The sequence below is a fragment of the Episyrphus balteatus genome, chromosome 4, assembly GCF_945859705.1.
Source record: "Episyrphus balteatus chromosome 4, idEpiBalt1.1, whole genome shotgun sequence".
Taxonomy (NCBI): Eukaryota; Metazoa; Arthropoda; class Insecta; order Diptera; family Syrphidae; genus Episyrphus; species Episyrphus balteatus.
This window is the reverse complement of record NC_079137.1, coordinates 17,287,629-17,348,576: the sequence shown is the minus strand read 5'-3', so window position 1 is coordinate 17,348,576 and position 60,948 is coordinate 17,287,629. Positions and strand designations below refer to the sequence as shown.

General features: G+C 35.1%; 1 protein-coding gene across 2 annotated transcripts; it reads right to left on the bottom strand.

Annotated features, from left to right (window-relative positions):
* Positions 1–1,975: 1,975 nt before the first annotated feature.
* On the bottom strand, positions 1,976–32,241 carry LOC129920178 (serine/arginine repetitive matrix protein 1). Of its 2 annotated transcripts, XM_056001411.1 has the most exons (7): positions 32,129–32,241; positions 31,695–31,786; positions 31,074–31,628; positions 12,399–12,551; positions 11,386–12,338; positions 11,188–11,313; positions 1,976–5,989 (listed from the first exon to the last, which is right to left on the bottom strand). In XM_056001411.1, the coding sequence occupies exons 1-7, from the start codon at positions 32,140–32,142 to the stop codon at positions 5,237–5,239; spliced, it is 2,646 nt and encodes an 881-aa protein (XP_055857386.1). In that variant the 5' UTR covers positions 32,143–32,241; the 3' UTR covers positions 1,976–5,236. The 2 variants fall into 2 exon arrangements, with proteins under 2 accessions (XP_055857386.1, XP_055857385.1); XM_056001410.1 differs by having other exon boundaries at positions 11,386–12,551.
* Positions 32,242–60,948: the final 28,707 nt, after the last annotated feature.

Below are 60,948 nucleotides of genomic sequence, written 5' to 3'. Positions count from 1 at the left end.
TATATATACATGTATATATATGGCTTTTTGTTGATCTATTTAAATAGTACGAGAGAAAAAATATCACAATTTGGTTATTCTGTTTTGTAACTAACGGTTGAGTTTATGTTTTTTTTTTTGTTTTTATTTTCATAATCTTATTAATAGTTTCAATTTAAATATTTTTTTTTTTTTTATATTCGTAGTTTGACTTAAGCTTGAACAAATATTTTTTGTAGCATGGATTTAAATTTAACAACAAAAATAAAATGAGAAACACGCACACACAAAATAAGCCATGTACGATTAATTATTGTGTAGTTTTAAAATTAGTAATAAATATATATGGATTTCTTTATTTTGCATAATCATTTTTTTTATTTATTTTTTACTACAAACTATGAATATTATATAATTATGTATGGCTAACTTAGATTTAAATAAATGTTAAACGGAAAGGATTGTTGTTTGCTTCTTTGAAAAAAAAAAAACTTAAAAAGAAAAATTCCAATACTGTTATTACCAATTAGTAATTTTATCGCTGTTTTAAATTTATATATTTTGAATGATTAGAAATATATTTAAAATTTCTCAAGGTATTTGAGTTCAAATATTCAAGTTGATACATCAATACAATGTTAAATATTATGTTGTCTGTTTTACTATATAGAATTGTTTGTCAATTAAAGCTATTCTTTACATTTTGCGATAGAATTGGGATAATTGTAAAATATTTTCAAGCGTTTTACATACAAATAAATAAACTTATATGCAAAATGTATTATGTTATATTTTATAGTTTCGTCATAGGAAGAAAGACAATTTTGTTTACATTATTTTGTTTTGAAAATTTTTAGAAATTATTTTATACTGCCCACGTATCAATTTGCAAAAGTGTTGTTATGTTCTTTATGTAGAAATAAATTAAGACTCAAAATAGAATAGAAATATTAAGTTAAAAGTTCGAAATAAAATTAAATACCTACTTATTTTAAAAAATACCTCCTATTGTAAATCTGTTGAATGCAAACTGATTGAGTTCAAAAAAACTATGTTCCTAAAACCAGCTTGTCAATCAATGCTTATTTTACCAGATAAATAATGCATAATGTTTTATTTGTTTCCAGTAGCATACAAACATTTTCAGTAGTTTTAAAAACATATACATATGTATATACCTTTGAAACTATGAAAAAAAAAGCATAATCTGATTAAAAGTTTTTTTTTTGCTTAATTTTACTATGTTCTTTTTTTTAATATTTAAGTAAAGAATTTGCTTTATTCAATGGATACATTTTAATATAATGATGCTTATATTTAAAGGTTAGTTTTTGCACTACACATCATGCTAGTTTTTAAAATTATTGGTAAAAAAAATTGGACACGAAAAATCTTTGCTTGCAAATAAAATTTTACAGAAGATTTGTAACTTGAATTGATTTACTTTCTTGGTTTATTTCAATTATATTATTTTTTAATTATTAAACTTAAACAAGATAGTGAGTTTGTTAAAAAAAAAATGCATTATAATAGGTTTTTAATTTGTTGTAACTAGATTTGAGTAAAACTCAATTTATTTTTTTTTTTTAGTTTATCTTTTCAGATCATATTAAGCTACAGTATCAATGAAAGCTTATAAAGTAATTTTAAATTTATTCCTCAAATTAGCTTTCACTGAAACCGTAGTTTAGATTTTTAATTTCATGAAAAAGAACATTACAAAATCTATAGTTAATATTAAAATTAACGTAAGAATGATTATATAAATTTATCATTGTTAATTGGGCCTCAATAAAATTTATTCATTCATTCATAAGATTATATAAATTTGTAGAACGATTGAATATAAAATTTAAATTGTTCGATTAAGCTTATGAGCACAATGTTATACCTAGAGATTTTAAGTTTAGTCTGTAAATGATCCTAAAGTTTTAAATTTTCTTTGTTTTGATTATAGCTTATTATAACTTTTTAACATTTGAGTAGATATAAACACTTTTGTTTTTTTTTCAGAAATGAGAAAAAAGAACTATAATTCTATATTAACCCTCTGTAGGCACACCTCTTTTTTGTGACGTGGTAGGCACACGGGTGCGAATTTGGTTTATACTTTTTCATACCGCTAGAACTTTTTTCAGTCACAATATTTTATAGAGAATCAAGTATGAAATTGATATAGAATATTCCGAGGAATTCGAATATTGTATTCACAATTCCGAAAAAAAATATTTTCACCCTTATAAAGAGACTTTTTTGTGACCACTTTTTTGAAAAATCGTTCTTTTTTATTTTTGTCCTGCCCGTGTGCCGACAGAGGGTTAATCCATAACATTCAATTTCCTATTCATACAATGATTTTTAAAAATAAAAATGAAAAAAAAAAAATATTAACCACAGTTGAAAACGTGTTAAAATTATAAGAGAGAAAATTTAAATTTTAAATTCGTATTGAAAACAAGAAAAAATGGGAGAAACCGTGGAATTTTCAGTTACAATAAAAGTCTCAAGATCTCAGTACAAACTTTTCCAAACAAAAATACATACGAAACCAGGAATATGTTAACTTAAGTTAGTTTGCCAAATTTTTTGCACATTACAAAAAATTGATAAATTTTGCTTTTAGAAAACTTCAAATTTAATTGGTTCAGATTGATTCTAAATGATTTGGTTAAACACATACAGTTTGATATTATATAAAATATTTTTCAATTGCTCGTTAACTAAAAAATATATCCCTATACTCTGTCCGATAAAAATTGGCAGTACAGGCCTTATGGGAGAGCTTTTTCAAAATCAGTGGGACCTAACGACTGCCAAAAAGCAATTCACGAAAAATATGCCCCTGAAACACACAAGAAAACCACAGACGCGCCATGGCATTGTTGTTGTAATTTCTTTACTAAGCGAAGTACACCCTCCTATGACCGATCTGCCACACGATCTGTGGCAGAATGAAACTCAATGATAAAACTTTTTTATTAAAAGTATTTACAATACATAAGAGTTACCATTGGTAAACTTCCTTCATAAACTACTCCTTTTTCTATTATTTTTCTGAAAGAGCTTTCAGGATTAATGCTTTTTCAAGCTTTTAAAATTAAAAAAACGTTTTATGTTGTCGTGGTGTTGGTGGCTGTTTGTTTTTTATTTTGTGTATGAAGGAAAACAATTAATGTCAACATTTTGACATGCATTTTAACATTTCAACAGGAAAAATAGTTTACCCTTGCTTGGGGTCGGGCTGTGTTTTAAATGAGTGAATTTTTTGTTTTGTTATTTTGGTGTTAAACGAAAAATTAATTTTTTTTTCTTTAAAATGGTAACGCTGGTACCTTTTCGAAACATTTGTTTCGGATAATACGGCATCGCTGTGTGAGCTTTTTTATGTGATAGACATATCCAGAAGGCGTGAAGCAGAGTGAGATGCAAATGCCCTATCTTCCCTGTACTGCCAATTTTTATCGGACAGAGTATAGTGTTTTATTTATTTATTTTTTTTTTTTCAATATTTTACTCACATTTTTTATTTTTTAATGTAAAGTCACTGTGCTTTTTTGGTAACTGTATTTACCGAGTTTAGCAAATATTTTACGCTGTAATTAACAACAAACTATTGCATTCTTTTTCAATAGAAATCCTTTGTAGTTGAAGGGTCGGAAAGGTGTAAGTTTAGATAAAAATGTACTCTGTAAACCACAACAAACGAATTCTTAGCAACCGTTTGTTGTGTTTCACCACGTAATATTTGAAAACCTACATACACATTTACCAATAAAACACGGCTGTTATTGGTAACAAATTACAAACATACATGAATTTTTTTTTTTTTTTGTAGTTAAAATCTAAAGTTTGCTATTATTTACTTATAGTTTATCGGCATTTTTAATTTTTGTAATGTTCTTTTAATGAACTTTATAACTTGAAATTTATGGTCTTCAATTTTAATTTTTGTAATGTACTTTTAAAAAGCGATATAACTTGAAATTTATGATCTCTAATTTTCATTTTCTTTTGTTTACATAATTATTCCTTTAAATAACAAAAAAACTACAATTTGAAACTTCTGACTTTAAATTCTGTTTTGAATTGATTTCAAAAGTTATGTTCAGTGAAATATTAAAAAAAGAAATCATAATATTTAACACAAATAATAATGTCTATATGTTACTAAAATGTTAATTTTTTACAATCATTGTTTTTGTTTCTTTAAATAACAATATTTTCAATCACTTTTTTCTTAGTTTGCAAAATGCATTTTCCTGTTTCCATTAAAATTTTTGATATACATAATATACGATTGGGACGATAAAAACACAAACCAAATCAAATCAAATAAAATAATATAAAATAAAACAAAATAAAATACATATATGTACAATACAAATTGTACAGAAAAAAGAAAAAAAAACAAAGGCATTTTTTTGTACTGATACATAATAAAATATATATTTTGTCAGCAAAGTCAAATTTTTCTTTATTATAGGGGGGATGGTGGGGTAAACTGTGTTTTCCTCTTAAAAACTAACGTTTACTAAAACTATAAAACTTACGTACTACGAAAAACATTTAAAAAAAGTCATATTTTTGTCTATAGAAATAATTATGTATGAAAAAAATTGTAACAAACACGAAACATTTCTCTCGAAATTTAATTTTGTTCTTAAATTTCAACAAAATACATTGTAGTTTTTTGTGTATGGTTTGATGGGTTAAGGGAAATAATAGAAAATAAAGATAAGTATAGAAAAAATAAAAAAAGGGAATTCATAAAGGAAAACAAAACTTTGGATTGAAAAATAATAATAAAAAGAAAAAAAATAAAATGTCTGGGTGGATTTATCAGAAACAATTTGTCTTTAGTCAAGTGTTGCATCAAAAAAAAAAAAAAAGATAACTGTATCTATTTGTATGTAAAGCATTACAAACAATAGTTTAAAAAAAGTCATATTGTGTTTAAACATATAAATATGCGCACTAGTGCAAACAAAAATAAAATTAATAATAATAATTACAAAAAAACTGGTCAAAGAAAATAATCAATGTCTTAAATAATTGTTACAACAGAGAAATAATGACATCCAAATAAGATCCAGAAAGAGGCAAGTATATATGTTAAATATTTAGCATTGTAAGAATAGATACAATTTGATATATATGTAGGAAAGAGCTTTAGTCTTGCTTTTGGGATTAAAATTATAGCTAACAATACATTTATATGCAACGCAATCTTTCCTTTTTTTTTTTTTTTTTTCTTTGTTTAATCTTCGGAAGAATTCTTCATGACGATGCGCTGAATTCTCCGTTTATTTGGTTCACTGACACCAATCTTCCTCTCGAGCCTGTCGAAAATGCCTTTGCGATAATTCTCATCATTGGATTCTTTGTTTTTGGATCTTCCGCGTCCTCCACGTCCTCGGCCTTCATCTGTTCTGCGCTCACCGGACGACGATGATGGAGAGGATTTCAATACGACTCTTCTATTTGACGAACTAAAAGCTTTGGAGTTTTTGTTTGCCGAAGGTTTTGGTGATGGAGGACCAGGTGATGGTGGGGGAGATGGCGTATCGGCAAGAAGACGATCTTCTTCGTTTAACAAATCAATATCGTCATAATCAAGTTCGTCTTCTGACGGTGTGTCGTGCAGCTTCGCTGGCTTGGCAGCAATCTGTTGAGAGCTTGGTGTTGGTGGCTTCTTAATAACTGGCTTGATAACAGCTGTCGCAGTTGAATGTGAACTTCCGATGCTGCCGCCGCCACCGCCGCCACTGTTTCCATGGCTAGCCGATATATGATCGGATAGGGTTCTTTTGGCTTCGGGTAGAATTTTAGCAGTTGGTATTGATTTTGTGGAGTTTCTGTTACCACTGCTGCTACCGTTTCCATGACTGTATGATTCGTGTTTCTTTGATGCATCAATATCTGCTTGTTTTCTTTTCAAAGAAATTATTTTACTCTCGGTCACTATAATAGGCTTGAGCTTTTGTGGTATGTCATCACTTTGGGGTTTGTCCTGGAAAAATAATTTTAATTTTATGTATTTCTATTACACGGCTTAATGAATTGCTGGGGAAAACTAATTTTCTTTTTGCGGCATGTAATGCATGTACATACATATGTATGTATGTAAAGTATTTAAAAATAGAGACAAAAATATATAAAATTTCTTTGTTAAACTCCATATATGTATCTAGAAATCATTTTTTTAATAACTTTTTTTTTTTTTAATTGTTTGTGATGCAAAATGCTCTTTATATAATGGCTACAAGAAAATATTTAAAACGTCAGCACAGGACTATAACTTAAATGTATTTTTACATAAGATCAAGTGGATATTACAGTGACATAACGTTTTAACTACGGCAATTCACAGTTTTTAACAACAATAAGGTAGGACATTTTATTTGTTTTTGCAAATTATTACATGAAACTCCTTTTAAACTGACTATGGCAAGGCAAAAAGGAGGTTTAAGGGGTAAAAACACCTTGTAAGGCACGAAATCGAGTGTATAAAACAAGGCTTACCCCCATCCATGGGGGTAAGCCTTGTCGTGGCGGATGGGCTTACGGCGACTACTACTATGAAGCTAAGAGCTATGCGATCGCGAAACTTGTTTTCGCAGAAGGGCCTCCCATGGTCGACAGGTCGAAGCGGAGTAGGCTGTTGCTACTAATTACCCCCCCAACGAAGGAGTGTTCCCACCAAGGCACTCCCAACAATTAACGGTAGCGGAAGAATTCATTTACAGAATCAACGGTAGCGTCACCAGTTTCAGTTAGCCCGAACTACTTGGTGAACCCCTTATATGAGCTACTCCGACATATTCAGAGCACAGGTCTATAAGGAGCAAATCACATCTAGGCAAAATAACATCAAGGTGAGCCTAGCGACACACACCAACATCTAAGAGCTTTCCATTAAGCGTGCATGCAATTCCTTGGGTTAGGCGACTGGAGATCACCGGCGTAGTAAAAGACGATCACATTACAAAAACAGGAGCATGCCAGTGTCGACAATTTGCGAAAAACGTTTCGCGAAATTTTCCGAAAAATTTCGAGCATTATGGAAGTACTTGCTAACACGAACAGCACTACCCCGCCAGGCAGTACCGCTGCTACACACGGTACTGATCCTGGACCGATTAGAAATAATCGGGTCAGAGCTATACGGATTCCGGGGGCTAGCAAAGTAATGCACGAGGTTAGAAGAAAATTGAGAGTCGCGAGTTGGAACGTGGGTAGTATGAACGGCCGAAGCTGTGAATTAGAAGAGATGATGAAGAGGAGGCGAGTGGACATCTTGTGCGTCCAAGAAACCAAGTGGCGAAACACTGGAAACAGAGCCCGTTTCTTAGACGTCAAGACAAAACAATACAAGATGTTCTACTACGGAACAGAGCAAGGTAGAAACGGAATCGGTGTCATCCTTGCGGAAAAGCTTCTTGGAAGCGTTTTGGCCATTTCGAAGTCCAGTGACCGATTGATGTCTCTTAAACTGGTGATGGAAGGAAAGGTGTGGAATATAGTCAGTGCATATGCTCCCCAAATTGGATGTGAGCAGGTGGAAAAAGATGCATTCTGGCTAGACTTCCACAACCTCATTAAAGACATCCCAAAGGAAGAGCTTTTGTTTGTGGGTGGAGATTTAAATGGACATGTGGGGAACGGCAACGAAGACTACGAGGACTGCCATGGTGGCCTTGGATTCGGAACTAGAAACCCTCCTGGTGAAGAAATTCTAAGCATGTGCAGGTCACATGGTCTTATAGTGTTGAATACCATGTTCATTAAACAAAGCCGACACCTTATCACTTATAGCAGCGGTGGAAATGAAACACAGATCGACTACCATCTGGTATCTAGTTTCATGAAGCCGCTAGTGAAAGACTGCAAAGTGATATTAGGAGAAGCGATCGCCCAGCAACACCGTCTCCTACTGACAGAATTTTTTATGGAGACGAAGGCGGCAAACAAACAAAGAGAGGCTACCGGAGGTATCAAGTGGTACAACCTGGAGAAGGAAAAAGGCGATGCATTCATCTCTGTTATGAGAAATTATCTGTGCGAGACCATCAGCAGATTAGAAAACGAAGAGTGCAGAGTACAAAATATGTGGGACTCTCTGCAAAGAACTTGCTTGGTGAAGGCGAGGTCACTGCTAGGAACATCTAAAGGAAACTACCAACGGGAAAAAGAAACATGGTGGTGGAGCGATGAAGTCAAAGCAGTGATATCAAGGAAAAAGACCGCTTTCCAAGCTTGGTCCAAATGCCCCTCTCATAATAGAGATGAAAAAGCACGACTCGAAGTGGACTACAAGCGCTACAAGAAGGAAGCAAAGAAGAAATGCGCCCAGCATAAGGCAGAGAGTACGGAAAGCATGTATCGCGAGCTTGGGGAAATATCTGATCCAGCTGCTGATGCAAACCAGGCTCTCCAGGAACTGCGACATGCCAAAATGAACAAGGGTGCAGCTATCTTCAAAATTGCCGCTCAAAGGAGAAGGAATGCTCAGGAAATACGTTCACCAAAGTTCATTAACGATGCTCAAGGCCTACTACTTGTGAATGACGACAAAATTCTCCACAGGTGGCGACAGTATTGTGACGAACTCCTAAATGAGCAATTTCCCAGGATTTACTTTCCAACAGCCGAACCTAATTTAGAAGAAGTACCCGACCTTACAGTCGAAGAAGTTAGCGTGGCGGTGAAAAACTCCAAGAAAGGAAAGGCGATTGGTTCAGACGAAATACCCTCTGAGTTCTGGAAGAAGATGGGAGACATTGGGTGTAAATGGCTCACGATTCTCATCTCCAAACTCATTAGCGGTGACCAAATGCCAAATCAGTGGAGAGAAAGTTTCCTTCTCCCAATCTACAAAGGAAAGGGGGACACACGAAACTGTGATAACTACCGATCGATTAAGCTGATGTCACACACCATGAAGATCGTTGAGCGGATTTTGGACGGCCCACTGCGAAAAATAATACGGCTGTCTGATGACCAGTGCGGGTTTGTCTCGGGTAAATCAACCACAGATGCCATACAGAGTTTAAGAATCCGAATGGAAAAACACCGTGATTTCTCAAGGGATTTGCATATTGTGCTGGTTGATTTCGAAAAGGCATTCGATAGACAACCACGAGATCTGATATGGGTGTCCCTGAGACAGCGAGGGGTTCCGGAAATCTACGTGCGGATGATCAAGGACATGTACGAGGAAGTAAACACGAAGGTAAAATGCCCCGCAGGAGTCACCGAAGAGTTCCCAATTAAAGTCGGTGTGCACCAGGGAAGCGTCCTGAGTCCTTTGCTCTTTATCACCGTCCTTGACTTTCTGCTTGAAGAAAAAGTGATGGATCCGAAAGTGAGTCAGTTATTCTTTGCTGATGATGGCGCCATCATAAGTGAAGATCCAACATCCCTGCAACGAGCACTTGATGTATGGGTGGATGTTCTGGAGGGATGTGGGTACCGGATAAGCGCGAAAAAGACAGAATATCTCTGCTGTCCATTTTCTGACCCAGACGGCCCTATTCCGGACATTTACCTGAATGGCACAATACTTCCCAAGTGCGAAAAGTTCAAATACCTTGGATCTATGATCAACAACCAAGCTTCTTGTGATGACGACATCAACCACCGAATAAGTGTAGGGTGGATGAAGTGGCGCGAAAACTCTGCCATCTTCTGTGACCGAAAAATGCCCCCTAAACTAAAAGGAAAGCTCTATACTGCAGTTGTCCGCCCAGCACTTACATACGGTTCACAATGTTGGACAATGTACAAAACGTATGAGAGTAAACTGACAGCAGCAGAGATGAAGATGCTTCGTATGACAGCAGGAGTAACAAAGCTTGATCGAATAAGAAGCAAGAAAATCCGAGGAAGTCTTCACGTCAAAAATACCATCTTGGATAAAATACAGCATGACCGTTTAAGCTGGTACCGTCATGTACAAAGAAGAAACCCTGAGAACCCAGTTCAAAAGGCGATCGCATACGACGTTCCAACGCAATCGCAAAGAAGAGGCAGGCCTAAGAACTCATGGAGAAGACAAATGCAACGACAACTGCATTCAGACATGGAACAATTCAAAATCGAGAAGCCTGCCGACGTTTCCTGAGGTCAACCCGGCGAACCCCACATGCGGAGCCGTAGTGTGAAGCAGTAGAGTGGGAGAGTTGTGACCCCATCCGAGATCATGACTATCGTCGATAATGGAGAAGAAGAAGAAGAAGAGTTTGTTTAGTTTGTTTAAGTATATCAATAGGTAACAGAATAGACAATAGTGAAAATTTTTAATGAGGTGAAATTTTGTAAATGGCGGCGTAGTTCAGGATGATAGTAAAATCCTGTGCTCCCATCGGACGACCAACTAACTCCTACAGTTCTTAACCGATTGGGCTAAAATTTTGTGTGGAGCTTAAAAATACTATTCTCTAGTGAAGTACGTAGAAATATTAAATTTTAACGATTTTATGAGCTTTTTTTCACCGAATCTTGTTTTTGGAATAAAATAATTTTTTCAAATTAATTCCATTTCTTTAAAAATCAATATTTCAAAAAAATCCTAGGTACTTCAGGATAGTATTTTTAAGCTACACAATTTCCCTACCAAATCTTTTGCGTATTGACTCCGTTAAAGTTGACAAAATAAAACCGAAAGGAGGCATTTAAGCAGTAAAGCCCTCTCTCAAATAAACAAAATCTCAATCATTCACATTTTGTTGAACTCTCAATCATTTGTACATTGTCAAAATATAATTGGTTCCGTCCCATTGAACTTCTTACCTTTCAGCCAGCTTATGTAGGGTATATAGGTACAATACCAATCCCTACTTCTTTTATGTTATTTAGTTCACATACTAGGCTGGTTTTTTTGGCAAAGCTATCCGCAGTAGGATTTTCAAAAAATATCAACACTCAACTAAAATTTATATGCACGCACCAAGAGAAAGGAAAACGTAAACTTATACACTTTGTCCAAATTCTATCCGTAGTTTGGTTAAGCTTCTATTCATATAGGTAACAGCGTGTTGTTTTAGTAATTCATATAAACGCCAACTACGAATACGGATAGCAATGCCAAAAAAAGACTGCTATTATTATCCCAAATTGTAATTTATTTGTTTTAACATATTCTTTGGTATTTTTTACACTGATAGTTTTTAAATTTACTTTTATAATAATTGTTAAAAATAGACTTACCTCGTGGTGTTTTTCTTCTGCTGCTCTTCGTCGACGCATTTCTTTGTCTTTTAAAATCTTTTCCCTTAAGGCCTTTTGTTTCTCGATTTCCAGCCGATACACCCTTGTCTCCTCGTCCTCTTCCATCTAAATAAATACGATTCGGGTTAGTTGAATTTGAATACCAAATTATTTTGTTTACATATCCACAAAACTTACATCACTTCTGTCGCGATCTCGCCTTCGCATTGGCGAAGCACTTCTCCTTCTCTTGCCATAGTTTCTATTTTCATAATCTCTACTATTGGCGCGACGAAATCTTCCTCTGTTAAACGAATTGTATCTATCACGACTTCCTGCCCGACGATCACGATCTCTGTCTAGACCTCCTGCCCCCCCAGCGTTACCACCACTGTTATTGCCACGATCCATGTGGCGTTCACGTTTGGGTGGCGAGTAACTGCGTTCTCGACTACGACTTCTCTCGCGGCTGCGACTGCGTGGTCTCGGGGGCGGTGATCTTTCATTGCGGCGCTTTTCAATGTGCTGCCGATTTTTGTTAATGAACTCTTCTTGCTGCCGCAGCAGTTCTTGATCACTCTGTAAATGCGACACATGACTACTTATAGTGTGCATAAATTGAGTCTCCTGAATGAATTTGCTTGTAGCTGCTTCAACACCACCTTTAAAGTTTGGGTTAATAAGCACTTTACTGGGGCGAATAGGTGGCTGTGTTGTTGCCATGGGCGCAGCTGTTGGCAATTGGGATTGTGGGGGCATTTGTTGTCGCTGTATTCCACCTTGTGGTGGAGCAGTAGCGGAGTTACCGTAATTCGGATTTCCCTGCATCATCATACCTGGCGGTCGATGCAACGGCGCGCGTGGTGGTCTGATCCCAGGCATTGCGGACGACAGCTCTGGCCGAAACATTTGGCGCTGATGCTGGTTGGGAGGAAACGAGCCGACATAGGGCAAACCATTTGAGGGCACTGCCCCACCGGAATACTCGTTGTGTGGAACCTGCCCATACATATTGGGATTAGGAAGGCGATAACTGCCTCCTGGCTGTCGAAAATCCATTCTTGGCCCAGGCACCGGATGTTGGTTCAAGGGATATGTGTGTCGCAGGGGTTTTTGATCGGGAACATAGGGATTTTGGCCAGAAAATTGACCTGGAATTAATTGAGGATTTATATTCTCATTGGGATGATGAGGATATTGAGGGAACCCACCACCAGCGCCACCTGGACCCATTACACTGCCGTGAGGAGGATATCGCAGCAATGGTCTCTGATTGGGATACATCATACCACCACGCATCATCGGTACACCACCAATTCCTCCACGACCACGTTTGGAATGCATAAAGCGGTTGTGATGTTTATCTAAAAAAAATTATTTATTTTTGTACCAGGTAAATAATAAATGATAAAATTAAAAAGTAAATTAAATATTAAAAATATATATGTATGCTTTTAGATTCAATTTGTTATATGTATTTAAATTAAGAGTTCGGACTGCGCAAACCAAATCAATATACACTACTGGAAAAAATTAAGGGATCAAAAAAAAATTCCAAATTTTTGGGCAAATTTCAACAGGCCGTAACTTGGAAAGAAATGGTCGTACAAGAAATCGATAAAGAAGGAAATTGTAGCTCCAAGTGCCTAGTTTTTGGATTAGAACTTTGAAAATTTTTAACCTCCGCGGTTTTTGAGTAATCGTAGAAAAACCAGCAACAAAAAAATTTTCAAAATTTTTTTAGTTTTTTTTTTGGTCTACGGGCGTGGAAAAAATTTTTTTAGCTTAACCACTATAGGGATCGGATACTTTGTTCATTTAGCTTTAATTTGTTTTTTTGAACACCTCGATACGTCCACTTCTCGCCGAGATATCGGTCTTCAAATGGAAAAAAATCCTTTGTGTTTGATTATTGATATCTCAGCAACCAATGATCGCACAGAAAGTTAAAGGTGGGTTTCAAGAACTTGTATGAATTCTCCTTAACGGCTAGCCATTGCTTTTCCAAAAAAAATTTTTTTTCTTATTTTCACATGAATTTGAAAATGCAACAAAAAAGGGCTTTTGGTGGTTTTTTGGAAAATCGAGCGCTAGATCGAAAATATTGAGGAAACCGCTAATGTTAAGTGTGCATTTTACAGTTCAATATGTCCACAAAAACCCTACAAAAAATCAAATTAAATTTAAAACAAAACAAAATTCAAAAAAAAAAAAAAAAATTTAAAAAAATAAAATTTTTTTGAATTTTTTTCTCTTGAAAAGTTTAAGAGAAAAAAATTTTATTTTTTTAAATTTTTTTTTTTTTTTTGAATTTTGTTTTGTTTTAAATTTAAGCTTTTTCTGGAGCAAAAATGTGGAAAAAGCTAGGAAAAACAATTTTTTTTCTCATTACAAAATGAGAAAAGAAAATTGAGCTTTTCAGAGCAAAAAACGTGATCCTTTAATTTTTTCAAAAATTCGATCGAGTGAAACAAAAAAACGGCTGGCTGGATTAATTTGATTTTTTGTAGGGTTTTTGTGGACATATTGAACTGTAAAATGCACACTTAACATTAGCGGTTTCCTCAATATTTTCGATCTAGCGCTCGATTTTCCAAAAAACCACCAAAAGCCCTTTTTTTGTTGCATTTTCAAATTCATGTGAAAATAAGAAAAAAATTTTTTTTTGGAAAAGCAATGGCTAGCCGTTAAGGAGAATTCATACAAGTTCTTGAAACCCACCTTTAACTTTCTGTGCGATCATTGGTTGCTGAGATATCAATAATCAAACACAAAGGATTTTTTTCCATTTGAAGACCGATATCTCGGCGAGAAGTGGACGTATCGAGGTGTTCAAAAAAACAAATTAAAGCTAAATGAACAAAGTATCCGATCCTTATAGTGGTTAAGCTAAAAAAAATTTTTCCACGCCCGTAGACCAAAAAAAAAACTAAAAAAATTTTGAAAATTTTTTTGTTGCTGGTTTTTCTACGATTACTCAAAAACCGCGGAGGTTCAAAATTTTCAAAGTTCTAATCCAAAAACTAGACACTTGGAGCTACAATTTCCTTCTTTATCGATTTCTTGTACGACCATTTCTTTCCAAGTTACGGCCTGTTGAAATTTGCCCAAAAATTTGGAATTTTTTTTTGATCCCTTAATTTTTTCCAGTAGTGTAGTTTGTACAAATGTACATGTCATTGAGTTGGGGCCAACCGTTTCATTCTATTTCTTGCTAGCTTTAGGGGTTAGGTCACTCTAAGTTGTGTCTTGTGGGCAAAAGTGTTTTTTTTTTCAAATTTTAGGTTTAGGCTATTTTTGGTCTCTCTTTTTTTTAATGAAAGAAAGGCACGAAGTTATATTTTCACTTATAATTTGTAATTTGAAAATATTAAAATTTACGTATTTGGCACACACTTGAAGTTACTAGTCGATTTTTTTACTCAAAAATATCGTATCGTTTTTTTTTTAGAACGTTCGCGAAGGTTCACTCTAGAAATGCCATTTTGTAATATTTTTGTATTTAAACTTAAATACCCGCCTCAAAACATTTTATCAAAAAAAAAAAAATAACACCCGCTTACATCACCTAAACCATAATTATTATATCTTTATATCGATGTAACGTTTTTTTAGCTTTGAAATGAAAACGCTTTAGCTTAGTTTACAAATAAAGCTACATTTTAGAGAACACATAAAATTCTCTTCTTTCAAAAATCTTAGATCAACACTCGAGGTTGACAAATTGCCATTTCACAAGAGTCAATATCCAAACAACATGTACAAATATTATAACGACTTTACTTTTTGAAGGTCAAAATTCCCTACAATATGTCCTACTTGAACTTATTATAGTTTTCAAAAAAGTTATCCATTTTGACGAAATTAACGTTATTTGAAGTAGGCTATTGATAAAGTCTTACAGAAAGGAACTAAGACGTTTAAGGGTTTTTGTTGCAGGAATCGTTCAATGGGTTATAAAAGAAGATAAAACAGCGGAGGGTGGAAATTGGAGATAGTGGTGCAAAAGCCCCATTTTTGGGTTTTTCAATATATCTCGTAAACACAGCAAAATTTTGATATATTGCACTTTTGAGAAAATTAAATTTACTACCAGAATAATGTTTTTTTTTTAACCCTTTGACTGCCAAGCTTTTTAGTGCCCTGGTATTTCACATAAGATGTCGCTCAAAAACGGTTGACATGGCAGGCAAAGGCTTAATTGAAAGAAAAATTCCGTACCAAAACAGTCGAAACAAAAATTTTTAAAAATCGATTTTTTTATTTTTTGGTTGTATGTATGGGTCAAAATCATGGAGGTGGAAAATTTGATGTGCTGGCATTTTTTTAAATCAAAATAACATTTATTTAAAGTTTTTTCTCATTTACCAATTAAAATAGTAGGCACGCATATACGAATATATTTGTTTCGGTTAGAAAAGTTTAAATTTCTTTTTTATTCCATTTTATATACCCAAAAACAGCGTTCCCGGACATGTCCATAACTCAAAAACTGATATTCAAATGACTTAAAAACACATTAGTCAATTATTTTTTAGTATTTCTTTTCTAAATACTACATATACACAATACTTTTTATAAATTGGTACATCTCTTACAAAAAAATTAAGTTTTGTTATTTTTATTCATTAATAAAAGTTGTCCCAAGAAAAATGACGCATAAAAGCAATGTATCAATATTTTTAATGTATCAATATTTTAATCATCTAACTTACAAATTGTGCTGCAAGCAGTTTTTAAAGTTGATTTTATATAGATTTATCATTCCACGCTTATTTTTATGGATAAATATATAAAATATATGTAAGAAGCTAGTTTTAGTTTCATTTTTAAGTAGCGTACATCAATTAACCGTCATTCCGGGAACGCTTATTTAGGGGTATAGTTAGATTGAAATTTTAATTTTTTGGTGATATTATGATCGAAAATCGAGGCCACTGCAATATAATCTCAAAAATATTTCGTTTAACTTTGCGTCATAAAAAATAAAAATAAATTAAGGTCAAAACGTCATTTCCGGGAACGCTCTTAGAATCTGAATAAATAATGTAGTCTAACACTCATAATTTTGTATTTTTTGGGTATTTTTACTTAGCAGTCTATCTAAGTATGGCTGTAATATACACTTTTATCAAAAAAGTTACAAGAAAACAAAAGAAAAAATTACTTATGGCCTAAGTGTTTCGGACGTGCATAAAAGCATTTTTTTGTAGAAATCGGTCTCTGTCCCAAGAAATAAAGTTATATTTTATTTATTTATGACCTACTACCTTAATATAATAGCATATCATTCACATTGATACTATTTCTAGACCCCTAAAGTCGTTTTGAAGAGATTACCATAATTTCCGGGAACGTTTTTCTAGTACTAATATTTGGGGTTTTGCGGTAAATTGAAAAATATACATTTTTGTGCTCTGCCCGTTCATGAACCGACAAATTATGGCTAAAGCGAACATTTGAGCATGAAATTTTTATCATAAAACAAAGTTGATTTTTTAAGAATTCGGTCATCGAAATTTCCCACCTCCATGATTTTGACCCGTATGTATTTTTTTTTTTTTGAGCTGAGATAGGCATGAGAATTGTACTAAATTTAAAAAAAAATATTAAAAGATAGAGGTGTGCCAAAGAGCGATTTTTAAAGAGCAGCGATCCCATTGAGCAGTATTTAAAGAAATCAGCTATTAATAGCTGCTATTTAATAGGGCTAAGCCTTAAAGAAAATGCCACAAAAAAAAAAAACAAACAGTAAATACCTCATAAAAGTGAACAAAGCCACACCTTTATAAAGCAAACGCAATCCATTGTCAGTTATTAATTTTTCTACTCTTTAATATTAGCCGTGTTTTATTGGTACTCAGTATTTTAGTAAGTAAACATTTTATGCTGTTAACAACAACACACGACTTCTTTTATTTACTATTAATAATCCTTTACTGTTGAAGAGTCAAAAATGTATAAGTTTAGAAAAAAATTTTCTCTGTAAACCAACAAATAAAAAACTTTTGTTTATCCTTAGCAATCATTTGTTGTTGTTTTCCGTGCAAAATTTTACTGAGTTAAGTACTTTGTTACCAATAAAACACAAAATATGATTTCCTACCCATCTACGTATGTATATATTGTAATTTATACAAAGTGTGAAATTAACGATAGTTTATCGGATGAAATACTTATTGACATTGGTGTACAACAATGATCTATCCTAGGAACATTCCTTTTCAATATTTCTATTAACGATATTAGCAGTGTTATAACAAATAGTGAATATGCGTTTTTTTTTTATAATGAGCGCGCACTAAAGGGTGTCCCGGAATGAGATATGAAGATTTTGAAGGCTGATTCTTGGGTATATTCTAAGAAAAAAATTGTTCTACAGTAACTGGTAGACCAGAATGATGTAGCTGTGGCTTGTGTCTTGTGTCGCTGTCAAAGTTAAAAAGTATGAAATTAGTATATTGGTGCCAGAATACGTAGCTGTGGCTGTGGCAAGGAAATTCGCTGTGGTACATGTCGAGTCGACTTTTACTTCAAGCTACAAGCGGAATGACTTTTGACGTTTCTAATGTGGTTACTCAGTTAAAATTATTTTTTTTTCAAGGCAATTGACATTTTTGTACGCCACATAATTCTGTTCATCTTTTCTATATTTTGAGCGAATTTATTTGACATCTTGTACCACGACGTTTTTCTTTGCTACAAGCGAATTTTCATTCTGTTCAACCAGTAACTCTCTATTTGCAAAGTTGATACCCTTTAGCGATGATTTAAGAAAACGCTTACTCTGGTATGCCTTTACTCATGTTAATGTTAATAACTCCGTTAATACTTATGATAAAAACTTCATTAATATCTTGATTTTTAAAAGAAATGCTATTCTTTGTACCTGCATTTAAAAATGTTAATAAATGTTAATATCTTTTTTTATTGCTCGGATGATAATTTTTAAATGGAATTGTTTTTTCTTACCCATGATAATTTTTTACTTAGGGGCCGATTTTCTTCGATAAATGTGTTATAAACATAGCGTTTTATAAATGTATTCTTATGAAGAAAACAATAATGAACACAAATGATGTTTACAAGTTTGCCAAAAAAAACTTAAAGATTTTATGATATTTGGGAAAACCTGCACCAGGTAAAGGTGCACCCGGTTTATACTCCTATCCTGGACACTCTGTTTATACTCCTATTATGTTATATGTTGGATATGTTAATGTGGCTTAATGTTAAACAAACAATCTTGATGAATGTTTTAATGTTTGTGTTCAAAAATTAAAAATAATCTAATGCCTTCTTATTTTTCTCGTTTATTTAACTATATGGGTGATGTTCAACCCTTTGTACTAAGAAACAATAACGATTTTCGGATCTTGTTGGTTCGATCAAGTTCTGCTCAAAATAGTTTATTCTACAAAGACTGGCAAATTTTCAACACCTTGCCAAATTAACTGAAGTCTGAAAACAACCTAAACAGCTTTCAAATTCAGATTATATATTTTGTTAGATTCCACAATTAATTGTATAACCTATTATTTTTCATAATTTTGTTCTGTTTATATTTTTTTTTGTTAAATTGAAATTATTTTAGTATTTACATATTTATTTTTTAAAGGGTGATAATACATTTTTTGGAATTGTGAATACAATATTCGAATTCCTCGGAATATTCTACATCATGCATGTCAAACTTGCGGCCCGCGGGCCTCATGCGGCCCACAACGAGTAACTTTGCGGCCCTCGACATTTTTAATAATTTTGAGCTTAAAGCCTGGTACACAGATCCGAGCTAAATTTTAGGTCAGATACAAATTATCGATAAGATGCTCTGATATATTTAAGCTCGGCTAATTTTTTTCGACAATTTGTATGGGAGCTAGTTTAAATCATGAATGCCCTAGGTATGGCATTCTTTGTTTTTTTTTTTAACATAAAAATTAGAATAAAATGTCGAACGATATGGAAATGGAGGCATGCGATTTTTATTATGACTCCGAAGTAAGATCCTTCGTATACAAGCATATAATTTTATTATTAAGAGAAATAAGATCCAGCCTAACTTACACCTTGGTCTGTTGAAAAAATGGTAGTAAAGGAGAGATTCTAGGTATCAGGAAGTAAACATAAATGCTATAATTCTTCTTAATTTTATATTATATTTTATTTGCGGCCCATACATATTTAGATCCTCTTGTTTTGGCCCCAATTAACCACTGAGTTTGACATGTCTGTTCTACATCAATTTCATATATGATTCTCTATCAAATAGTGAGACCGAAAAAAGTTCTAGCGACATGAAAAAGTATAAACCAAATTCGCAAAAAAAAAGGTGTGCCTACAGAGGGTTAATTGCTCTATTCTCTAAATACGTCAAAAAGTAATGACAAAGAAGACTTAGGGCGATTTTATTTACTCAAATTTGAAAACAACTCGAGGATTTTTATTTTCAACTTTAGAATTCGATTTTATTCACTGAAAGTTGACGGTTTTAGCTTTCAGTTTATCAACTTTTGATTTTCTCAACTTCCGAAAATATCAAAGTTTGTCGAGTAAACTTGAGATTTTAATTTGAAATGTCAATTTTTTTTAGTTTTATTTTGTTTTCAAATGTGTGTAAATTAAAAAGAAAAAACATACAAATTGGATTTAAGTTTATTGGTTGCCTAATGTATAATGAAAATAACGGGATGGATGCGCCTTGTGTTTAAAAGAAAGCCAAAACAACATCACGCCAAAATCGTGCCTGGAACCTGTTTTTTATTTCGTTAAAATAATAGTATTTTCGAAAAAGGAATTCAATCGCATTTTTTTTTATGCATAGGTATGTATGTACATTGTACATTAATGTATGTATGTACATATTTAGAAAATTTAAAATAGATAAAAAATTATGTGTGTGCAAAAAATGGATGTTTTATCTTGTTGATTTTTTTCTCCCTAAAAAACATTTGCTCTGGGGTTTCTTTTCGTGCTCTCGGAAAGTCTACTTTCTTCAGTTCAAATGAGTTCCAAGTTTCCACCATTACTATATTGGTTTGATGTAAAAACATGTGAATACCATATAAAGCCATTTAAAGTACATATAAGAGAATATGAGGCAAATAATTAAAAAAAAACTTTGAAACTTTATTATAATAACACAACATTCAAATTAGATTTGAAATTGATCAAAATGTCACAAATATCCCAGGGATATTTTCCAAACTGCAAGTGTGCCAACTTTTGGATTGAAACAAGGGAGTTAAGAATAAAATTATTGAATAAAACAAACTTTCAAATTGTAATTTGAATCTCGAGTTGGGGTTAACTCTGAAGCTTGCCAACTTAAGAGTTTTCCTAAAGTTGGTTGATAGTAAATAAAATGGCCCTAAGTACCATGTTTTTTTGTAAATAATAGTTGAAATACTAAGTGCCATTTTATTCACTTTTGTTCAACTTGGGGCAAAATCTCAATTTGAATAACTCCAGGGTTAACCTCAACTTGAGAGATAAATCCCAAGTTGAAAATTCGTTTTATTCACTAATTTTTCTCTAAACTCTCCAGTTTTAAATCTAAAGCTGGCCAACTTCCAATTTTAAAAATATCCCTGGGATATTTGTGATAAATTAAAACAATCTGCCAATTTCAAATCTATTTTGAATTTTTTGTCATACAAATTGAAGTTTCATTTTCTTTCGAATTTATGAATGGCCCTTTTTGTATATTTTAAACTGCAATGTGCATGTTTATTTTTTTAATAAAATTAAAATGATCTCGGCGAAAACATATTTTGGAGCTCATTTTTACGTAAGAAAGATTTTCCGAGAGCACATAAAGAAATCCTGGACCAAATATTTTTTTTGGGAGAACAAAATAAACAAGAAAAAACATACATACATATTAGGGTGCTTCTTGTATGGTCGAAAAAATTTTTTTTCTCGATTTTTTAATGGGATACCCCTGCATTATGTCCTACCATATAAGTATAGTATATTGTATTTTTTTTTTCGATTTTAATATTAAAATTTAGGGGTCGCTACCATTCACTAAAGATTTAAGTAAAAAAAAAAAGATCAATTTCAACAAAATTTTTTTTTGTTACAGTACAAAGTACGCTTAAGACCCGATTTTTTAATCTTCTAATAAACAGTCAGTTAACTGTCTGTCGAATAAAGATATTAGGCTCATAAACAATCAGATAAAATCATTGAATTTTTCAATTAAGAAAGATCACTAAGTTAGCTATTCTACAGAAGTACCTGGGTGACCGAGCTTTGCGTTTGAATACACATACGACGATCAGCAATGGATAGAAGGGTTACAGGAATCTGCATTATCGAAAATGCCTACAGCAATGAGATCCCTTTTTGTTCAAATTTTAATTTACGGGTCAGAAAGTTTTGGATGGTGTACATAAAGTTAATCTTTTTTTCAAGTTTAGCCTTGTCGGCTTGTTGTGAGTTATTTTATTTGTATACGTTAACAATAGTTGCATTTAAACAAAAGAAAAACGTAAGACAAAGGTAATGTGTGTTACCTAATTAAAAGTTTCAATACATGATCAAAAAAGTCATGATCTAAACATTTTTGTTTAGTTATTGTAACAAAAAGAAAAAGAACAATGTGTAAAAAATGGAACCATCCTTCAAAATTTTATTGAAATCGTTGAATCTGTCTCCGCGAAAAAAAAACTAATGTAAGAGAAAATACTTCCAAAATGTTGTATTTGCCTACGGGAAAAAACCCTCAAAATTTCATCGAAATCTTTAAAGCAATTACCAAAAAACTAATATGTGAGAAAAATAAGCGTAGCTGTGGGCGGATATTTCTAAAAGTACTTCCAAAACATTTTATTCGGCTAGGGGACCAAACCCTTCAAATTTCATCGAAATCCTTAAAGTTGTTACAAAAAAAATTCCATGTTAAAAAAGTGGGCGTGGAAGTGGGCGGATTTTTCCAAAAATACTTACAAACAAACCCTGAAAATTTCATCGAAATCCTTAAAGTGGTTACCAAAAAAAATTCCATGTTAAAAAAGTGGGCGTGGCAGTGGGCGGATTTTTCCAAAAATACTTCCAAAATTTTTGACTCACTAAGATAAACAAACCCTGAAAATTTCATCGAAATCGTTAGAGCCGTTCCCGAAAAAACTTATATGTTAAAAAAGTGGGCGTGGCAGTGGGCGGATTTTTCCAAAAATACTTCCAAAATTTTTTACTCGCTTAGATGAACAAACCCTGAAAATTTCATCGAAATCGTTAGAGCCGTTTCCGAGATCCCAATTTTATATATATTTATATATATGTATATATATGTATAAACAATTTTAGCTCGTTTAAAGTTATAAGATAACACAAAAAAAAATGTTAAATTCAAAAATATTCAAAATTAAACTTTATTTTTATTCCGCTGTATTTTTATCAAAATTTCTTTCAAAACAGTTAGAGATTTAATATAAAGTACTTAATTTTGGTTACAATTTTTAAAATTTTCTGAGAAAAAAAAAACATAATTTGGTGTATTTTTCAAAACTTTGAATTGTGGTAGCGACCCCTAGAACGTGTTTAAACTGGACCAAATATTACCCAATTTATATTTAAGGCAGAAAGAACAAAATGAAAGGGTGTCCCATTAAAATTTCGAAAATTGATTTTTAAGAAGCACCCTAATACATATACATATTATGTACATTTATGTTACACACACTGCGCTTCATTTATTGTTATTAATGTGAACAAAAATTATGCGATTCTTTTTTTCTTTTTTATTTGTGTGAAAAACAACTAAAAAGTGCATTATCGGTTATAATTAATATTATTTATTCATTACAGTTAAGTGAAATTTGGTGTCTTACCCACGCGACCAGTAAAATTCTTAAATAAATTTCGAAATTTGACAATAGCTTCGCATCCAAACTAATTTAGTCAATTTACTCAAATTTCCGTTCAGAAAATGACGTTGCCTAAATATCTAGTTACTAATATTTCCTGAACGTGCCCAATCACAAGTTTGCTCGCAAACTTCTCATATTTTTAGGAGTTGATAAAAGCTAAAGTTGATAAACCCTAGTTTCTAAAATTGAAAGTTAAAAACTTCAACTTTGTGTGAACAAATTCGAATTCTCAAGTTGAATATAAAAATCCTCGAGTTGTATTCAACTTCGAGTGAATAAAATCGCCCTAAATCAGGCATGTCAAACTTGCGGCCCGCGGGCCGCATGCGGCCCACTTTCTATATTTGTGCGGCCCAAGCTTAATTTAGGTACAACTTGCATTTTCAATTTTTTTACATTCAATTTCTGTTTAAAAAAATAAAATTTAAATGTCTATAATGAACACAAATTTCTCCATTTCAAAACGATGTTGTCCGTTTGGTGAAAAGGTAAGCAAACATTTTTTATGTTGAAAAAAAGCTTTTTTTTGCTGAAATTAGCATTGGAGAAAATAATTGTTTATCTTTTCTCCAGTGCAGATGGGAAAGCAGCGAAAAAGCCCCACACGGTTTGTTTCAACCTAGGTGAATTTTTGGGAAAAAGCTCTTAATTTATTTATTTGTAAAAAATGATTTATGTCGAATTCCAAACATCCAAAAATTCGATCTGCAATCGACTTATTGTCGCTTCTTTTTCTGAAATGAATTCCAATGAAAAAAATTCGCTTTTTAAATCTCTTTTTTGAGACGGATTTATAAATATAGAGTTAGTACCAAATCATTTGCAAATGGAGGTAATCGAAATCCAGTGTGACTCCGTTTTAAGATCTAAAATCGATGAATTTGGGATGCCTGAATTTTTACCAACTTCCAAAAAGGAGGAGGTATTCAATTCGCCTATAATTTTTATTTATGCTTGTTACCTCTTAACTTTGGACTGAGTTAACCAATTTTGATAATTCTTTTTGTATTGGAAAGCTGGGCCCTGCAGTGTGGTTCCATTTAAATTTTGTCCAGTTATGGCTATGGAAACTATGAGAAAAACCATAAAACCCAGTTTTGAACTATGGAAGTCGGTTTAGTTTTTTTGATAAAAATTATTATAAAAGTATCTACCAATCAGATTGGAGAACACTCGAAAATTGGCATATGAAATAATTTGTATATTTAGAAGCACTTTTCGATGCGAGCAGCTGTTTTCACTAATGAATGGAATTAAGTCACCTGTTAGATCCAGAATTACAGATCTAAACCTGGGGTGTTTTAAAAGTAATAACTTCTAATAAATTTTCCCCACAAGTAGAGAAGATGGTAGCAGAAAAGAAATGCCAAGTGTCAGGCAGAAAACATTAATATTACTACATAATTGTTCTTTTATAAAAATAAATCTGTTTCATAAAAATTCTAATTGTTTCTTTTTTTTGCGGCCCATAGAAATTTATACCCTGTTATTTTGGCCCGCGAAAGCCATTGAGTTTGACATGCCTGCCCTAAATAAACAAACTAACTATCAACTAACTAACTAAACTAACTACTTGTTTTGGAGCTCAATTCGATTTCAGGTGTTGTTTTCTGTTGAGATACGACACTTGTTATAAATTTACTTTGCGTTATATTCAACTCATTAACAAATGATTTAATTTATTTTTGTTGTCAATAATTTTCTTTTTAAAACTTACTTCTTACTTTTACTTACTTACTTTTATTTAACTGCGAATAAACCTTTATAAAATTATTTTACCTGATATTGTTTTATTTAACCAAGAGAAGTTGACAGGTTATGGGCCCAAGTATGGAAGAAGAAAAATATAAAGTGCAATTGTTTGATGGTACAAATTTCAACAATTGGAAATTTTGTTTAATGGCGATGCTTGAGGAACATGATCTAGAAGAATTTTTAGTCAAGGACTCGAAGAACATTCTAGATGCTGAACCAAATGAAGCAATCAAATTGACGATTAAAAAAAGAGAGAAGAAATGCAAATCATTAATAATCCATCGCATAGCTGATAGTCATCTTGAATACGTTAAAGACAAATTAACGGCAAAAAACATTTTGGAAGTGCTTGAACGTACTTTCGAGAGGAAAAGTATTGCTTCGCAACTTTTTTTGCGAAAAAGCATACTAACACTTAAGTGCGCAGAAGGAGGAGATATTGAACAACACTTTCTAAGATTCGATAAGTTGGTTCGGGAGCTACGATCAACAGGAGCGAATTTAGAAAATGCTTATGTTATATGTCACTTACTTCTTACATTGCCTCCTTCATTCGAGACACTGGTAACTGCTTTGGAAACGATGGAGATCGAGAAGTTGACGATAGATTTCGTAAAAAGTAGGATTTTAGATGAAGCAAAGAAAAAGTCAAATCCAGAAGTTCATGAGTCAGTTGCAATGTATTCAAAGAGCAAAATTAAGTGTTATAATTGCGGAAAACTTGGGCACAAGCGCTCGGAGTGCAAGAGTCGAAGAGAAAATAAATATGATGCGAAAGCCAAAATTAGTACCACTTATACTGAGACGTTTACTTTCATTGCACATTCTGGGATGGGTCTTAAAGCTGAAGCAAATAATTACTTGCATTTTTATTTGGACTCTGGAGCAACCGATCACATGGTCAATGATGAAAAATATTTGACAAACTGCAAAATGTTAGAAAATCCAATTCAAATCTCGGTGGCAAAGAATGGAGTTCATCTAATGGGAACTAAGATTGGGAATATCTTTGGAAACTTATCCTTGAACTAGAAGAAAAAATGCTGGCGTGATTGGAGATGTCTTATTCGTAAAAGAATTGTCTTGTAACTTACTTTCGATTCGGAAACTTGAATCAAAAGGCATTAAGACAGTTTTCGAAAACGGAAAGGCACAAATCTGGAAGGGGAATTACCTCTTAACTGAAGCTGTAAGCAATGGAAAGCTGTATGAACTATGCATTGAAGTACATGAAGAAAGGTTTGCTGGAATAAGTGCACAACGAATGGGACACTCGAATATAACCGACATTCTGAAGTTGAAGCGAGCTGGAACGGTAGATGACTTAGATATCTTAGAAAATGATGGAAAGGAGTACTTTTGCGAATCTTATATAGCCGGCAAACAACATCGAAGACCATATAAAAGTATTCCTGAAAACAGATCATCAAGACCGTTAGAGCTCATTCACAGTGACGTTGTTGGACCTATAACACCAATGACTTATGACAAAAAGAGGTATGTAGTAACATTTATTGATGATTTTACTCATTTTGCAGTGGCTTAGTTGATGGAATGCAAACATGAAGTGCTAAATAAATTCGTTGAGTATACAGCTTGGGTGACTGCTCACATTGAAAGAAAAATCTCTCGTTTACGTGTCGACAATGGAGGTGAATTGTACTTCAAAGAATTTTGAGAAGTTTAGAATCCAGCAAGGTATTCGACTGGAATATACAGTGCCATATACACCCGAGCAAAATGGTGTATCTGAAAGATTTAATCGCGTTATAATGGAAAAGGCTAGAACTATGATTTTTCATTCGAAAGCCGATAAATCTTTATGGGGAGAAGCTGTGTGGATGTCTGTGTACCTGTCGAATCGAAGCTTTTCAAGTGTTTTTCAAAAAAGGGAAGAGAAGAATATCACCCCGTCAGAATTGTGGTACGGTAGACGACCAAATCTAAGAAACTTACGAGTTTTTGGTAGTGTAGCTTATGTTCACATTCCTGGTCAGCTTCGAACAAAACTTGACCCCAAATCATTAAAGTGCGTTATGGTTGGAAATACTCCCAATGGTTATCGATTATGGAATCCTGTATCAAAGAAAATTGTCATAGCAAGTGACGTAATTTTCAATGAACAGCTACTTATCGCTCCAAAAACCGAACAAAACGATGAGAGCCAGTACATTTGAGAACAATATACCATATATAATAAAGATGAGGCTGAAGTCGAAGACATGTCCGAAGCAGGAGGGGAAACAACAGAATGTGAAGATGCGAATCATCAACAAGAACAAACAACAGAATGTGAAGATGCGAATCATCAACAAGAACAAACAACAGAATGTGAAGAAGCGAATCATCAGCAACAACAATCAACAGAATGTGAAGATGGGAATTATCAGCAAGAACTCTCTGAAGTGAAGTGATGTAGGCGAGCCAAGAAACTACCTGACAGTTTCAAAGAATTCGATATGACAAACTACATTACCTATGCTTTAAATGCTGAAAGTTTTGTTGATAATGTGCCAACCACACTTCTAGAAGCAAAGAAAAGCAGCGACTGGAATAAATGGAAATATGATATTGAGGAGGAGTTAACGTTTTTGAAAGAAGCTAACACCTGGACGTTAACAAATCTTCCCGCTTCCAAGAAAGCAGTTGGGAACAAGTGGGTATTCAAAGTCAAGAAGGATCAATTCGACAACATTAGTAAGTACAAGGCCCGTTTGGTTGCCAAAGGTTTTACTCAACGAATTGGGTTTGATTATACAGAAACATACGCACCTGTAGTTAAACTAACTTCTGTACGAGTACTGTTAGCTGTAGCGAACCAAACTGGCATGCACATTCATCAGATGGACGTGAAATCGGCATTTTTGAATGGCAATATAAATGAAGAAATCTACATGCATTTCAATTGGTTTTAAAAGAACAATTTCAGATTACTGCCTTTACACCAAAATCGAGAAAGAAATTCAATTGTTTATTTTGATTTATGTTGATGACTTATTAATCGTTGGGAAAAATTTGGAAGATATAGATGACACGAAGAAAGCTTTATCTAAAGAATTTCAAATGAAAGAATTGAACGAAGTTCAACATTTCCTTGGAATACACATCGAACGAAGTGCAAGTGGAATGAAGTTGAGCCAAAAAGAATATTTAAAAAACTTATTTACAAGATTTGAAATGCAAGATTCAAAAGAAATCTCTACTCCAATGGAATGCAATTTGCAAATGCCAATAGGTGACAAAATAGACACAAAATATCCTTATCGAGAACTTATTGGGTGCTTGATGTATGTTATGTTGTCGTTCCGTCCAGATTTGAGTGCATCAGTGAATTACTTCAGCCGATATCAAAGCTGCTATACAGAAGCTCACTGGAAACATTTGAAACGGGTTTTACGTTACATCAAGCAGACGATAGATTTTGAGCTAATATATTCAAAGACTGATGACGCGTTGCCCTTACAAGGATACGCAGATGCAGATTGGGGAAATGATGTCAATGACCGAAAATCTATTTCTGGGTATGTTTTTAAAGTTTTTAATTGTACAGTATCGTGGTGTTCAAGAAAGCAACAGTCAGTGAGCCTGTCTTCAACGGAAGCTGAATATGTAGCTTTATGTTTTGCTGCATGTGAAGGAATCTGGCTATAGGAACTACTATGTGAACTTGGTAAACAAGTAGAGACAGTTCATATATACGAGGATAATCAAGCTTGCATCAAAATAGCCGAAGAACCAAGAGAGCATAAACGAATGAAGCATATCGACATAAAGTATAATTTTATTATAGACGCTGTTCAACTTGGAAAAGTGAAAATATCGTTTATACCATCGAAAGACCAGTTAGCAGATATGATGACAAAAGGGTTGCCCAAACCTCAATTTATTGAACTCAGAAATCAGTTAAAAATTTATCATCAAGCTGAGGAGGAGTGTTGAGATACGACACTTGTTATATTTTTACTTTGCGTTATATTCAACTCATTAACAAATGATTTAATTTATTTTTGTTGTCAATAATTTTCTTTTTAAAACTTAATTCTCAAATAGCTTCTTAATAGAACAGATTGTTTTTATTTAACTGCGAATAAAACTTTATATAATTCTTTTACCTGATATTGTTTTATTTAACCAAGAGAAGTTAACATTTTCTTCCTTTGAAAAACGAGTGTTAAGTTTTTTTTTTCAAATAAATTTTCTAAATTTTTATTTAAACACTCTTCAAAATTTTAGCTACTTGAACCCTAAGAGCAAGTTCGTGCAACCCAGCGATGCCATCTGAGGCATAATTATGCCTTTTACTGGTAGACCAGAATGATGTAGCTGTGGCTTGTGTCGCTGTAAAAGTTAAAAAGTATGAAATTAGTATATTGGTGCCAGACCAGAATACGTAGCTGTGGCTGTGGCAAGGAAATTCGCTGTGGTACAAGTCGTGTCGACTTTTACTTCAAGCTACAAGCGCAATGACTTTTGACGTTTCTAATGTGGTTGCTCGGTTACAATTATTTTTTTTTCAACGCACTTGACATTTTAGTGCGCCACATATTCTGTTCATCTTCTCTACGTTTTGAGCGATTTTATTTGACATCTTGTACCACGGCGTTTTTCCTTGCCACAAGCGAATTTCCATTCTGTTCAACCAGTTAGGCATAAATTTGCTACCTGAGGCATTGACGCTTATTTTTTTTTTTTTGTAAAAAAGGCATAATTTTTTTCAAGCAACAATTGATTGATTGAATTGATCTTTTAAACCCTAAACTATTGGCAGTGTTTAATTTTCGAATGATTTTGTCTGCAATAACCAATTTTACTAGAAGAAAATCTACAAAAGGCAATTCGTTTCTAAAACCAGGTCTGATATGCTCGCAAATGCACGATTATGGAAAAAAAAAACTAAATTAACTTCAATTAGGAAAAATATTTCTTATTGAAGAAAAATTTGAAAAAAATTGGTGGCTAATTTCTTCCAAATTTATTATAAACGAATGTCTCAAGCTGGAAATACATAGAAGTGAAAAAAAGTACAAAAAAGTACAAAACTAAGAAATCTTAATTGAGGCATAATTTAATCGAAAAAGGCATAATTTTGGCTGAATGGGTTGGCAACTTCGTGCAACCCAATCGTGCATTTTATTTTTAATTTCTATTCATTAAATTTGCTTCTTACTAACAGCTATTAACCAGTGTTGCCGCAGGCTTTTTTAGAAAAGTAACAAAATTTTTCAAAAAGAGTAACAAATGGGAAAAAAGCGTAACAAATTAAAAAAAGTCAAAAAACGAATCTTATCTTATTTGAAAGCTTATTATGACGAAGTCTAGCAGGCTGCTGCAGCGAAAAAGAGGTGAAATAAAATAAACTAGTAGAATTTTCACTTTTCAAAAAGCAGAACGAAATTTTCAGTTTGAGCCTAACACGAAGCTGAAATAAAATTTTATCAACGAAATCAAAATTCCAATATGCTTTCAGTTTTTCAGTACACAGCTTTCCGGATTATGTGGAGAGTTTTCCTAGCGTTGACGTTTTGATTTTTTTTTTGTTCAAAATTAAAAATTTAATTTTCATATATTATTTTTAGTTATGCCATTTTTGTGTAAGATTTTCGTTTCTCATCTAGGTTTTAATAAATGAAGTTTAAAAAAACGTTCTGGAGGCGGAAGGGAACTATTTATTATATCTTTCTGAAAAATAGCCCTGCATTTGAAACAGTTTTGCCTTCTTGTGAATTATTAAAAGATATTATAAATCCTCAAGAGCTTTTAGATTATTATGTAGATATTTTAAGATTAATAACTGTTAATTTTAAAATTTAATGCATATTTTTATTGTAGAATAATTTAAAAACGGAAATTTAGAACTATTTTTGAGAAGAATTTCTTGACTGGAGCGTCTAGCCTAAAATTAAACATTTCATAATATTAACACATTAAATTTTCCCTTCATTAACTCCCATCCATTTTGTCCTAAGTGAATACAAATAGGTATTTATACAAAGAATAGATTTAAAACTTTTTTTAACCATAAAAAGATCATTGTTGCCTATTAAATAGTCAAAGTTATTGCATAAATTGCCGAATAAAAAAGTGCTTTCGGTTGAAATTTTCAATATATTTCAACGAAAAACAAACAAAATTTTATTGAAAAAAAGGGTAACAAAACGGAATAAAAAGTAACATGGTAACAAACTTATTAAATATTTCAAAAAAGTAACACTTTTGTTACTTTTGTAACATTGTGGCAACATTGCATTAACTCACCTGGAGAAGAATCGATGCCCTCTTCCATTTCCCGCTCAGTAGCTTGCTTAATATTTGTACGTTCTTCTCGCTCTTCCTCCGGGTCTTCACGCGGATCTGAGAATTCAGTTCCAGCTACACTCGAACTGTCTTGTGAACTTGGCAACATAAATTCTGCCGCGTGTATATTCAGCGAACTTGCCGTAGAATATTCCGCATGTGATTGCTCCTCAAAGTTCGTCGATGTGACAACTTCGTCGCAGCTGCTTGTTGTTGTTGTTGCTATTGATATCGCCTGCTGCATTGGCTGCTTGAAGTCGCATATCGCAGGTGGTTGCTGTTTAACTGGCGATTCTTCGCTCGTTGACACGTCAGAATCACTCGCTGCTATTGCCACAGGGTTTGCATTCTCTGCTTGTGTGTGTGCTTTGCCATTTCCCGATGAAGACACCTCCTCCGGTGATTTTGAGGGATTGCCATTGGAATTTGTGTTATCTGTCGTCTGCGTGCTAACCCATTCTTCAGCTTCTTCTTTTAATTGTCTTTTTTCTTCTTGTGTTACATCCTTTTCCAAGTCTATTTTATATTGAATATACAAAATTGAAAACTATAATTATAACTAAATTGAAGACTATGGCTTACCATCGTCAGATAGGAGCAGTTCGTCCTCGTCAGCACCATACAATGCATGGTCATCCAGGTCATCACCGAGTTCATAATTCAGTAGATCATCACTGCGAATATTAAAAGCCATATTTCAAAGACACAAAAAAAAGATATTCCGAAGAAAAAAAAAGTGAAAATAATTTGCTTTAATGTGCAAAGAAACGTATTCTGCCCCCACTCGTCTCACTATTTTTTTTACAACTTAATTTTGTGGAAAAAACTCAAACCCCCAACACAGATTTTTTCATATCGAAAATTTGGCTTTAAAGATAGTTTTTCAAGACAAATAAAAGAAGCACAATATAAAGTGAAGGGTTATGTATTATTAAATGTTTTAATTTCGTATAAATTATACAATTTAAATGATTAAAAGTACAAAAATATTTGGTAGAGAAAAAATTTGTTCTTACTTCAGGTCGGACATTTTGATATTTCTTTCGCTATTTGCTTGCGATATGGGTATGTGTAAGAGGGAGAGAGAGAGTTTGGAATTTTTCTTTGCGTCTGGTTTGGTAAATTAGATAGAGAAAACTATATTTCGAATGCAGCTGTCATAATACTGCCATACCGACGTTTAGTGTAGACTTTGAAAATAGTGTGTAGAGTTTAGAAATTAGGTGTGTTTTTTTGTTTATCTATATAGATTTTGTGCAAAAAAAACGACATCGAGATTTTTGAAATCAAAACGTGTTAAGCTACAACTACATTGGCTCAAAAAGTGAAAAAGTAGTGAGAATTTTCAAACGCATTTTTGTATAATATTTCGGCCTGAAAAATTAAAACAAATGATGCAGAAAGCTTATTTTTTGGTCTAATAAACAATGTGTATACTCTTTTTTACAAAACAATTGCGCTAGCCAGAAAAAAATATTTTCAATTTTGTACTTTTTCAAAAAGTAGTGTATGTAGTTAAAAGCTGAAACACAATCACGCTTTGCCGTCGATTTTGACAACTGCGAAAAGTTCAACTATAGGAAATCTGTGTATCCTCACACAATGACGCTTTTCTTACGTACGCTTTTTTTGACAAACGTAAGGAAACGTAAGAAAGCGAGCAAAAGTTCAACCAGATTGAACTTTTGCTAGCTTTCTGACATTTATCAGGCATAGTTACAGTCACCCACATAATTATTGCGCCATATGTGAATAAAAAAAAATAAATTATTGCAAAACTAGGTGTGTTTTTTAATTTCTCTTTATAGATGTTGCACATAAAAACGACATCGAGATATTTTAAATCAAAACAATTTACTTATTAAAAACAAAAATAATTTAATGATGTTGTAGACTGAGTTTTACAGGTAAAAACAATTTATTTTGATTGGTTTTGTTTATATAACTATAGGATTAAGGAATAAACAAATTTCTATGCATTTTTTAAACACATTAATATCCTTTTTCATTTTTCCACAATTAAATCAAGATAAAGACTTGGCCCAATAATTTTGTGAGTGACTGTGTTTTTTTTTATTTGACAGCAGATTTTATGTTTCAATCAGCTGTTCGAAGTCAAAGTGACAGAAGCGCGCTTTGAGGATTTCAAAACGTAACGCGATGACGCGTCTGGTAAAGCGTGATTGTGTTTCAGCTTTAAGCCTTTAAAAACAACAAAAACTTTATCTGTATAGATTTTTGAAAAATTCAGATAATTATCCAGATTTTACTTTCTCTCGATAAAAACAGTAGTGCCAAGGTAGTTTAATTGTTGTGTTCATACAGAAATATCTGAAAATATTAACAAAAAAAAAAAAGCGGAGAAAACGAGGTTTGAAAAAAACTCTCATAGAAAAAAATAATCAAAAATTTGTTTGACATGGTTGCATTGAAATGTTAATATCTCGAGATAAACGCAATGCACTTTTCAGATAAAAGTCTTAAATGGATCCTGATAAGATTGTTGAACAGATATGTATATAAAATTACCAAAGTTTTTTCGAAAAATTAGAAATAAAAATAAAAAAGTTTTAACGAAGAAAAAAATAACAAAAATAATACAAAATTATTAAAATTATTTTTATTTTAAGTGGAGTGATTGAATATAATTCAATATAAGTTCAAGTGACCTCAACTCCAAAAATTTATAAAGCGTTTCGCCCAGGTACGACAGTGGGCTCATCAGTTAGATCTGTCGTACCCTTACTAAGACACCTTATTTTGGTCGATGTTTACCGACACTATATAAAACTCACAGCATGAATATACTGTGAATTATAATATTCTAAGGGAATTTGTTTAAATTCAGACACTTAGAAAATGTATGCCCGTGGTCAGGCTTATAAAATAACGAAGAAAAATATAACAAAAATAATACAAAATTATTAAAATTATTTTTATTTTAAGTGGAGTGATTGAATATAATTCAATATAAGTTCAAGTGACCTCAACTCCAAAAATTTATAAAGCGTTTCGCCCAGGTACGACAGTGGACAAAAAAAACGCAGTCGAGGCTAAGCAATTAACATGTTAAATGCAACAACACTTACGACCTTTGGGCTTAGTTGTTTAGCCCGGAGAATTCTCTGGGCTTAACTTTTTTAAAAGATTTTAATCTGTGCTACCAAATTAACTTGTTCGTAAGTTGTTTAAAAACATCAAAACTGATGTTTGGAATGACAATTATTATTTTAAATATTTATTTAATAGTTAGTTAAACTTTTTTCTATCAAAAACACACAAGAAACCCCAAAAGCGAAAAATATGACTATATATTTTTTTGTGTCAGCTGATTTCGGAACATTTAGTATGCAATGCTGCCAATTTTTCTCGCTAAGCCCCGAGGCGTTTTTTTTTACCAGTTAAGCCCGGTGGTAATAAAAAACACACCTAATTGGACTTTTAAGCAATCTGTCTTTGTCTTTTCCTTTCTATCATAACTGTTTATTAAATAAGTACAAGAAAAAAACAACCAATAGGGAAGTTCGAACATTTGTCCTTGTCTTCTCTTTCTTTTTACAGTTACCATTTTGACGTTTTAAACTCGGCGAAAACCAAAACAAACCAGCAAAAACAAACCAACAAAACAAACCAAAAAAAGCAAAAAGTACAGCAAGAAATATATTTTAAACTCCGCAATTTTTTCGATTTTTAGACACTAAATTAAGTTATAGTAGAACGTTATTACCAAAAAAACACTTGAAATCGATTTGTATGGGTTTTTTTTTACAAAAAACAATTCTTTAAAATTGCGCGCGTCCTTGAAAAATTTGGTTTGTTTTGGTCTTCACCCGGTTTAGGAGATATTTTTTTTTATTTTCTTTTGTTCGTTTGGTACTGACAGATGAGCGAAATTCCGAATCAAATCAAATCAATTCTGATTAAAACAAAAGCATACATGCATAATACACGCAACTTTTCCTCAAAATTGAAATGTCAAAAGTTTTTTTTCTGTTTTTTTTTTCTTTGACACTGACGTTTGGCTTAAAAGCCCAATATAGATAAAGAAAAAAACACACCTATTAGGCCATAAACAAAAAATACCAAGACTGGAAACTCGGCGGTCAACTGACGTTTGCCTACAAGCTGCGAGGTGTGGTGAATGTCGTGAACCTATTGTTGTGTTCGTGTCCGATGTGTGGTGAATGTTGTGAATCTATAAATGTGTGCGTGTTAACGTCACTTACCAACGTGGTGGCTTTCACATATATTCACAGACAACACTGAACACAAAAGGGTTTTGGGGGGAAAGACGTACGAAAGTTTCCAGTCTTGGTATTTTTTGTTTATGTATTGGGCTTTTAAGCAATCTGTCTTTGTCTTTTTCCTTTCTATCATAACTGTTTATTAAAGAAGTACAAGAAAAAACCAACCAATCAAATCAAATCAATTCTGAGGAAAACAAAAGCATACATGCATAATACACGCAACTTTTCCTCAAAATTTAAATGTCAAAATGTCTGTTTTTTTTCTTTGACACTGACGTTTGGCTTAAAAGCCCAATTGACAACTAGAAAAGTCAAAATGCGACACTGGTGGGAAAAATAAGCAACTACATGTACACATCAAAAATCTGGAGCCATAAGAATACATGTGTTTTCATTCAGGTAAAATAATAATTAATTAAAAAATATAAATGAAATTAATTTCAGAAAAATTACATGTAAATAACGTCATTGACATTTTTTATTTCTGTAGCATTCAAGTTTTTCCCAAAAAACTTAATCACAATCAGAGAAAAGGAGGCATAAAAAAGATCCATTTGATGTATAATATTGTAACGTTTTATTCCGGGTTCACAATAAAACTTATTTCGTTTATTTTAACTTGCACTTATCTTTCCGTTCAAATAAGAACACACTTTATTTCAAATCAATTTACTTTTATTATTCGCTCAAACAAACACACTTTTCAATCACTTTATTTACTACTTACAATTTCCAACACTTTATTTCACTTTGTACTGTACTCTTTCACATTCAAGATTAAACTGTCTCCGGTCGGTGTCCACGCTGCCCTTTTATACCTGAAATTCGGAATTCGAGAATGTCTTCGAAGGTTCTCGTCTTTGCTTCTCGAAGCTTCCTTTCCAAGAGGGGGCGCTTCATACTTCCAGTCCAGTGGGATATTTTGGGATATTCAGCAGTCGAGGGAATTTCTTTGGATGCGTTCAGAGGGTAGTTTCTTAATTACTAAAGGTCCGTTCACATTTCTACCTTTACTGTAGCAGGTAGTGTGTTCAGACTTTTATCTTAAAAGTAGTTCGGTAATTCATCGTTACATTGCCCCCCTCTTAGGATTGTTCGTCCCGAACAACTCCATTGCTTCTTTCACCATTATAACGATGTAAACGGTCACAATGAACTACCTTTAATTTGCCTCTTACCCCTCTCTGTATACGGTAAACCACGTCGTTGATTCTGGTTATTACTGTGTAAGGGCCTTCCCAGTTTTGTTGTAGCTTCGGTGATAGTCCCTTTTGTCGGTGGGGATTGTAAAACCACACAAGTTCTCCTTCTTGAAACCCTGTTGCTGTCGCTCGCGCGTCATATCTTGTTTTCATCCTGTCACTAGACGCTTTTATATTTGTCCTTGTCCGTTGGTGAATGTCAGCCAGTGTTTCTTTCAGGTTATCAACATACTCATCTATTTCCTGTGGCTCATTTGGAACACATCCGAATTTTATCTCACTTGGCAGCCGTATTGTAGAACCAAAAAGGACTTCCGATGGTGTATGTCCAGTGGAACTATGTGTTGCACTTCTATAAGCCATCAAGAATAATGGAATATGTCGATCCCAGTCTCGTTGATTATCGTTGACTACTTTTGACAGGTGTTCTTTAAGTGTCCTGTTAAATCGCTCAACCATCCCATCAGATTGTGGATGAAGCGGTGTTGTTCGCGTCTTCTTGATGCCAAGGAGTGAGCAAACCTCTTGAAAAATCTTAGATTCGAAGTTCCTTCCTTGGTCGGAATGAAGTTCCATGGGTACTCCGAACCTGCTCACCCAATGAAAGACAATCTTATCCACAACTGTTTTGGTTTCCTGGTTTGGGATGGCAAATGCCTCAGGCCACTTGCTGAAGTAATCCATCACTACGAGGATATACCGGTTTCCTTTGTTGGTTTCGGGAAAAGGACCTGCCACGTCTATTGCAATCCTCTCAAAAGGTGTGCCCACATTGTACTGATGCATCTTGCTTTGCATTTTTCTAGCTGGTCCTTTGCTAGCGGCACAAGTATCACATTTTCGGCACCACTTTTCAACGTCTTCTCTCATACGTAACCAGTAGAATTGCTGGCGTACCTTTTCCAGCGTCTTGTTGATGCCTAAATGGCCTCCAGAAGTTCCCTCGTGCATCTCTCGGAGAACATCATTAACCTTTGACTGAGGTACGATTAGTTGCATTACATAAGATTTACCATCTGCGGATTCCCACTTACGCCTGAGTAACCCTTCTTGCACATGAAGTGAGTCCCATTGTGCCCAATATGCTTTGAGATTGGGGCTTCGGTCGGAGATGTCGGCCCATTCTGGTTTCTCTTCATGTTCCTTCCATGCAAGGATGGGTTCGATGTCCGAATCTTCCTGTTGGGCCATCCTGAGTTCTTCATTACTCCAGCCGCAAATGGGATCAGCTCTCGTTCTTCTTACAGCGACAACTTCCTTTTCCTCTAGCCGTGTGCAATGCTTGCAGTCTTGCTTGCACGGGCGCCGAGATAATGCGTCTGCATTTGAATGTAGCTTTCCTCTTCGATGTTGAATCTGACATTGATACGTCTGGAGTATCTCGATCCATCTTGCTACTTGACCCTCTGGATTTTTGAAGTTCAAAAGCCAATTTAGTGCACCATGATCTGTGCGAAGAAGGAATTTCTGTCCATAGATGTACTTATGGAAGTGCTTTGTTGCCAATACCAGAGCTAGAAGTTCCCTTCTGGTCACGCAATAGTTTCTTTCTTGTTTCGAGAGTACCTTGCTGAAATAGGCAACGACCTTTTCTTCTCCGTCATGAACTTGCGATAAAACAGCACCAACTCCAACATTACTTGCATCTGCGTCAATGATGAATTGTTTGCCTGGAGTCGGATAGGCCAACACAGGAGCTTCACATAACCGTAGCTTCAGTTCCTGAAAGCTTTTCTCACACTCACCTGACCATTTAAAGGGTTTACCCTTCTCCGTAAGCTGGTGCAAGCTTTTGGCGATTCTCGCAAAATCCTTCACGAACCGTCGATAGTACGTTGCCAGACCGAGGAAACTCCGAAGTTGATGCTTGTCCTGAGGGGTTGGCCAATTCTTCACAGTGTCAACTTTTTCTGGATCAGTCATTACTCCTTGGGATGAGATGATATGCCCCAAATATTTAACCTCGGTCTTGAAAAGTGCACATTTCTTTGGATTTAACTTAAGATGTGCTTCTCGTAGCCTCTGGAATACAGCCTTTAGGTTTTCACAATGGTCATCAAATGTTTTCCCGTAAACGATGACATCATCCAAATAGACTAGGCAAGATTTCCAGGTTAATCCATTTAAAACGCACTCCATTAAGCGCTCAAAAGTAGCTGGGGCATTACATAGCCCAAACGGCATGACATTGAACTGCCACAGACCATTTCCTGTGGAGAAAGCCGTCTTTTCTCGATCTTCTGGATGGATTTCTACCTGCCAGTAGCCACTCTTCAAGTCCAAAGTCGAAAACCATTGTGCTCCTTCCATTGCATCTAGAGTATCGCTGATTCTTGGCAGTGGGTAGCTGTCTTTCTTCGTCACATCATTCAGTCTGCGGTAGTCGACACAAAATCGAGTGCTTCCATCCTTCTTTTTGACGAGAACTACCGGTGATGCCCAAGGGCTTTTGGAATTTTCGATCAGCCCGTCTTTCTTCATTGTCGATATCATTTCTTCAACTTAACCTTGTTTGGCCAAGGGGAGACGTCTTGCTGGTTGACGAATCGGCCTAGCGTCTCCTGTATCGATTCGGTGCTGCACCAGTTGAGTTCGGCCGTATTGCCCGCTGGGTGAAGAGAAGATATCAGCATATTCATGAAGAAGCCTTCCAGCAACATTAAGCTGATGTTGACTCAAGTTGTCTGATTTGAGAATTTGAGTCTTTAGTTTCTCAGAGTTCATAGTCATCTGTATGTCCATCTCATTGATCTTAGTTATTGCGGACACAGATTCACATTGCCCAACAACTTCTCCTTTCTTAAGCTTGATTGGGTACGGTTTGATGTTAAGTATCCGTACAGGTACCATGTTGTTCTTTGGTGCCACAAGAGTCTTCCCGATGAAGATGTTTTCGGAACTTTGCTCAACTTCTGGTTCGACCATGAGGTATCGATGGCTTCCACAGTTCCCCTTTAACTTCGTCCACACAAAAACTTCTTAAGAAGGAGGCAAACACATATCTTCTTTGATGACAGTTCTAATTGTTGTTGAATTTTCGTTGCCATAGACCATTGGGATCTCCACATTTCTGTATTTCAGGACTTGATTACCGATATCCAAAATGATTCCATGCTCCTTCATAAAGTCGATTCCAATGATGCACTCATCACATATATCTGCCACCAAAAACACATGGGAAAACTTTAGTTCTGCCAAACGGATCTCAAGACGAACTTCTCCAGACACTCTTGCTGCTTCTCCTGTGGCGGTCTTCAGACGGTAGCTGTTGATGTTATGTAGCCATGTCATCTTTACCAAGTCTCTTCGTACAATAGAGGCGGTGGCACCGGTGTCAATTGTAGCCACGTGTTGTTTGTTGTTTATGGTCGCCTCCACTGTCAGACTTTTGTTGTCTCGTTTAGTCTGTGAGACTTGAATTGTGGTTCTGGGGCCATCGATACCAGAAACCAGCTTCTGCCCCTCGAAGTTGGTTCTTACTCGTTTCCCGAATGGGAATCAAGTTGATGATGAGTGTTGGTTGTATCGCTTACCTGTTGTTGGGCAATATTCCTGTTTCCACAGTGCTGGCAAGCATTTCTTCTTGGTGGCAATCTGCACTGCCGCTGGAGATGTCCGGTCTTGTTACAGTTCCAGCATCGAGCAGCTCCGTCTCGCTGGTTTCTTTGGAATGCGAGTTTTTGACAAGAGCATTCCTCCACTGCAACTTCTCTTACCCGATGAACGCCTTGAGAAGCCTGTTCTGCTGCTTCCATAGTAAGCGCGAACGCTAATGCTTCAGGAAGGGAACGTTTTCCAGCTGTTCGTATGGCTCGCTGAAGATTTATGTCAGAAACAGCACGAACAAAGGCTTCTGTCGCAAACTGATTGATAATGTCGTCTCCTGCTGTCGGATATGCAAGATGAGCTAACCTTTCAATATCAGCTTGGAGTTGTTGCAGAGTTTCTCCTCTTTTCTGGACTCTTGTATTGAGTTGGACGCGGAAGACCTCCTGCATATGGCCATCTCCAAAGCGATTTTCAATGACCTGGACAAGAGCGTTAAGGTTACCATTCTTTTCTGGTGGTAAAGTTTGTAACAACTCAGCAGCAGGACCTCTAAGAGCAAGAGTCAGCGCTATACATTTGTCTTCGTCATCCCAGCCATTTGTTGTGGCAGCTGCCTCAAACTGTTTCTTGTAGATCGACCAAGAACTTTGTCCATCAAAGGTTGGTGGATGCATTTCCTTCTTCTGAATACTCACCAGAACTTTCTCGGGCCTTATTTTTTTGAACCTTGTCCAACTCTTTAGCCATGTCTTGGAATTTATCTTCGAACTTTGTGTCTTTCCGAGAAGATTCTGTTGTTCACCCTTTTGCTCGGTACGTTGTTTCTCTATTTGTTCGAGAAGATTCTTCTGTTCATCCTTTTGTTCTTTACGTTGCTGTTTCATTTGATCTTTCTGTTCTTCAAATTTTGCAAGGAGAACAGCCATCAAGGATGACATATCGGAACTAGTACTTACTCGTTCTTCTACCATTTCAACTTCGAATTGAAATGTATCCAAATCTTCGTTTTTCTGGGTAAAATAATCCTGCAGACGAATAATGAGGTCATTTTTCGATCCAGCAGTAGGAAGACCTCGCTTAGTTAATTCCGCCTTCAGCTCAGTCAAACTTAACTGATTTAATGTCTTACCCATTTTAACTTTTTTTTTTTTTTTTTTTTTTTTTTTAAACGCGAGCACTTTTACTTATTTCAAAATGTTTTAAACTTTTTTTTTTTTTTTTTTTTTTTATTGTTAAAACACACGCGCACTTTTTATTTTATTCGCGAAATTATCTGATTCGCACAAATAAATAAGTTTTATTCCACTTTTCTGACACCAATGTAACGTTTTATTCCGGGTTCACAATAAAACTTATTTCGTTTATTTTAACTTCCACTTATCTTTCCGTTCAAATAAGAACACACTTTATTTCAAATCAATTTACTTTTATTATTCGCTCAAACAAACACACTTTTCAATCACTTTATTTACTACTAACAATTTCCAACACTTTATTTCACTTTGTACTGTACTCTTTCACATTCAAGATTAAACTGTCTCCGGTCGGTGTCCACGCTGCCCTTTTATACCTGAAATTCGGAATTCGAGAATGTCTTCGAAGGTTCTCGTCTTTGCTTCTCGAAGCTTCCTTTCCAAGAGGGGGCGCTTCATACTTCCAGTCCAGTGGGATATTTTGGGATATTCAGCAGTCGAGGGAATTTCTTTGGATGCGTTCAGAGGGTAGTTTCTTAATTACTAAAGGTCCGTTCACATTTCTACCTTTACTGTAGCAGGTAGTGTGTTCAGACTTTTATCTTAAAAGTAGTTCTGTAATTCATCGTTACAATATGAATTAATGAAATAAATACCTACTTGCGAGGGATGCAATTCTATGCAAAAGTTGTTATGTTATTTCATCGTGTTTTGGTGCAACCATGAATTTTGGATGATTCTTTGAAAAAAAGAAACCATTTTTTAAATATATCATCGAAAATATTTTTGGGAGATGAAACATATAAATTTCAAGCTTTCTATATGAGTTGCACTGGAATCACAGTGTCGGTGATAAGCACTCACCCTTGTCTGAAATATAACAAACAAGATTAAATTGAAGTGCCATTAACTTTATAATATTGACCACCTAAGAACTTTTCGTTCATATGACAAATTTTAAGAACAAAATGCAAGGAAAATTACCAGATCACACTTAAACTACACTTGTTGCAACAAGAGCTTTGATTTTAATAATAATTTTGCTTTAAATCTATAGTTTGAACTTTTCTTTTTATAAAAACAAGTTTTTACTTTTATTTAAACTGTTGTTTTTCCTTTTTATAAATAATTTCATTACAGCACTAATCAATTTCCATATTTATTTCCACAATTTCTGATGCTTGATGTGTATAAGTAGTTTCAGCTTCTTTCCGCCAGGGTACATGGTCCAGTCGTCAATTATGGGTATGGTGGTTTTTCATTGACACATTTACACTTGACGATTTGTTTTCAAAAAGGCTGGCCACTTTGGAAAAGTACAAAAGTGAAAAGATTTTTTTTCTGGCTAGCGCAATTTGTTTGTAAATAATCATTTTTATCAAAAAAACAAAATCGACTTCCATGGATCAAAAATGCGTTTTATGTTTTTTCTCATAGTTTCTATAGCAATAACTTGACGAAATTAAAATGGGACCACACTGCAGGCACCAGCTTTCCAATACAAAAAGAATTATCAAAATTGGTCCAAAGTTACGAGGTAACATAAAAAAAACATAAAAAAAAAAAAAAAAAATACAGACGAACTGAGGTATTCAGTTCCTCCTTTTTGGAAGTCGGTAAAAAGATTATGCAATTTGTTTTCTAGACCACAAAATAAGCTTTTTGCATCATTTGAAAAAAAAAACGCGTTTGAAAATTTGCACTTCTGTACTTTTTCACTTTTTGAGCCAATGTATAGTCAAGCTCCATTTGTTTTTGGAAAAACTACAATAAAATAAGTAGTTAAGCCTTTAATTTGTGAAAAAGTTATGTTATATGTTGAAAGTTAAAATTAATTATTTTATACAAGTATAAACTGGCAAAACTTTTTTGTTTTTCAAAAAATATCTAACTGATAAATAAAAAGATTGTACTTCAACTTCCAGAAGAATCAATAGCGTTTTATTTTTTTGTCTGCGGAATTTTTCAGTAAAATCGAAATAAACAACATAATAGTTTTTAAACCAAAACCTAGCTTTCTGCACCATTTCATAAGTTTTCTAGTGGAAAACACTATCTCAAAATCAGTTTGAAAATTATTGCGATCTTCTCTTCTACAAGCAAAACGCAATTTTTCGTCAAGATTCGTTATGCTAATTTTGTATGGAAAATGTCGTTTCGCTTCTGTTGCATACTAGGCTTTTACTTGGACCAAAAATAAAATGAACCTTCAGGTGAAAATGGGTGCGTTCACGTACGCATAAAATAGGCTATCCAAGATACCTTAAGAGCAAGTTGTACAAACGTGGTTCAGTCTTGGCTGAAGAATTTTAACTCGCCGATTTCGGTGGATAGCTGTGGATCAACTTTTGGTCAGGCTTGGATTTTGCTATTTATGCATACATACGTATATTAACGTTTAACCAGCGCTAAGCCTCAGGTTTACGAAAAATCTGAAATTTGCTGTGCCAAATTACAAGTTTCTACGATAACGGGAAGTTTTCTATAATATTGATGATCTATCAGTGAGTCAGTCAGTCGTTTACGGTTTTTTGCGATTTTTGAAGCTCTACATTAGAGTGGAGCGTTTTTGGACTTTTCTTTCAGATCACTGCGTGCAACTTATGGTTCATGCCTTGTGGTCTTCTGAACATATTCTGATACTTTTTTTTTATTCGACAATGGAAAAATAAAAATCGGGAAGCCTCTGAAGATTGCTCGTGTTTCACGAAAATCGATATTTTATGAGGCGTTAGAACCCATCTGAATTGACTTAATCTTTTTCATTACACTATCTACTGCTCATAACTTATGCTGAGTGGTCTCTAGAACCGGATCTGATCCCCTATTTTGAGTCGTCAAAGGAAAAAACGAAATCGGGAAGGCTTCGAAAAATTCACATTTTCGCAAAAATTCAGTTTTTTTAAATTATATAAAATCCCCCCCAGAACAAATTTCTTTTACAACTTGTTTGTATTTGCTATATTTGTTAGAACCTATTTGAACCTTAAAAGCTATGGAGCACTCAAACTGAGAACTTTTCTGTAATAATAACGTCGTTTATGGGAGATTTAAGAAAATGTTACTTTGACATCCCCTGACCCATTTCAATAGATATTTAAATTCTAATACTACACTTAATAACACATAATAACGAGGTTAATAATTTAATTTTTATATAAAACACTAGCCTTTGTAACTGCATTTAATTTATGTCGATATCTTATTTCAATCCTTAGATATTTGGCATTTAGGTGTTTCCATAATTCTTGCCCATGCTTAATTTTTTTTTAACTTTACCTGAAGACGGTTTTCTTAAATACCATACAATCTTTTGATTTCCACAAACTTATGTTTTTAATATTGTTAAATTCATAGAAATAAATCGTTAAACGGTTTAATTACTACGCCATTTTGACTTCGAAATAAAAATTTAGCATAGGCAAGAATTTAGCATGGGCAAGAATTATGGAAACACCTAAATGTCAAATATCTAAGGATTGAAATAAGATATCGACATAAATTAAATGCAGTTACAAAGGTTAGTATTTTATATAAAAATTAAATTATTAACGAGGTTATTAAATGTAGTATTAGAATTTAAATATCTATTGAAATGGGTCAGGGGAAATGTGCGAAAATGTGCATTTTTCGGAGACTTCCCGATTTCGTTTTTTCCTTTGACGACTCAAAATAGGGGATCAGATCTGGTTCTAGAGACCACTCAGCATAAGTTATGAGCAGTAGATAGTGTAATGAAAAAGATTAAGTCAATTCAGATGGGTTCTAACGCCTCATAAAATATCGATTTTCGTGAAATACGAGCAATCTTCAGAGGCTTCCCGATTTTTATTTTTCCATTGTCGAATAAAAAAAAAGTATCAGAATATGTTCAGAAGACCACTAGACATAAACCATGAGTTGCACGCAGTGATCTGAAAGAAAAGTCCAAAAACGCTCCACTCTACTCTACATCTCAGAAACTACTCAACCTAAGTAGCTAAGATGTTTTTTGAGGAGTTTGTTTTTGAATAGTTCAAACAGTTGAAGCGAGTTTGAAATTTCTGGCATATTTGGTTATAGAAGTTAGAGGGCCTGAGTTGTTACCTGTACTAAATAGACCAGTGCCAATCCGGTTTTCAGAGGAAAAAGTTGAAAAAATTATAAGCAGTATAAGGGTGGTGAGGTCGGCAAAAATCCGTGTATCAAACCCTCCTAGTGGGTGCCGGGCGGTAATGATCACCACAGTTTTATCTTTATCAGGGGGGACATTCTGTATGACGAAAGCGAACAAACGTTTTCGTTTGTGCGAACGATTTGCTTCATGTAACTTGAAATATGAAAAAAATCGTTCGCGCGTGCGAAAGAAAATAAACGAAAGCATATTCATTGACGTTTCTTTTGTTTTTGTGCCAAAATTTGACAAAAAAAATATTATTTATCATAATTTAAAATGTTAAATAAATTTATTATTATAAGAAACATTTATAGGAACAAAGATTTAATCATCATAACGATAAGGAAAAAATAAAGCATTAAGAAATTCACACACTACGAATTGGTCTTTGAACCTAATTTCAACTCCTTGAGTTCATTTCTCATTATTGCAATTTGTATATCTTGCTCACGTAGACTTATCTGTAGATTAAGATTGTCTGCTGCTTGTTTCTTCAAGATATTAATTTGATCTTGTTTGAGGTCCCTGATTTCAATTAAAACGCCAATCAATTTTTGTTGAAATTCTTCACTAATACTAGCAGAGTTTTTGAACAATTCCAGCCTGTCCGAACACCCGAAAGAAGATGCCTTCTGAGTAGTTTTCGGTTCTTGGACAATTGGAACATCATTCTCAACCTCAACTAAGTCATTTGAGGTATCAGACTCGCTTTCACTTAGAACGTTCTTCAGCAACTGTTCTACCTCTTTCTCGATATGTTGATGAATTTCTAACCGTGATTTCTCCACCAAAAGACTTCGCGACAGTTATACCAAGTACTGCGGCTTTAATATTGGCCAGCTCCGCAACAGCCTCCTCAAAAGGAGTAAGTTGTACTTCCATATATGGACCACCGCCAGTTTTTTGCAACGAAATTTTATTTTTTGCCAGTTTTGTTTTTGCGCGATGCTTATAGTCTGCCCATGTCTGAAATTGAATGTTTAAAAATTATGAACATAGGTCAATACTTTTACGAAAATTACTATTAATTACCTTTTTCCGGCTTTAATATTCTTAACAGGTGGACCATTTGAGTTTAAGATTTGGCAAAGCTCCTCCCAACGTTTTGGGGAACTTTTTCTGCCCAAAGAACTCTCTGCTGGAGAGTTTGTAGCCATTGTTGGGTATTTCTTCATGAAAAAAATATAAAAAATAATATATAATAACAATAAGAAGATTTATTTGTAGAAATACTTACATTGGACGAAATTTATGCACATGAACAGCCTCTTTCTTTGAATTTATTATAAAAACAATAATTAATTTTTTCAAATTCAAAATCAAACGTCAAATTTTTTTGGGGTAGGTATGACACTTTTGAAATAATTTTTTTCATGAATCGATAAAAGTCGAAACGAAATTCGATAAAATTCGAATCGTCATGTTTTCTTTTACATATAATTTTTATCTATAAATCCGTTAACAGTAATACATTTGTTTTTCAATTTATTTCAGTTTTACTTCATTTTTTTTACTTCAAATCATGTATTTATTTTCGATAAGGCATACCACTGTTTTGGTTTTGTTATCGATTTTGTATCGATTTTAACAATGATCTCATGCCTAGGACAACTAAATTTGACAGTCAAAAAATTTGTTTTTTGACACTCATGCGACAAGAGTGAAAAAACGAAAAACGATACAGAATGTGAACTGCGACTATCGCACAATTTCTTTCGTTTTTGAAAAACGAAAGATTGCTTTCTTTTCGTTTTTTTACAGAATGTGGCCCCAGGTTGCATAGCTGGGGGTACATTCTATAAAAAACGAAACGAAAACGATCGTTCGTTTTTGAAAAACGAAAGAAAATTTGTGACAGATACAGAACAAATTCTTTCGTTTTTCAAGTTATATGAATCAAACCTTTCGCACACACGAAAACGTTTGTTCGTTTTCGCCATACAGAATCTCACCCCTGTATTGTTCTTAACTTCTCAATAGTTAAATAATCAGAAATGCAATTTTACCATCGATACAAGGTTCCTAATTTTCAGTGGTGGGGTGAGCGTGCACATAATCCGTGCCGAAGAAATGGAAGGCTGGGGGATAAACCAGTCGTGAACGAGCTCTTTCGGATGCCTTGGCAGGATTCGTCATAATTTTTGCCTTGCCCCGGTAATCGGCTCTGCCGGGGTTGACCTTTTCTTTCCGACCTACTCGTGGGACCTTAATTTTTTTCAAATCTTTTTAAAATGGACAGAGACATGACAGACGCAACATTATAGCACGTATTGCGTTGCTATTCCTTTTTCTTTCTCGACGACAAAACACTTTTTAGTTTTTAAGATTTTATTTTACGTATTCTTAATAATACTTTAACAATATAATTTAAGTTAGGTTGGGAACAATATTGCACCAGCACACAATTTAATATAATTTAATTGAAAATTGAAGTACGAACTGCATGAGTGATGAAATGGAAAGCGATTGAATGAATGACAGACAAAAGTTAATTATCAAGAAAACAAGATTGACAGTTGCATGGTATAAAAAGAGAAGGTATGATCATTAGAAAAAACTCAGTATCGAGAACTGTCAAAACTTATGGCTACTTAAGGCCCATTGAAATTTTTGTAAACAAATTTGTCTTGGAAATTGTTGTTGCTTTTGACTTTGCCAAATGCCTAACGTCAAAACCTTATTACCCCATTTTGTAAGATGGCGGCTCTAATGATCATACCTTGTCTTTTTATACCATGTGACATTTTATTTTAGAGTATTATAAAATGTTTTATTTTATTTTATAAAATGTTTATTTTATTTTATATCCACCACAACATCATCCGAATTGGAGGATGAACTCTTGGCCTCAAGCCAAGAGACAATCGTGGATAGCTCAGAGACTGCTAGAAGTGCTAGCGCTCCTAAGCAACCTCCACACCCCGGAAGCACAGCTGGTACAAGTAGTACCTCTGTGCTTCGACCATATAAAACGCAAACAAATCCGTCGGGTAGCAGTGCTACCCACACAAACCTAAAAACAGCGAGTCTGCATCGTAGAGTGGACTTCAAGAGGGCTACCTTCTTTCTTAGCAAGATTGCTAAAAATGAGGAAGCTGGAACTCCACACGCAAAAGATGCCGCTGATAAAATCAGGTACGAAAAGATTGTTGAAGAGTACAACAATCTTTTTGTTCATCCCGAAAAGACCGCCAAAAGAAATAGATCTCTTGAGGAGGGTACCCCTCCTCAAAAGAAATCTAAAACCGGCGGCACCAAAAAGAAAGTGCGTGCGCAAAGAAAGTGAAAGTGCGCAATTGCGCACTTTAAGTGAGATCGTCAGGGACGATCTTCAAGTGGCGATTGTAGATGAGCTCTCCACTTACAGCAAAGGTCTGATGTCAGTGTGGAACTCCATCGATGCCAAACTCTCTGAGATGGTCTTCCTCTACACCCTATCTGCGAATGAGGGTCCCTACCCTAGTTTCGACTCTGGTGAGATGCTCAGGGGATACAGGGTAATTAAATGCGAGGATGGGTTTTCTAGGGATTTCCTTAGTAAAAGCGTTGATGAGATCAGCACTAAATGGGATGGTTTGAAGCTCAAGCTCATCACAGCTAAGGAGATTCCTAAACAACCACTGGCTCGCATTTGGCTGCCCCTCATGAGCATCAAGCCAAGTGGAACGGAGCTGATCTGCAGTCTCCAGATGTTAAACCCGCTGATTCCAATGCATGACTGGGCAGTCATTAAGACTGAAGAGCTGCAAAAGAACAGCGCGTCTTACCTTCTGAGGATCTGCGAGGTTAGTCGTGGGGCCCTAGAAAAAGCCGACTTTAAACTCCGTTTTGGCATTAGGAATGCCAAAATAAAGATTCTGCAAAGTCAGGAAGCGGACCCTAACCTAGTTGAGGATATCGTCGAGGATGACGATACCCCCAAAGAGGCAGGTTTCTCCGGCGAGAGGCTGGTAACTGACGATGCAGAGTCCAATATAAATTAAAAACATGCTGCACGTCGTTCAGGTTAATCTGAAGCATTCTAAATGTGCTTCAGATAACCTGAGAGTTTTCCTAAGGGAGGAAAACTTTGATGTGGGCATCATACAAGAGCCCTGGATTAATGGCATCCGAGTGAGAGGCCTCCAAGACAGCCAATATAACCTTTTTTACAAGCCCGTCAGTTTGAGCCAAGGTAAGCCAAGAACATGTATTTTAGCTAAAAAACACTTAAAAGCTTTTTTGAGTCCCAATTTTAGCACCTCTAATTTGACCGTTGTCAAATTAGAGTTCAATTACTGAAGGACTACTTTTGGCATCTGCGTACATGGCACATGACCAGCAGTAACCGCCGGAGGAAGTACGTAGGCTGACAACTCAAGCCAGTACTATGAAGACAAGCCTACTCATCGGGTGTGACGCAAATGCACGTCATACTCTTTGGGGTAGTTCTGAGATCAATGAACGAAGTGAGTCTTTATTTGATTATATCATTTAAAAATAACCTTACTCTTTGCAATAGAGGTACTACTCCAACCTTCACGTTTCCTAGTTCAAGAAACTATGAAGGATGGGAGGATGTACTAGACATCACTATTACAAATAGCAACTCCAATTTGCAGGTTGAAAATTGGAGAGTATCCCAACTAGCACAACAGCTTGTAAATTGAATGTAAATTGAAATCTCGCAGGATCTACTTTTTATACAGCTTGTATTGAGCTTGCTTCAGAATTTAACTGCTTATAGAAGTTCGGACTTGTTTAAAAACTTCTAATAAGTTGTTTAAATACTGTTAAAGAAACTTAAACGAAGAAAGCTTGTTTTTCGGATAAGCCTGTTTAATGAATTTATAGAAGCTTTACAGAAATTACCAAGTTTTGTATTTGATTTTTGGTTTTGATATTAAATAATCTAGCTCGGACACTTTTTGGTTTTGACATTGAATAATTTAGCTCGGACATTTTTTTTGCTATTTGAACTGATTAAGTTTTTGATTTCATTAATGAATATACCAGGATGGCCGAGTGGGTAGAGTGGTGGACTACCACCAACAAGATACGAAGTTCGATTCCTGGGTGTGGTAAAAAAATTATATACTTTTAAAATTATTACTAATAGATACCCAACTAACAATTTTACTTCTACAAGGGTCTAACGAAGCTGTTTCGATTTAAGAAATATTGCTTGTATATGACCATAGAGAAGCCCATCTGGCCCACCCGAGAAGCTTGATAGGCCTTAGAAGAGTCATATGCAAGTTGATTGGAAAGACTCATAACATGTCTTTAATGCCTTATAGAAACAACCAACATTTGAAATTTGAAAATGTGTATTATTGTTGCAGGCTTTTATTTTTATTTAGAAGCTCTGAGTAGACTTGTCGAAGGATTGTTTAAGTCAAAACGAGGTATATCCCAAATAGAATAAAGAAAAAAAAATATTTTTTTTCATTTTATTTTTTTTTTTTATGTGTACCTATAACATTTTATTTTTTCATTTTCTTCTTTGTTTTCGATCCAGACAACTTTTGCTTCTGAAATTAAATTTCCAAACACAATTATATTAAGAAAAAAACTTCTTACTTACTTGACGCATTTTGCTGGATTTGAACCTCGTACTTCCTGATTGATAGTCCGGTACCTTATCCATCGAGCTACTCAGGTATATAATAAAAGAGTTTCAAATTTGGACTAGTTGAAACCAGAGCTTCCTAAAGGCTTCGATTTAACTTCCTGATGAGTTGCACTATCTTAAAGAATATGGTGACCATTTGTGTTTTTGTTTCAAAGTTATTATTTTTGGTTATTTTCTGTTTTTGTTTTTATCTTGTAAAAAATTATTTAATAAAGACTTAATAATATTATATTCTGATTGTCAAACCATATCATTATTTAGAAGATGAAAGAGAATAAATTTTTACTCAAGAACAATTTTTCTGGAGCAGAAAAAAATATCTGAAAAATTCGGTTTTTTTAGACTTTAGAGGTTTCACCCGGATGCAGTTAACCCGCATTTTTCCGAAGCAGAAAAACTTTTTCATTTCACTTTTTCACTTTCACAAAAATGGTCACCATAACGGCACTTATCCAAATATTTCTTATTCTCATGAGTTTGCCTGACAGTTTAAAAAATTTAGCTTGTACTCACTTTCACAGGGCTTCTAGAAATAAAATTAGGGAGCCTAACTTCGCTTAGGCAAACTTATAAAATTAAATGCTTTTTACAATGTTTTGCTTGTACTTTAAGGACTTCTACAAATATAAATAAATATCCCCTAACTTCGCTAAGGCAAACATATAAAACTAAAAGCTTTTCGCGCATGCGCCGGAAATTGAACTTCTTTTTTTCTCACACAGAGATGCAAAACATACAATTATGTAAGTCGTTGTATTTGAAAGTGATATTAAACATAATTTTCAATCAAAAACAATGATTCAACAATTTTTTAATTCAAATATTAGAATGGAGTAACTATAACACATTTAGTTTGTGGAATATTTGTTTAAAAAGGCAAAACCGTTTAACTGCGGTTTATTTGAAATTCAACGTAATTTTTTTTTTTAATGAATATCACGACTCATATACTATTGACATAATTTTGGTAATATAGATCTATAATAATAAATGCATTTAAGGCAATTGTATAAGTTGAAGTACTCCTACCAAACTAAAAAACCTACCTAAGTCATTTTTGAGTCTAATAATTTTCAAATTGGATAAAAAAAATACATAGCATTCATAAAGATTTTGTAAGCAGTTCTAATACAATTTCTTTTGCAAAGCCATTTAAAAGAAGTCAGTTATTGGCTTTTATTTCTTGTGCTTCTACAATGGAATTTCATGTGGCCATATTGAAATTAAAACGCAATGTTTTCATTAATGCTTGTAGAAATTTTTAAATTCCACTTGCACTAGGTTTCTAGGAAGCGATTAACGAAAGTTAAGCCTCGGAAGTTTGAATTTTCGATTCACAAACTAAATACAAGCCCTGTAGAGATAATAGCTGCAAGAAATTAAAGATCCTAACCTTGTGGAAGTAAAATTGTTAGTTGGGTATACCAAAAACTTATGGAATGTTATATATAATATCAGATCAAAAGATAAAATTCATGATTTAAACCCAGTTAAAAAAGAATTCTTTTTTGTTTTTGCAGTTGTTTTTTTAATTTCGATAAGACATGTATTAAAGAGCTATACAAGCTCTTCCGAAGCTTTCTGTCAAATCTCAAATCTTCGGTAGAGCTTCGGTAAAGCTTCGTTTAAGATCCTTATAGAGGGTCAAACTTGTATAACGTTCTCCTTTTTCCATGCCCAACTGACTGGAAGAATTTCGGTCAAGTTTTTAAGTGCAAAGTTACGCAATATACCCAATATAAATACAGATTCGGTTGATGATCTTGAATCAAACAACGAGCAATGATCACTGCCTTTAAAATCTCTTGTCCGGTGAGACATAGTAGCAAAATATTTCCCCCTTGGTGGAACGAAGACTTGTCTAATCTGAGGAAAATGACTAGAACAATCTTCAACATCTGCCATAAACACAAATTCTATGAACCCTATAAAGATTGCTTAAGAGTCTACAAGCGTAGCATAGCATCAGCCAAAAAGGAAAGCTGGGAGGAATACTGTCACTCCATAGAAGATATTAAGGATTCTGCCAGGCTTAGCAAGGTTTTATCGAGGGAACACTCAAATCCCTCGTTTCTTAAAAAGTCTGACGGATCTTGGACAATATCTCCAGCTGAATCCTTATAATTATTAATGACTACTCATTTTCCTGGGTGCGTTGATAGCACCTCTGAAGTGAACATAAATCCCACTTTGCTATCAGTTACGACTGAGCAAGTAAACCCCTTGATAACAAGAGAAAATATAGCTTGGGCTATTAATGGGTATTCTGCCCATTATGCTGCAAAATCAGCAAGAGATAGCAGTTCCATGGCTTGAAAAAATCTTTAAAGGCTGCCTTCTTCTTAATCATGTGCCCAAGTCTTGGAGACAAGTTAGCGTGGTTTTCATACCCAAAGTGGGCAAAAGAGGACATGAATCTGCGAAGGATTTCCGGCCAATAAGTTTAACATCTTTCTTACTTAAATCCTTAGAACGAATCTTAGAAACTCATATTAGAGACATTTTTAAAAGATGTCCTCTAGCTAGTTCGCAGCACACTTATATGAGGGGCAAATCTACGGAAACAGCCCTCCATAAAGTCGTTCGAACAATTGAGAACTCGATACACTTTAAAGAATATACCCTAGCTACCTTCTTGGATGTAGAGGGAGCTTTTAACAATGTCCTAACCGAATCTATTCTCCAAGCCCTAGTGACTTTTGAAGTAGAAGACTACATCAGAAGTTTCAATGCTAAAAGAGAGAAGAATTCAAGCAAGTTTAGGAAATTCAAACTGTTTTAAATGCGTTAATAGGGGTATGCCTCAGGGTGGCGTTCTTTCCCCCCTTTTATGGCTCCTTGTCATGAACAATATCCTCGTGAAGCTTGAGAGAAGTGGAGTGAAGGCAGTGGCATATGCGGATGATCTGGTTGTACTTGTATCAGGAAAGTTTTTACCTGTGATCAGTGAAATGACTGACACGGCTTTGAGAAAAGTTAGCAACTGGGCTACGAGCTGTGGCCTAGGAGTTAATCAAAGTAAAACGGAACTGATCCTTTTTACAACTAAAACCAAAATCCCTGTCTTCCCTCTACCTCAGCTCAACGGCCAAATTTTATCACTTTCTTCCAGCGCCAAATATTTAGGTGTAATTTTGGACACTAAACTGAGCTGGAAGCTAAATATAGAAGAGCGGGTTAGAAAGGCGAGCATTGCTTTCTATGCCTGCAGTAAAACCTTTGGGAAAAAATGGGGTCTTAAATCAAAAATGATTCTATGGACTTACACAGCGGTTGTACGACCCATTCTTACCTACGGCGCCATTGTTTGGTGGCCTTCACTTAGTAAAGCTTATAACATCAACAAACTTAAGAAAATCCAGAGAACAGCAAGCGTAGGGACGACTGGAGCCCTCCGGTCGTGCCCCACTGAGGCTCTAAACTTTCTCTTGCACCTCTTACCCATAGACCTTCATATAAAATACCAGGTCTCTTGTAGCGTTTTAAGGCTAAAAGAAACAGGTAGTTGGAAGGCAAAACCTTTTGGTCACAGTGACACAACAAATTTAATACCATCGGATATGCTTCTGACACCCACGGACTCCTGCACCCCTATTTTGAATACTGTAATGAATTGCAAGGTCAGCTTCCCGTCGAGATCAGACTGGGAAGAGGGCATTGTGACGAGAGACTTCGACACCTGCATTTTCACTGATGGCTCAAAAATGGATTGTGGGGTCGGTTCGGGTGTCTACTATGAATCCCTCAATATCTCAAAATCCTTTCGACTACCAAACTTTGCCAGTGTATTCCAAGCGGAATTGCTGGCAATTAAAGAAGCTTGCAAATTACTTAGAGTATATCCAAATCAAAACCAAAATATAGCTATACTAACAGATAGTCAGGCAGCTATAAAAGCAATCGCTTTGGTCACGACATCCTCCAAATTAATTCAGCAGTGCAGAGAGGAACTCTCATTGCTGAGTAGAAGCCTCACAATCACTCTCATCTGGATCCCAGGTCACAGTGGTTTTGAAGGCAATGAAAAGGCGGATGAACTGGCCAGGCAAGGATCGGCCCTTCATGAGTCACTAGCAGAAATAGTTAACTATATGTTTTTAAACCGGGCTTTAGGTCAATGAAAACAAATATATTGTAACGAATTTCAGAACTTCTGTTTAAGATAAATGTCTGAACACACTACCTACTACACCAAAGGTAGAAATGTGAACTCACCTTTAATAATTAAGAAACTACCTACCCTCTGAACACATCCCAAAATATCCCACTAGACTGGAAGTATGAAGCGCCCCCTCCTGGAAAAGAAGTTTCGAGAAGCAAAGACGAGAACCTTCGAAGACATTCTCGAATCTCGAAATTCCGGTATAAAAGGGCAGCGTAGACACCGACCGGACACAGTTTAATCTTGAAAGTGAAAGAGTACAGTACAAAGTGAAATAAAGTGTTGCGAATTGTTAGTAGTAAATAAAGTGATTTAAAAGTGTGTTTGTTTGAGCGAATAATAAAAGTAAATTGAGTTGAAATAAAGTGTGTTCTTATTTGAACGGAAATATAAGTGGAAATTAAATAAGTTTTATTGTGAACCCGGAATAAAACGTTACAATATTTTTGTCACGACGTTTCGTTCATGTCTATGAACATCATCAGGTGATGGCAAAGGAATCTTTATTGAACATCGATAAATTGGTTACAAATTTGTTACAAACATCAAAAAACAATAATAAACTTACACTTGTTACATTTATATTGCACTTAGTAAAAACAAAAACAAAATCAAAAATTACAAATGAGCTGCATAAAGCAAGTCTCCACTTAACAAAGTAAAATTTACAAGTAACATGCTTACAGAAATTATGAAATTAAAACGAGTGCAATTGATCATTTATATATATTAAGAGCTTTTTGTTCTCTTCCCCTCTAATAGGTGCTTGTATTGTGGGCTGACATCTTCCATATCTGTTCGTCTGTTCATGGTATTGTCAGCATTGATAATGTGTAGTGTTTCTATTATCATTCTCTTATTCTGGTGCTCTTCTCGTTGCAGTACTTTCACACTTTCAAAGTTCGGAGAGTGATTATGCTGTGTGCAATGTGATGCCAGGGCTGTCTTCTGTGGTGCATTACTTTTTATGTCGGACTTATGTCCTGCTAATCTATTTTTTAATTTTTGTTTTGTTGTTCCGATGTAAATCTGGTTGCATTCTTCGTCCGCGTTGCCGTTACAATGCAACTAGATCTGGAAGTATGAAGCGCCCCCTCTTGGAAAGGAAGTTTCGAGAAGCAAAGACGAGAACCTTCGAAGACATTCTCGAATCTCGAAATTCCGGTATAAAAGGGCAGCGTAGACACCGACCGGACACAGTTTAATCTTGAAAGTGAAAGAGTACAGTACAAAGTGAAATAAAGTGTTGCGAATTGTTAGTAGTAAATAAAGTGATTTAAAAGTGTGTTTGTTTGAGCGAATAATAAAAGTAAATTGAGTTGAAATAAAGTGTGTTCTTATTTGAACGGAAATATAATATAAATAAGAAAAGTGGAATAAAACTTATTTATTTGTGCGAATCAGATAATTTCGCGAATAAAATAAAAAGTGCGCGTGTGTTTTAACAATAAACAAAGTGTAAAACATTTTGAAATAAGTAAAAGTGCTCGCATTTTAAAAAGTTAAAATGGGTAAAACATTAAATCAGTTAAGTTTGACTGAGCTTAAGGCGGAATTAACTTAGCGAGGTCTTCCTACTGCTGGATCGAAAAATGACCTCATTATTCGTCTACAGGATTACTTAACCCAGAAGAACGAAAATTTGGATACATTTCAATTCGAAGTTGAAATGACAGAAGAACAAGTAAGTAATACTTCCGATATGTCGTCTATGGTGGCTGTTCTCCTTGCCAAATTGGAAGAACAACGTAATGAATAGAAGGATGAACAGAAAAATCTTCTTGAACAAATGGAACAACAACGAACAGAGCAAAAGAGTGAACAACAGAATCTTCTCGAAAAAATTGAGAAACAACGTACCGAGCAAAAGAGTGAACAACAGAATCTTCTCGAAAAAATGGAGAAACATCTAGAAGAACATCGCGATGAGCAAAAGAATCTTCTAGAAGAACAAAAAAATCTTTTAGAGGGAAAGCTTGGTGATTTCGAGAAGAAGTTCACTGCTCTTGACGAGCGTGTTGAAGAAAACAAAGAAAAGCTGTTGGCAATGGACACAAAGTTCGAAGAGAAATTCCAAGACATTACTAAAGAGTTGGACAAGGTTCGAAAAATTAAGGCCTGAGAAAGTTCTGGTGAGTATTCAAAGAAGAAGGAAATGCATCCACCAACCTTTGATGGACAAAGTTCTTGGTCGATCTACAAGAAACAGTTTGAGGCAGCTGCCACAACAAATGGCTGGGATGACGAAGACAAATGTATAGCGCTGACTCTTGCTCTTAGAGGTCCTGCTGCTGAGTTGTTACAAACTTTACCACCAGAAAAGAATGGTAACTTTAACGCTCTTGTCCAGGTCATTGAAAAACGCTTTGGAGATGGCCATATGCAGGAAGTCTTCCGCGTCCAACTCAATACAAGAGTCCAGAAAAGAGGAGAAACTCTGCAACAACTCCAAGCAGATATTGAAAGGTTAGCTCATCTGGCATATCCGACAGCAGGAGATGACATTATCAATCAGTTTGCGACAGAAGCCTTTGTACGTGCTGTATCTGATATAAATCTTCAGCGAGCAATTCGAACAGCTGGAAAACGTTCCCTTCCTGAAGCATTAGCGTTTGCACTCACTATGGAAGCAGCAGAACAGGCTTCTCAAGGCGTTCATCGGGTAAGAGAAGTTACAGTGGAGGAATGCTCTTGTCAAAAACTCGCATTCCAAAGAAACCAGCGAGACGGAGCTGCTCGATGCTGGAACTGTAACAAGACCGGACATCTCCAGCGGCAGTGCAGATTGCCACCAAGAAGAACTGCTTGCCAACACTGTGGAAACAGAAACATTGCCCAACAACAGGTAAGCGATACAACTAACACTCATGCTCATCTTGAATTCCCATTCGGGAAACGAGTAAGAACCACCTTCGAGGGGCAGAAGCTGGTTTCTGGTATCGATGGCCCCAGAACCACAATTCAAGTCTCACAGACTAAACGAGACAACAAAAGTCTGACAGTGGAGGCGACCATAAACAACAAACGACACGTGGCTACAATTGACACCGGTTCCACCGCCTCCATTGTACGAAGAGACTTGGTGAAGATGACATGGCTACATAACACCAACAGCTACCGTCTGAAGACCGCCACAGGAGAAGCAGCAAGGGTGTACGGTGAAGTTCGTCTTACGATCCGTATGGCAGAACTAGAGTTTTCGCATGTGTTTTTGGTGGCAGATATATGTGACGAGTGCATCATTGGAATCGACTTCATGAAGGAGCATGGAATCATTTTGGATATCGGTAATCAAGTCCTGAAATACAGAAATGTAGAGATTCCAATGGTCTATGGCACTGACAACTCGACAACAATTAGAACTGTCATCAAAGAAGACATGTGCCTGCCTCCTTCTTCAGAAGTTTTTGTGTGGACCAAGTTAAAGGTGAACTTTGGAAGCCATCGATACCTCATGGTTGAACCAGAAGTTGAGCAAAGTTCCGAAAACATCATCATCGGGAAGACTCTTGTGGCACCAAAGAACAACATGGTACCTGTACGGATACTTAACATCAAACCGTACCCAATCAAGCTTAAGAAAGGAGAAGTTGTTGGGCAATGTGAATCTGTGTCCGCAATAACTAAGATCAACGAGATGGACACACAGATGACTATGAACTCTGAGAAACTAAAGACTCAAATTCTCAAATCAGACAACTTGAGTCAACATCAGCTTAATGTTGCTGGAAGGCTTCTTCATGAATATGCTGATATCTTCTCTTCACCCAGCGGGCAATACGGCCGAACACAACTGGTGCAGCATCGAATCGATACAGGAGACGCTAGGCCGATTCGTCAACCAGCAAGACGTCTCCCCTTGGCCAAACAAGGTGAAGTTGAAGAAATGATATCGACAATGAAGAAAGACGGGCTGATCGAAAATTCCAAAAGCCCTTGGGCATCACCGGTAGTTCTCGTCAAAAAGAAGGATGGAAGCACTCGATTTTGTGTCGACTACCGCAGGCTGAATGATGTGACGAAGAAAGACAGCTACCCACTGCCAAGAATCAGCGATACTCTAGATGCAATGGAAGGAGCACAATGGTTTTCGACTTTGAATTTGAAGAGTGGCTACTGGCAGGTAGAAATCCATCCAGAATATCGGGAGAAGACGGCTTTCTCCACAGGAAATGGTCTGTGGCAGTTTAATGTCATGCCGTTTGGGCTATGCAATGCCCCAGCTACTTTTGAGCGCTTGATGGAGTGCGTTTTAAATGGATTAACCTGGAAATCTTGCCTAGTCTATTTGGATGATGTCATCGTTTACGGGAAAACATTTGATAACCATTGTGAAAACCTAAAGGCTGTATTCCAAAGGCTACGAGAAGCACATCTTAAGTTGAATCCAAAGAAATGTGCACTTTTCAAGACCGAGGTTAAATATTTGGGGCATATCATCTCATCCCAAGGAGTGAAGACTGATCCTGAAAAAGTTGACACTGTGAAGAACTGGCCAACCCCTCAGGACAAGCATCAACTTCGGAGTTTCCTGGGTCTGGCAACGTACTAAGCTGCGGTTATGTGAAGCTCCTGTGCTAGCCTATCCGACTCTAGGCAAACAATTCATCATTGACGCAGATGCAAGTAATGTTGGAGTTGGTGCTGTTTTATCGCAAGTTCACGACCGAGAAGAAAAGGTCGTTGCCTATTTCAGCAAGGTACTCTCGAAACAAGAAAGAAATTATTGCGTGACCAGAAGGGAACTTCTAGCTCTAGTATTGGCAACAAAGCACTTCCATAAGTACATCTATGGACAGAAGTTCCTTCTTCGCACAGATCATGGTGCACTAAATTGGCTTTTGAACTTCAAAAATCCAGAGGGTCAAGTAGCAAGATGGATCGAGATACTTCAGACGTATCAATGTCAGATTCAACATCGAAGAGGAAAGCTGCATTCAAATGCAGACGCATTATCTCGGCGCCCGTGCAAGCAAGACTGCAAGCATTGCACACGACTAGAAGAAAAGGAAGTTGTCGCTGTTAGAAGAACGAGAGCTGATCCCATTTGCGGCTGGAGTAATGAAGAACTCAGAATGGCCCAACAGGAAGATTCGGACATCGAACCCATCCTTGCATGGAAGGAACATCAAGAGAAACCAGAATGGGCCGACATCTCCGACCGAAGCCCCAATCTAAAAGCATATTGGGCACAATGGGACTCACTTCATGTGCAAGAAGCGCTACTCAGGCGTAAGTGGGAATCCGCAGATGGTAAATCCTATGTAATGCAGCTAGTCGTACCTCAGTCAAAGGTAAATGATGTTCTCCGAGAGATGCACGGTGGAATTTCTGGAGGCCATTTAGGCATCAACAAGACGCTGTCGTGGTGCCGAAAATGTGATACTTGTGCCGCTAGCAAAGGACCAGCTAGAAAAATCCAAAGCAAGATGCAGCAGTACAATGTGGGTGCACCTTTTGAGAGAATTGCAATAGACGTAGCAGGTCCTTTTCCCGAAACCAACAACGGAAATCGATACATCCTTGTAGTGATGGACTACTTCAGCAAATGGTCTGAGGCATTTGCCATTCCAAACCAGGAAACTAAAACAGTTGTGGATAAGATTGTCTTTCATTGGGTGAGCAGGTTCGGAGTACCCTTGGAACTTCATTCCGACCAAGGAAGGAACTTCGAATCCAAGATCTTTCAAGAGGTTTGCTCACTCCTTGGCAT

Coding starts and splice junctions, on each gene's coding strand:
- LOC129920178 (XM_056001410.1), bottom strand. Junction 31,629..31,694: donor ACTGCTCCTATCTGACGATG/GTAAGCCATAGT, acceptor AATATAAAATAG/ACTTGGAAAAGGATGTAACA. Junction 12,552..31,073: donor GGGCATCGATTCTTCTCCAG/GTGAGTTAATGC, acceptor AATTTTTTTTAG/ATAAACATCACAACCGCTTT.